The 71,524-nt window shown below is 42.1% G+C and overlaps 5 protein-coding genes and 1 pseudogene across 5 annotated transcripts; 2 read left to right on the forward strand and 4 right to left on the reverse strand.

Moving 5' to 3' along the window:
* Window positions 1–231: 231 nt before the first annotated feature.
* On the forward strand, window positions 232–3,802 carry LOC148100783 (uncharacterized; annotated as a pseudogene).
* Window positions 3,803–18,004: 14,202 nt separating this feature from the next.
* LOC148100784 (uncharacterized) lies at window positions 18,005–19,558 on the reverse strand. The gene has a single exon (XM_087846771.1). The coding sequence runs from the start codon at window positions 19,556–19,558 to the stop codon at window positions 18,005–18,007; it is 1,554 nt and encodes a 517-aa protein (XP_087702897.1).
* Window positions 19,559–31,259: 11,701 nt separating this feature from the next.
* Window positions 31,260–32,813, reverse strand: LOC148100785 (uncharacterized). The gene has a single exon (XM_087846772.1). It carries the CDS (start codon window positions 32,811–32,813, stop codon window positions 31,260–31,262), a length of 1,554 nt encoding a protein of 517 aa, XP_087702898.1.
* A 19,711-nt stretch (window positions 32,814–52,524) lies between these two features.
* LOC148100786 (uncharacterized) lies at window positions 52,525–54,078 on the reverse strand. Its single transcript, XM_087846773.1, has one exon. It carries the CDS (start codon window positions 54,076–54,078, stop codon window positions 52,525–52,527), a length of 1,554 nt encoding a protein of 517 aa, XP_087702899.1.
* A 7,803-nt stretch (window positions 54,079–61,881) lies between these two features.
* LOC148100787 (uncharacterized) lies at window positions 61,882–68,619 on the forward strand. Its single transcript, XM_087846949.1, has 4 exons — window positions 61,882–63,514; window positions 63,692–64,718; window positions 68,213–68,297; window positions 68,614–68,619. Exons 1-4 carry the CDS (start codon window positions 62,467–62,469, stop codon window positions 68,617–68,619), a joined length of 2,166 nt encoding a protein of 721 aa, XP_087703075.1. The 5' UTR covers window positions 61,882–62,466.
* Window positions 68,620–69,261: 642 nt separating this feature from the next.
* Window positions 69,262–70,815, reverse strand: LOC148100788 (uncharacterized). Its single transcript, XM_087846774.1, has one exon. It carries the CDS (start codon window positions 70,813–70,815, stop codon window positions 69,262–69,264), a length of 1,554 nt encoding a protein of 517 aa, XP_087702900.1.
* Between the last annotated feature and the right edge of the window lie 709 nt (window positions 70,816–71,524).

The raw sequence follows: 71,524 nt of genomic DNA on the forward strand, positions 1-71,524 counted from the left end.
TAACACTGTCTCCCAAGCACAAAACCCCTGCACACAAAATGCCTCAGGTAACTCCCTGTTCAGGTGTGTTAAATGTTCAGGTGACCACATCGAGTGTTCCCGCTGTTTTTCATTGTTGTGCCCCAGAAAAGGTGCCTCCAACAAAATGTATAAATGTACATGTTTCCATGTTACAATCAATAAAGAGTGTTGTTTATTCTCAAACAATCAAATACTCAGCCTGCAGGCAGAATGAGCCAGGTCAGGCAGGTGATGCAGTCCCCTGCAGACACACTGGGGGGCGACAACGTCCCGTCGACGGTGCTGCAGGTCAGCCGGCTGGCTGCTCACTTCCCTCAGTGGCGCGCTTGCGCCCCCTCTCCGTGGGTGCTGTCGCTACCCGATCCGTACCGGAAACCCGATCTGTACCCCGCATGCGCAAATCTTACGTCACTTCCTCTCTTTGCCAACATTGCGACATTCAATATATTTGAATGACACGGTTAGCGCCCAGTTAGCTCCTAGCATTTCTCAACAGCTCTGCCTCCTTTTCGACTACCGGGACATTTAAACAATGGATAATCCGTATCCGCAACAAATTCACGCTTTTCTCCTCAACAGAGAGCGTTCCCCGATTGAACAACAGCGCCGTAAAATAAGAAGAATGGTGCCTAATTACAGAGTTAATAATACAGACTTTGTAATATGTCACGTGAAGATTCAGCAGCCAGATGAAGTGTTTACTGGCAATTGACAGTGATAGTGGACATCATCATCACTATTTCAACAATCCTCTCCACACAGACAAGCATAAACACACTCGATTATCACTAAATCAAATTTAACACACGTTTGTAATGATGCTAATTCAGTTTACAATAGGGTTCATTCGCTCAGTCAGCAGGTGGCGGTATCCTCGTACACTGGGGAGTACACTGCCATTAAACGAACAGAAGAAGAAGAAAACCCCTGCACATGCGCGGTACGGATCGGGTAGACCCGATTTGTACGGTCCGACTTTGCACATGCTCAGCAAGGATCGGGAGTCCCGATCTGTCATTATCTTTTTATTTTTTTTGTTTTTGTCTACATTATATTAAATGTTTCATTATCGGAAACATTTTAAGAGATACTTATTATTCTTAACATCTTAACAGATACTCTGACCTGTAACTATCGTAAAACGCTTCGACCGCAAGTAGACACCTTTCGTGCATGCGGGGTACCGATCGGGTTTCCGGTACGGATCGGGTAGTGACAGGTGCTGCGAACCGTTGCCATGGGTTACCGGTTGCAGTTCCGGGTCAAGCCGCCTCGTTTCCAAAGAGTCGTAAACACGACTGTCAACACCGAGGCGGCCATGATACTCAGAGAGGAAATAAAGGCGCTATTGCAGAAAAGAGCAATACGAGTGGTCCCCGCTTCGGAGACAGACAAAGGTTGGTACAGCTGTTATTTTGTTGTTCCGAAAAAAGGGGGAACGCTTCGTCCCATCCTCGACCTGCGAGTCTTGAACACGTATCTACGAACGTACAGGTTCAAGATGCTAACACTCAGACAGCTCTTGAATGCGGTCGGCCCGGGAGATTGGTTTGCAACAATCGATCTAACAGATGCTTATTTTCATGTGGTTATACACCTGAAACACAGGCAGTTTCTGAGGTTTGCATTCGAGGGCGTAGCCTACGAATACCTAGTGCTGCCGTTCGGGCTCTTGCTCGCTCCTCGCACCTTTACGAAATGCGCCGAGGCAGCGCTAGCGTCCCTCAGAGAGAGAGGAATCCGCATCTTAGCCTACCTAGACAACTGGGCTCTCGTAGCTTGCTCCAGAGAGCAGGTGGAGACACAGCTGTCGCTGGTTCTGTCACACATTCAGACACTGGGGTTCTCTGTGAACTTTCAAAAGAGCTCGCTAATCCCGAGTCAGCAGATTACTTTTCTCGGTTTGAAAATATGCTCGCTTACCAGCCGCGCACGTTTGTTGGAGCACAGAGTGGCCGCGTTTCATCGCTGCCTTGCTCAGTTTCAGTTGGGACGCAGACTGCGTTTCCAGACAATATTAAGCTTGTTGGGCATGATGGCATCTATGATCGCCATAGTGCCACTTGGACTGTTAAAAATGAGAGCGTTTCAACGCTGGACTCTCTCTCACCGTTTGTGTGCATCGCGTCACCTCCGGAGGAGGCTGCCAGTAACTGCGTCTTGCATGCTAGCTCTCCGTCCTTGGAGGGAGCCCGGGCTGCTCCTGTCTCGCTCTCTGCTGTTGTGGTGCAGTGTTCATTTTCTGTCTCTAAGAGCCACCCATGTCCCGGGCCACCTGAACCTGGGGCCGGACCTTCTCTCCAGGGGGAGTCCTCTGGTGAGAGAATGGAGGTTACACCCTTTAATAGTGGCTCAGATTTGGGACCTATTTGGCAAGGCGCAAATAGATCTTTTTGCTTCCAGGGTAAATACTCACTGCCCCCTGTTCTTCTCCATAATCGACCACGATGCACCCTTGGGCTTGGACGCGCTAGCGCACCAATGGCCAGACGTGCTCCTGTATGCATTTCCCCCAGTGGAAATGATATCTCCAGTTCTAGAGAGAGTGCATCGGCATTCCCCCTCTCTCTGATTCTAGTGGCCCCTTGGTGGCCCACAAGGTCGTGGTATGCAGAGATAATCAGCCTGCTAGCAGCGAGTCCTTGGCAGCTTCCTCTCCGCAGGGATCTCCTCTCTCAGGCGGGAGGAGAAGTGTTTCATCCGCGCCCAGATCTGTGGCGCCTTCATGCTTACCTGCTGAGAGGTTAAACGTGATTGCTAAGGGTTTGCCACCTAGTGTGATAGCGACAATTCAGAGCGCTAGGGCCTCATCTACTAGAGGCTTGTACGCTTACAAATGGCGCGCCTTCGAGCAATGGTGCCAGGACCGCCACACTCTCCCATTTCAGTGCTCTATTGTGGATGTTTTGACATTCCTGCAGGAGCTGCTGGATAAGGGCCTTTCATTTTCGATAATTAAGGTTTATTTAGCAGCTATATCTGCTTGTCATATTGGCTTTGACGGGGTGACACTAGGTGCACCCTCGCCATACGTTTTCTGAAAGGAGTTCGCCGGCTGAGGCCCGTGCTTAAGTCCAGTGTCCCTGCTTGGGACTTGTCTTTGGTGCTGGAGGCCCTTTGCAGCCCCCCGTTTGAACCCATTGAGTCTGTGGATATGAAATTTCTTTCATATAAGACTGCATTACTTCTCGCTTTGGCTTCGGCAAAGCGAGTGGGTGACCTTCATGCGCTCTCTGTGCATCCCTCCTGCACACAGTTCTCTTCTGATGGCCACAAAGTCGTATTGCGTCCAAATGCTGCCTATTTTCCCAAGATCATGCCTGCATCTTCTAGCTCAATGGAGTTTGAGTTGCTGAGCTTTTGCTCCCCTCCTTTTGCATCTGAGGAGCAGAGGAGGACGCATTCTCTTTGTCCAGTGCGTGTGCTACGCACCTACATTGAGCGCACTCAGAATGTGCGTTTATGTGACCTGCTGTTTGTCTGCTTCGCTAATCCAAATAGAGGTAGAGCTCTGTCCAAACGGAGGCTGTCCCACTGGATTATAGAAGCTATCTCACTGGCATACGGCACCGGTGGTCTTGCTTTGCCCCACGGGGTGAGAGCTCATTCCACCAGGGGCATGGCAACCTCATGGGCTCTTTTTAAAGGGGTGCCTGTAGCTGATATTTGTGCGGCAGCTAGTTGGGCATCAACGCACACTTTTGTGCGGTTTTATCGGTTGGACGTTACAGCCCTTTCGGTCGCTCATGCTGTCCTTTCTGCTGGGTCTACCACTCACTAAGGATGTGGTGGTCCGATTCTGGTTCGGTGGTTGCTCTGTGGGGCGTGTATATATGTCCCATACTTATGTGTTGTACCGAGTGAATCGACTGAAAGGGAACGAATAGTTATGTCTATAACTTCTGTTCCCTGAAGGAGAGGAACAAGGTACAACACAAGGTGGCCCCACTGAGCAGTTTGGCTCTGTGAAGAGCAGCTATCGAACTGAGGGATGACTGTGATGACAGCGGCTATATGTGCAGGCGGGGCCGTGCGCGTGTCATCACACGTCATCTGCCTTAAAGGCGTGATTAAAGGTTTCTTCAGCCCGACACGCAGGGCGTGATATCCCATACTTATGTGTTGTACCTCGTTCCTCTCCTTCAGGGAACAGAAGTTATAGACATAACTATTCGTTTTAGTGCGCAGGAAGATGGTAGTGAATGACTGACTTTTCTTCTTGTTAAAGCCGTTTCACTGCACCTGAGCCTAAAAGGTAGGCCGAATCTATTTTTCTGGTGTGCTGTAGGCTATTGTTATGTACTATATTTGTTACTCGTAACACAGTAGGGTTAGGGTTAACCCTAACCCTAACCCTAACACAGTACATGTTTCGTACTTGTAATTACCGCTACTTGTACATATTAGAGATGGACCGATCCGATATTACGTATCGGTATCGGTCTGATACTGACCCAAATTACTGGATCGGATATCGGCGAGAAATAAAAAATGTAATCCGATCCATTAAATATCAAAAAAGCACCTCACAAAACTTGCTACACGGCGTAACTCGGCTCATAACCGTAGCACGTAGGAGCAGTATGCATCACGTGATAGAGCGGCTGTGTGTATTTGTAGCCTCGCTAGCAAACCAGCATTTCATCTCCGAGGAAGTTTTCCCAGAGAGAAGTAAAGCAAGTGTGTAAGTTCATCTCTGAATGTCTGTAAAGCATTCCCACATTAAGCTTAACAACAAATATATGGAGCGACTGCCTCTTCTCTCTCTCTCCTGCTGCTACTTCAATCGTGAAACTGCTTAATGATCAGCTGATCGGCTTTTCTGTCGGGAGTCCGTCTCTCTTCTTAGTTTTTGGCCCACTTCTCACCAGAAAGAGGAAACCAGCGGCTGAACAACAGCAGCACTATTAAGCTTGATAAGCTGTTATTAGAATTTATTTAATATTACTTTCTACACCAGGATCTTTTTCTACGTAGCTGACGGCTGGTAACTGTGCAGGGGCAGATCTAGCAAAGTTTAGCCAGGGGGGCCGATAGGGCATGAACAGGGAAAAGGGGGCACAAAGACATACTTCTCTTTCTTATTCTCATTTAAAATGTCGAGCTTTTAATAAATAATTATCTGAATCTTACACCCAAAGTTTTAATCTGATGTAAAATGTATAGAAGTCCATTACTGTATATAATAACTGTTAAGTCTAATATACCCTAGTAAGCTGTAGTACTTTTTCCTTTGGGAAGATACCATCTGTGCAGTCTGCAGTTCTGTTGAAGAAAGATGTTGAATCTATTTATTTATTCTTGAAAAATAATTTATTTCTGTGCATTTTTCCCCCTGCATCAAATTAAATTTGATTACATCGATTAAGCATCATGAGGTGGAGGGTGGTTCCCTATTTTTTTTTTTTGCTGGGAGTTTGCAACCCTATTAGTTAGGTTGCTTAATATTTCTGCTAAGTACTCTTTGATTATTCAAGACTCTGTATGTGAGGAGAAGGACTTTAAATTTAATTCTGAATTTGATGGGAAACCAATGAAGAGAAGCTAATGAGGGAGAAATACGGCCTCTCTTTCTACATGCTTGCTGGGGCATGTGGGGCGAAAACAGAGAGGAGAGCCTGAGCAGCCAGTCAAGGACTCTTCCCTTCACTAGTTAACAGGCTAAGTTAACACCTCCCCTTATATTCCATATAAGGGGAGGTGTAGAGTATGATAGGCCAGTCAACAGATCCCATTGAGCACTGATCAGCTTTGCATCACACCGTGCCTGGACTCACCATTTCCAGTGGCTTATGTAAGAGGTTCAGAGATTGTTACATGGGTGTGCAGGTAAAGACCAAATGGCCGCACTAATGAATGTGTTGGGCCATCAGTGAAAAGCCTGTGAAAGGTTTTAGCCGGGAGAAGAGAGTGAAAATCTTCTTGGCCACAAAAACATGACAGCAAGGCGGAAATATCACAACAGCCAGAGGATCTTTTTAGTTTGTGTAGCAGCTACCGGGATCTTGGACTGGTTCTTATATAGCGCTTTTCTACTCATCTGAGCACTCAAAGCGCTTTACACAACTTGTGCATTCACCCATTCACACCCATTCGCACAAGCACATCTCTCTAAGTGCTTTATAGCTAACATTCACACACATTCATACTCCGATGGATGCATCGGAGAGCAATTTGGGGTTAGTATCTTTCCCAAGGATATTTGGCATGCAGACTAGGCGAAGCCAGGAATCAAACCACCAACCTTCCGATCAGTAGATGACCTGCTCTACCACCTGAGCTACAGTCACCTTAAAGTGGTGAGCATATAATAAAGAACTATGTGACACTGAGCCAACGTCACATTTACCTCATGCTCCCGTGGAAACGCAGTCCAAGCTATGAGTCATTGTTATGGAGTCAAAATGATCTCTTTACAAAAATACAGCATCCAAAGCAATATCCAGTCCTCACCTCAATAAAAAACAACCATATATTTGCTGGACAAGGGTTCTAGTTCCTTAATCTACCACCCGCTGTTGGTAGGATTAAGGGGTCACCCATGGGGTCAGAAAAGGGTTGTGACCAGCAGCTGAAGTAATCTCTGGCTGAGAAAAGTCCTTGGTAATGAAAATGGTAATAGAGACAAGCGTGGCAAAATTGCCCGATGTGAGGGCCTAAGCCAAGTGTACCTGTATGTCTCTACTTGTACATATACCTAAAAAGTTATGCAAATATGTACGCATAACTTGTTTTTCAAAATATTAATAAAAGGGGTGTGTCTCCAAACAGCCATCTCTTTCCTGACAATTCCCTTTGTGCATATTCTCTTACATATGATAAGTCAACATTGAAACACCTGCGGCTTTTAGTCAGGTGCGGCTAATGTATGTACAAAACAGGATTTTCCCCTGATTTTAGCTTGTGCGGCTAATATTCAGGTGCGCTTTGTAGTCCGGGAAATACGGTATATAAACTTTTCTCAATCTAAATAGTGTACTTTGGTAGAATTAAAAAAATAAGTGTAGTGCAGGTCTATGATGAGTTTTAGTGTTACTATCATCTAGTTCTGGTTCTGTTTTGGTTAAGTCCTAAGTAGTCCTGATTTTGAACTCTTGTAGTCCTGTTTTAATTCCGGATCAGGTCTGGTTGAATTGGGGTTTAGTCCTCGTGTCTTGATACAGCCCTGATTTTGTTCTGCCTTGCTGCTTAATTAAAAACCTAGTTTAAGGTGTCCTGCATATGTGATATATTTTTTTCCTATATGAAATAATTCTTTTTTTGAACAAAACTCAAAACAGAGCCTATTGATCCCCCCCCCCCCCCCCCCCCAAAAAAATAAATAAATAAATAAAATAAAATAAAAATCCCACATGCATACTGCCCTTTAGGGCTAAGCCCCGGGTGTTTCAAATGTCTGGCTCCGCCTCTGGGTATGAGGACCACTGTGGGTTAATCTTTGTAGTGATACTCACTCCTTTTTTTTATTTAGACCTGGTTTAATTCTGGTATAGTTGAATATTTGTATATAATCCCCGCAGCTGTCAGACTCTATAACAGGGGTCACCAGCCTTTCTTAAAACTGAGAGTTAGATAAAATTGTGAACAGTTTGGTTCATCTTTAGTTATATGGTTCTATCCAGCATATTCTATCTTGATATGCTGTCTTATCACAGGTTAATTTTTCAAAAATATTAACAATGATTTATACAAGGAAAGGGCTACATACAACTCTTTATTTCTATTAATGTCTTACTTCATTCCTACCTGATTGACATGTTTAGGAATTATGAGTGATTGGCTCACTGTAGTGGTAAAAGTTGCTACCAATCAAATTATGATATGTTAAAGTTAAAACAAAACACAGCTGACTGTTTTATATTATATCTAATATATATTATGTAATTATCCTTATAATTACAAAATGTTTTATGTAAGATTTATGTTTTGTAATTTAAATCTGACATCACAAAAGTATTTTGGAGTTTGAATATTTGGTAATTTTTTGTAATTTTGTAACTGCAGTACACATAATATTAATTTCGAACAATTTTGTCCAGGTTCCTTGACACCAGGGACTCCTCCAGGACCATCGCGTTCAGTTACAGAGTCGGTGTGTCCACGGTGTGCCAGATCATCCCCCAGGTAGCGACGGCCATCTGGGACTGTCTAGTGGACGACTTCATGGCTGTGCCTTCACCTGGAGACTCATAGAGAAAGTATATACAGTGGTCCCTCATTTATTGCAGCAGGGTTTCTCAGAATAACTAGCCCCTCGCCACACACTTTATACACTTGATTTATTTTTTTTTTACACACACACTAGGGATGCAGCGATACCGATGCTGGTATCGGGTATCGGGGCCGATGCCATAAAATGTGCGTGTACTCATACTCGCAAAAGTTAACCGATACCATGAATCGATACTAATTTACTTCATGAATCAGAAGGTGGCCTGTACTTTCTGTTGTAATTTTTTAGATTGGCCGCTAGGGGGACATGTCACTAGGGGGTTAGGGAATTGAGACTGGCGGCTCCTGCAGCTACGCAAAACAAAATGTCAGCAGTGTGGACTTACTTCAAAATTTGTGTAGATGACAAAAGCAAGGCAGAGTGCAAACTGTAAGGTGTCCAGGGGTGGGAACGAGAGTACATCGTTCAATACAACCAATTTAATAAAACACCTGAGGACACATCATGCTCTGGAGTACACAGAGTTTGCTAAGGCTAACGCAAGACCAGAACAGCCCACTTTAACACAGGTTTTGGAAAAGCGACAAAAAATGTCTATAGAAAATCCACGAGCAGTTAAAATAATAGAGGCTCTATCTCATTTTATCGCTCTGGATGACCAGCCACTGTCGGTCGTGGAAAACGTAGGATTTCGCCGTCTTCTCAGCGTACTCGAGCCGCGTTATGAGATTCCCAGCCTCCCATACATCACGGACGTAATGCTGCCAAAACTTTTTGAAGATGTAAAAAAACACGTGCATAACCTCTTGCAGGAGGTTTCAGCCTTAAACTTCACTACAGACATTTGGACAAGCAGTGTGTCCCCGATGTCGCTCCTCAGTTTAACGGCGCAGTGGATTGATGAGGAGTTTGTTCGTCATCAAGTAACACTGCATGCAAAGTCGTTCAGGGGCTCGCAGACCAGCCAAACCATCGCAACTGCTTTCGATAGCATGCTTCAAACCTGGGATATACCAAAGACGTCCGTCCACGTAGTGCTCCGGGACAACGCAAGAAATATGATAAAGGCCATGAGTGGTGCTGAGCTGCCCAGCCTGCCTTGTACTGCTCACACTCTCCAGTTGGTTGTTCATGAGGGCCTTCTGTCACAGAAGAGTGTTGCTGATGTGGTGGCAGTTGGCCGCAAAATAGTTCGACATTTTAAACATTCTGCTCTGGCCAGTTCCCGTCTGGAGGACATTCAATTGCAGATCAACCAGCCGGTCACTGTGCTCCACAGATTTCTAACAAGGGAGACTGACGAGGACCATGGGATCAAAGCAATGAAGGGAACCTTGGCTGCAGCTGTCAGGACATGGTTCTCTGAGGTGGAGGACAACCCACTCTATAGCATCGCCACGTTACTCGATTCCAGGTGAGTGTTGTGCCTGTGTGTGTGTAACTGTTTGACTGTATGTGAATGTGACTGTGTATGTAACTGTGTTACTGCAAAAAAAAAGGTAAGCAAAACAATTGTCAGCTAACTTTTTTCTTTCTCTGTTTTAGATATAAAAATTGTTTTTTCTCCAGCACCACAACTGCTGCAAATGCTAAGGAGATGCAAAAACTTGAGCTGCTCAGGTTGCCTGGAGAGGAGGATCATGACCTGAATGAACCACCTTCAAGAAAAGCACGCAGTGACCAGCCCACAACTAGTTTGGACAGCATGTTTGATGAAATTGCAGATGAGCAGGCATCAGCATCGGTGGGCAGAGCTGCGGTAGGTTCTAGTGTAGAGTTAGAGACATATCTTGGAGAGGCCGCAATTTTACGAGAAGACAAACCTCTACAATATTGGATGGTTAATAAAGTGCGGTTCCCAAACCTGGCTAAAGTGGCGGGCAGATACCTTTCAGCACCATGCACAAGTGTAGATAGTGAAAGGCTGTTCAGCTCAGTGTCACACATTGTGAAACAGGCTCACAGCTGATCATGCAGAGATGATTCTTTTCATCAAAAAGAACCTGCCTCTCACTTTCCCAAAAACAGTTTAGTTCGGAGGTCACACCACTGCTTGCTGGCTGAAGTTTTTTTGTTTGATTTAAATGTGGACACTCTGCAATAGGTGGTTCATTAATGTTATGTAAATCTGAAAGCTGTAGACAGTGCCACATAGTTCACTGTTATTTTGTTTGGATATAATATGGACATTGTGCAATAATTTAACAAAAGTGTTTATTTTATTCTGAAACCTAAGTTTTATTTGTTTTATTCTGAACAGAAGTGTTTATTTTTTCAATCTGAAAGCGGGAAAGAGACCCAAAGAGTTCAGTTATTTATTTGTTTTTACAATGTGGATACTCTGCAATAGGTTCATTAATGTTATGTCTGAAAGCTGGAGACTCTAAAATACTTGAGTTATTTTGTTTGTTTGTTTGTTTGTTTACAATGTGGACACTGGACAATTTAGAAGAAGTGTTTTATTTTTTACTTGAAATTTAATTTTTGTGGTCTTTGTCAATGACTGGGATAACAGAAGACGCTGATGTCGAGCGTACACTTTCAACGACTGGATAGCGAGAATACTCGTCTGTGATAACGAGCAGGTATTCCCCCGTAGGGAGTGGTCCATAAAAGTCTGCACTGACACTGTGCCAGGGCGTTTCGGGTAATGGTGACATCTGCAGAGGGTGAGTGTGTCTGACAGGTGTGCTAGCTTGGCATGGCAGACAGTTTTGAACTGCAGATTCTGCTTTCCAATCGATCTCTGGGAACCATACTTTGGTACGTAGCAGCGCTTTGGTCTTGACGATACCCTGGTGCCCTTCGTGTGCCAGTTGTATTGCTCTTTCTTGTAGGACAGTTTGAATAACTATCCTCGTGCCTCTGAGTATGAAGTCAGATGAGTCAGCTACTGTTAGTTCACTTTGAACATGTTTGAATGATTTCAAAGTGTCAGCATGCTGGGATTTATCTGTTAGATGCCACGTGTTGTTCCTGATGTGACCGATGACTTCCTGCAGAACCTGGTCTTTCAGAGTCTCTGTTTTTATCTCGTGAAGTGTCATGGCTTTTGGAGTGATAAGAGAAGAAATTGACATACTCTTCTGCAACCTTACATGCACGAGCACTTTCATTCTCCTGTGTTGGCACTGGATGACGTGACATAAAGTCAGCTGGATTATCAGCACCTTTTCTGTATTCCACTCTGAAGTTATATGGCTGAAGTCTCAGTCCCCATCTTTCTATTCTGGCAGGTGGTTTTGATCTTGGATTATTCCAGATGATTTTGAGTGCCTTGTGATCGGTCACCAGTGTGAATGGATGTCCATAAACATACAAATGGAAATGTTCGCAACTGCACACAATGGCGAGTGCTTCTTTCTCAGTCTGCGAGTATCTCGTTTCCACATCACTCAGTGCTCTGCTTGCATATGCAATAATGTGCTTCATCCCCTTTTCATCTTTTTGACAGAGGATGGCGCCCAGTCCTACTGGACTAGCATCAACAATCAGTTCAGTCTGTCTGCTGGGATAGAAGTAGGACATCGTCGTGTCGCTTGTGAGACTGACCTTGAGTGCCTGCAACGCAGTTTCTTGGTCTTGACCCCATGTCCAAGGGGTGGCCTTGTGTGTGAGCCTGCGCAGTGGCTCAGAGATCGATGAGAAGTCTCTGATGAACCTTGAGCAGTAATTGGCCATGCCAAGGAGACTTTTGATGTCAGCAGGTGTTTTTGGGTTGGGAGCGTGTTGAACTGCTGCAACCTTTTTAGGATCTGCTGAAACGCCACCTGCAGAGAGGATGAAACCAAAAAACTCAAGTTTCGTTTTATTAAATTCACACTTCTCTCGATTCAGAGTAAGACCTGACTCTGATAGTCACTTAAAGAGAGCTGTAAGATTGCTGTCATGATCAGCCTGGTCCCTGCCAAAGACTATAATCACTGAGATCTTTGACTCCGTTCAGTCCTTGCAGCGTCTGATAAATAGCATTTTGGAACACTTCAGCTGCAGAAGAGACTCCAAAGCTCAGTCTTTTATAGCGCCGAAGTCCCAGATGAGTAGTGAACGTCGTAATGTAGCGGCTGTCAGGGTGTAATTCAAATTGGTGGTATCCTGCCCTGAGATCAAGTTTTGAGAACACCGTAGATCCATTCAGCTCATGGATTACATCATCAATCGTGGGCGTGACGTGTCGTTCTCGTTCGATTGCAGTGTTTGCTTGTCTCATGTCCACACATATCCGTACGTCGTCCGGATTCTTTGGTTTTGGCAGTGTTACAATGGGTGAAACCCACGGTGTTGGTCCCGTAACCTTTTCAATCATGTCATCAGCTTCTAGTTTCTGAAGTTCGTCCTCCACTTTTTGACGTAAATGAAAAGTAACACGTCTGTGTGGTTGACAGGTTGATTTTACATCTGTGTTTATGTGCAGTTTCACTTGAAAATCTTTGAGTTTTCCAATTCCCTGGAAAAGTTCTGGGTGTTGTTCTACTAGCTTGTCTGCAACAGAACGTTGAGACTGAGAAGAGACCGCAGTGACAATATGGAGGAGTCCCAAGGCTTTTGAGGTTTCAAAACTCAAAAATATTGAAACCTCCTCCTTTAATGACAAAGAAGGAACACCTAACTGTTTTGTCTTGTTTTTCCATACTGCACCTGAATGCACCACACACAGGGAGAGACGTAGATGAGTGGTATGGGTAAATCTTGATGTCTGTAGAAGTCAACGTAGGACGTGGTGTCAGTTTGTTGTAGGTAGCTTCAGTTAAGCAGTTAGCAGTGGCCCCAGAATCGATTAGCACCGGTATCTGGGTGCCCATTACTCTGACTTCAGTATGTGGGAGTTTAGGATGTTGAGCTGTGTTCACCACATATACATAAGCGTCATCACTGCTGGATGTGTGCCCTGTCTCCACGTGTGCAGCGCTATCTGTTACTTGATGAACAGTTTGCGGTGGCAGATTTTTCTTCTACTTCTTTCCACAATGTGTCTCTTTTCTCTTTGAGCGACATTGCTTTGCAAAATGATTGTATTTGCCACAAGAATTACAGATTTTGTCTTTGGCTGGGCAGCCTTGCTCATGAGGATATCTGCCTCCACAGTTTCGACAGCGGTTATTCGGCTGCCATGAGGGTGTCCATTTGTTTCTAGCCGTGGTGTCACGTCCTGTTTTGTGCTGTACTTTATTAACTGCAGCTGTCTTGTCAGCTTCCATCCCTGTAGCTTGCAATTCAGACAACTCACATGCACGCCCATGATTTAATAGATCATCCAATGTTAAATCAGGTTCTCTGAGTGCTTTTCTACGCAGCTGTGATGATGTACAGCTTTGGATAATTTGTGTTTTGATTTCTGCAGTCATGTCTGCAAACTCACAGTTTTTGGCTAGAATCCTAAGGTTGGTGTGATAGTTGTCCAACGTTTCACCTGATTCCTGCACCACTTTCCTGAATAGATAAATCTGATACTGCATGTTTTTCTTAGGCGCAAAGTATGCTGACAATTTCTGTTTTGTATCTGCGTACTTGTCGCAAACCGTTGCTAACGTGTCGTAAACGTCATGCACTTTTTCACCAGGCACATGCAGCAATAATGCTCTTAATCTCGCATCTCCAGTAATATTCATTGCCGTGGTGTGGTTTTCAAACCTCTGAAGCCATTTCGTCCAGCGAGGTCCGACGGAACCGAGGTCGGTCTCCTAAGCTCCGGGTAGGGCAACTTCCTTCGTCTTGCTTTGGTTGTAACCTTTACTCTCGTCGCCAATGTAATGTTTGCATGCCTCAAACATTAATGATGACACCTTCAGTATTTCTCAGTTCCATTCTTTAATTCTCAGGCTTGCAGCGGCAACACAGTCTGCAGCGCTAACTTGTTCATCTACCGTTTTCTGTTGTCTCCTTTTTCTATATCCTCCTTCCGCCTTACATTCATCCTTTCAAAATAAAAGTTCTGTAAACATCACAGGTACCACCGTCTTTCCCTCGCCCAGTTTGAGGGCGAGTAGGGGTGGGCGATATAAACAATATCTGATAGAAACGATATAAATTTGGCCAACAATAGAGATTTTGATTATACCGCTCTATCCGATAGCGCATGTTGATGATGTCATCAAGCTGCGCCTGTTTTGGTCGAAAGCATAGCGGCGGCTAAAACCATTATCATCTGCAAATTATGGCGGGCGACAGTCATAGCAAAGAGATGAAGCACTTTTGAAATATGGGGAAAGCCAAAAACTGCGCTTCCTCCACTTCCGTAACATTGATTCATTAATGTTGAATTCTCTCGCAGCTGTTCTATTCCCATGTTGTTGCAGTATATTAATAACCAACCTCGTATTGTGGATGAATAATCTCAGTTGTTCTCCTGACTGAAGTTTGGCCCGTGTATAGCATCCTGCTATGCAATTGCATTTGTCCCTGACCACCAGAATCCCTCACGTTAACTTTTAATGAGTGGAACAAAAGTTGGCGTTCATCCTCCAGCTTCACTGTGCTAATGTTATGCTAACATAGCTGTGTCGCTAGCAATCACGTAGCACATCATTATATAGCAGGTAATCCAACTTCAGTAACCCTACAAACGCCACTGCCGTTTAGTTTTCTGTCTTCATTTATGTTGGAAGTGTTAGCAGAGCTGTACGTTTTCATTAGTTTCAAAAGTCTCTGTCAGAACATGGTATGAAATGTTTAGGTGGAAACTAGCGAGCTAACTTCCTGTTAACTTCTAACTCCGTTAAATTTAATAAATTCTGTTTTCATGGATGTAAAACGTAATTGTTACACCCGATAAAGCAGCAACGCTGAGGATTTAATTAAAGATGAAAGAATTTAGACCGTTTTTAACTCTTAGTGTTCGTTTGACTTTGGGACCTGAAATGGACGGAGTTTTGGACCCAGATTACTCCGCGAAGCTCCTCACTACGGCAGCCGTAATGCTCTGACAATCCATCAAGCAGTGCGGCTTACCAAAGTTGTGCTAAAAAAATTTTCTTGACGTTTTTTAAACAGCACGCAGAAATCGGTTCGAGGTCACCAGAATTCATACATAAGGCACATTCTCGATTTTTGAGAAAATTAAAGGATTTTTTTTGTGGAAAATACGTTATACAGAAGAAAAGAATATATATCAGTGATTAGAGCTGGGCGATAGAACAATAACGATATGTATTGCGAAATACCTTTTTCTCGATAGAAAAATTAAATTATTGCGATAGACCTCATCTTTCTCTCTCTTCCTCTCTTATAAAAAATGAATAGCCAATACAAATTAAGTAGTGCAGAGCCGAACCAATCACAGCCGCAGCATCACGTCATGTATCTTGTTATGTACAGCTCAAGTGCCAAGCCGCGCATGTGTATTTGTTTGGGAAGCAGCCAGCCGCCGTGAGGCCGGGTAATGGAGAAAATGAGTGTTCCGACTAGAGAAAAGTCTAAGTGACCAAGTTACCGAAGAGAGCACAGATGACGGCTCCAATGCCGGAGAGATTGTCGAAAGGAAAGGCCAGAGAAGTTCCGTAGTGTGGAGGTTTTTCGGCTATTTGAAGTCTGACAAAAAACAGAGTAACGCGCACTGTAAATTGTGCCGAAAGCATGTTTGCACAAAGTCTGGAAATACAACAAACCTTTTTTATCACCTGAAGCAGTACCACCCACGCTCAATCTCTGACTGAAAGCGCTAATTCGTCATCGAAAACAACCAGGGGAATTCCTGTGAAGCAGCAACAGTCAATTGAGTCTGCTTTCTCCAGCGTCTTACCATATGACAAAAAAGCTAAGAGACATAGCAACATAACGAATGCCATAGCTTACTGTCTTGCTAAAGACATGCTACCAGTAAACACGGTCCACAATGAAGGATTCAAGCAGCTAATTAAGGTAATGGATCCTCGTTACCAACTCCTTGAACATAAACATGTCTCTCAGACAGCGCTTCCAAAGCAATATTATAAGTTAGTCAATTTTGTCTCTTCTTCTGTAAAATAAACTAAGATTTATTTTTAGAATTAATATTTTGTTTCTAAGTGGAACCGACAATTTAGTAATCTGTTTTGTTTGTTCTACTTTGAAACTTAAAGGCTTTAGCGGCTACTTTTTGTGTAGTTTGTAATATTTGCCTTTATTTTGCCTAAACTGAAGCCTCATTTTAAGTTCATCTGCCCTGTTGAACTTATTATGGGAAATAAATATTGAAATCAAAACAAGCTGCTGATTATTTCACATTTTACTTGTGAGCAACAGCACATTTAAATCTTACATATATAGTTATTTGGCTTATATCGTGATATATATCGTTACCGCACATGCTTCAAATTATATTGCGATATGGATTTTAGGCCATATCGCCCAGCCCTACTCAAAAGGTCTCATCAAGTCCCGATTTAATTCGTTTATGCCATGTTATCAGTGTTTGCATTGATAGCATGGCTGTGGTGTCATATCAGTGTATGCTCTCGGTGTTTGCTGATATCAAACTGTGGTATGAGGACCACTGTGGGTTAATCTTTGTAGTGATACTCACTCCTTTTTTTTTATTTAGACCTGGTTTATTTCTGGTATAGTTGAATATTTGTATATAATCCCCGCAGCTGTCAGACTCTATAACAGGGGTCACCAGCCTTTCTTAAAACTGAGATTTAGATAAAACTGTGAACAGTTTGGTTCATCTTTAGTCAAGATTTATGTTTTGTAATTTAAATCTGACATCGCAAAAGTATTTTAGAGTTTGAATAATGTATTTTACAACTGCAGTACACGTAATACTAATTTTGAACAATTTTGTCCAGGTTCCTTGACACCAGGGTCTCCTCCAGGACCATCACGTTCAGTTACAGAGTCGGTGTGTCCACGGTGTGCCAGATCATCCCCCAGGTAGCGACGGCCATCTGGGACTGTCTAGTGGACGACTTCATGGCTGTGCCTTCACCTGGAGACTCATAGAGAAAGTATATACAGTGGTCCCTCATTTATTGCAGCAGGGTTTCTCAGAATAACTAGCCCCTCGCCACACACTTTATACACTTTATTTTTTTATTTTTTTTACACACACACATGAAGATTAGTCACAGTTCTCACAAGTTGATTCTCACAGTGCAAACCTTTGTAGATTTCAAAACGTAAAAGTATCATTATGCTGTGTTTTTTCTTCGTCTTCCTGCCACTTTTGTGCGCCTTTTTCCCTCCAGGAGTGATGATGTCATCATCACTCCATAAGCCAATGAGATTATCACATGACATTTATGAACAGGGATATCTCTTTTTAACTGTTTTCAATTTAATGTAATATTGAAGTGTTTCTTAGTTTTAGACTAGTTGGTTAGTCTATTTCAATGTTTTAAACCATATCCCAGGTTTTTACTTCACCATTTATGGAGTTTTAACAAGCAAATAAAAGACAGAGCTTAATTCTGTAAAGATTAGATGAAAAATACTCAAAGGATAAATTCAATTGGTTTATTATTTTGTTACATAAGTTGAAAAAAGTAAAACAAGTAACTACAGAAACAACATAAAAGGAAACTTAAACAATCAAATAAATAAATGAAGGGGGGGGGGGGGGGGGAAGGGGAGAAAACCCCAACAATCCCCTCTGAGCAAGCACTAGGCGACAGTGGGGAGGAAAAACTGCCTTTTAACGGGCAGAAGCCTCCAGCAGAACCAGGCTCAGGAGGGGGCAGTCAACTGCTGGGACTGGTTGGGGGAGAGGGTGAGGGTGGAAAAAAAGAAAAAAGATTAAGAAGGTAGGGAATATGTGTTAGGAGAGAAAGGGAGAGGGGGGACATGAGAGGTGAAAATTAAGATGGATCACAGGTGGAGGAGGACGAGGCTAAATCATCTGAATAACCAGCAGACGCCTCTTTTCTTCATTTCCAGGTATTTTTCCATGAGCGCTTTTTTCTCCAGGATAAGGGTTCTCAACTGATCGTTTGTTTCTGCATTTTGCTCCTCGAGTTGCTTGCATCTTTGCTCCATTTCTTTTAATCCTGCTTGTTCTTTTCTAGGCTTTTCTTCCGGGTCTTTGTACGTTGCCTCCTCCATTTGATTTGCCTTGCACATGTCTGTATTTCTCTCTTGTTTTTTCTTGTACATCTCTTCTATCAGGTCAATTTTTCTCTTGAATACTTGATGCATAAGCAGCAGGTATTCATATTTTTTCTCTTGTTGTTGCTTTTGTGCCTGCATTTCAGTTATTTGGCTCTTCAAGTCACTGACCCTCAACAACATCTCATTCATGAGCTCTGAGTGTTTTTTCCTCATTCCATCGATCGTACACTGCATCTCTGAACATTGTCTTTCCAGTATTTCATTTTCTCTTTCCAGGTCAGGTGTTTTCTCCCTCATTTCATTACAAAATTCTCGCAGTTCTAGATTCCTTCTCTCAAAGTCCTGGAGAATACGTTTTTCTTCTTCCTGTTTCTCTTTTTCTTCAAGAAGCTCTTTATTTTTGCACTCTGTTTCATCAAACCTGACTTTCAGCTCTACGTACATTTCCCTCATGGCTTTGAGTTTGTCCTCCATTGGTATTTCTGTTTCTCTTTCCAGTTCAGGTGTTTTGTCCTTCATTTCATTACAAAATTCTCGCAGTTCTAGATTCCTTCTCTCAAAATCCTGGAGAATACGTTTTTCTTCTTCCTGTTTCTCTTTTTCTTCAAGAAGCTCTATATTTTTGAACTCTGTTTCACCAAACCTGACTGCCAGATCTACGCACATTTCCCTCATGTCTTTGAGTTTGCGCTGCAGTCGCATTGTCTTTTTTCTTTCCAGTTCAGATGTTTTTTCCATCATTTCATTACAAAATTCTCGCAGTTCTAGATTCCTTCTCTCAAAGTCCTGGATAATACGTTTTTCTTCTTCCTGTTGCTTTTTTTCTTCAAGAAGCTCTTTCAGTTTGTGCTCCATTTGTATTTCCTGTTCAGTCTTCTGTTGGCGGATTTTTTCAATTGTTTTCTCAGCTTCATCGAGCTTTCCTTGAAGTATCTGTATCTCCTCAATAGTAGCTTTCTTTCCTTGAAGCTGGGCAGATGTTTCTTTTAATTCAGCACTCTGTGTTCCCGATGAAAAAATACGGGAAAAAAAATTCTTTCGTCCTTGACCAAACTTCATTCCCTCATTGATAATTTTTATATCAGGCTGCCGTTGCTGTTTTCCTTCCAGGTCTTTATTTCGTGCTTCCAATTGTCTGCACTTCTCCTCTAGTTGAAGCTTCTCTTCTTCAATTTGTTTAACTTTGTCATGGAGGTCAGAGTTTTCCTTCTGACTTTCCTGTAATGCCCTTTGGATTGATAAGACAACATCCATGGTTATTTCTCCTGAAGAGATTGGCTGGCCAGACCACGAAGGAGAGGCAGCATTATTTATTTTTCTTTGTCGGCGTTTTCGTCCCATGTTGGAGCCTGTGCACAGTGACTCTGAAAAGGCTTAGAAATATTTGCAAATGTATCTCGTGTTGAACGTTTGAAGTCTGCGAACAAACTGTTTTAAAATTGCTGCTTCTGATCCCTATTTATAGACTTCAGAACTTCAAAGGATCAAAGGTATTAATGATGTCACATCTTGTGACATCATCATTCCGTAAGCCAATCAGATTGTCACATGACATTTTAAAATGGGGATGTGTTTTTTTTTGTTTTTTTGTTTTTTTTTAAAGTTTTTTTGGAGTTTTCACCATTTGCTCCAGGAGCTGCGCCTGGATGACGGCCGCTTTCAGCGGTACTGTTATGTTTGCATGCCTCAAACATTAATGATGACACCTTCAGTCTTTCTCAGTTCCATTCTTTAATTCTCAGGCTTGCAGCGGCAACACAGTCTGCAGCGCTAACTTGTTCATCTACCGTTTTCTGTTGTCTCCTTTTTCTATATCCTCCTTCTGCCTTACATTCGACCTTTCAAAATAAAAGTTCTGTAAACATCACAATCACCTCCTTTTTTTTTTCTTTAACAAACTTAGGTACTCAGTGAGGTGAATTATTAATCTGAACCTATGATAACAACACCTAATAAAATTACTGAACGTTCTTATTACTTGAGTTTCTCCACACCTAAACATCACTTAAACAGCACTGCATTTGCGCAGATCTCTGACTAATCACTATCAACATTCAACACTAGAATACTGGTTACAGTGTTAGATTCAGGAACAACAAACATGTTACACGCAGCGTAACCTTTAACGGGTCACTCAGATATTCAAGTCTTAGATCTGATGTAATCAGACAGATGCATAGGTACGCGTCTGTTTGATCTGACTGGGTATCTGGGCTTGTCTGTCAAGGCGGGGTCGACATGTCGTCCAGGTGGGGCATCTTCAAGTCCATGTCTGATTTTCTTGAAGCATGAGGCATTGCTGACAATTGAGTGTCCATCCCTTGTAGCTGTAATTTCAGAACCCTTAACTTTAGTCACTTTATAGGGTTTTGCATTGTATGGTGTGGATAATTTGTTGTGCTTGGGTTGGCGATGCAGCACTGTGTCACCCAGTCTGACGCGACGAGTTGCATCTGCGATCACCTTCATCTTGATCTTTGCACTATCATCCCTTGCTCTCACTTCAGCGTCTGAACACTTCCGTGGAGTGGTGTTAACGAAAGGGAGCTTGGTGTATAGCTGGCGTTGAAACAGTATTTCAGCTGGTGAGCTTGCTGTTGTGCAATGAGATGTAGATCTGTACTCACGAAGAAAGATGTTTAGTTGCTGTCTCCATGGTGTGCCCTGCATCTCGGCAACTCTCAGTGCTTTGCATAGGGTTCTCGTAAATCTCTCAGCAATGGCGTTCGCCTGAGGCCAACAAGGTTTGATTTTTGCGATGATGAAATCCTAGGTAGTCTGCAAACTGTGAGAAAGCCTCACTGTTAAAAGGAGGACCATTGTCAGTTTTTACTGTCCTTGGGATTCCAAACATGGAGAACACTTTGTCAATGACTGGGATAACAGAAGATGCTGATGTTGAGCGTACACTTTCAACGACTGGATAGCGAGAATACTCGTCTGTGATAACGAGCAGGTATTTCCCCCGTAGGGAGCGGTCCATAAACGTCTGCACTGACACTGTGCCAGGGCGTTTCGGGTAATGGTGACGTCTGCAGAGGGTCAGTGTGTGTGACAGGTGTGCTAGCTTGGCATGGCAGACAGTTTTGAACTGCAGATTCTGCTTTCCGATCAATCTCTGGGAACCATACTTTGGTACGTAGCAGCGCTTTGGTCTTGACGATACCCTGGTGCCCTTCGTGTGCCAGTTGTATTGCTCTTTCTTGTAGGACAGTTGGAATAACTATCCTCGTGCCTCTGAGTATGAAGTCAGATGAGTCAGCTACTGTTAGTTCACTTTGAACATGTTTGAATGATTTCAAAATGTCAGCATGCTGGGATTTATCTGTTAGATGCCACGTGTTGTTCCTGATGTGACCGATGACTTCCTGCAGAACCTGGTCTTTCAGAGTCTCTGTTTTTATCTCGTGAAGTGTCATGGCTTTTGGAGTGATAAGAGAAGAACTTGACATACTCTTCTGCAACCTTACATGCACGAGCACTTTCATTCTCCTGTGTTGGCACTGGATGACGTGACATAAAGTCAGCTGGATTATCAGCACCTTTTCTGTATTCCACTCTGAAATTATATGGCTGAAGTCTCAGTCCCCATCTTTCTATTCTGGCAGGTGGTTTTGATCTTGGGTTATTCCAGATGATTTTGAGTGCCTTGTGATCGGTCACCAGTGTGAATGGATGTCCATAAACATAGAAATGGAAATGTTCGCAACTGCACACAATGGCGAGTGCTTCTTTCTCAGTCTGCGAGTATCTCGTTTCCACATCACTCAGTGCTCTGCTTGCATATGCAATAATGTGCTTCATCCACTTTTCATCTTTTTGACAGAGGATGGCGCCCAGTCCTACTGGACTAGCATCAACAATCAGTTCAGTCTGTCTGCTGGGATAGAAGTAGGACATCGTCGTGTCGCTTGTGAGACTGACCTTGAGTGCCTGCAACGCAGTTTCTTGGTCTTGACCCCATGTCCAAGGGGTGGCCTTGTGTGTGAGCCTGCGCAGTGGCTCAGAGATCGATGAGAAGTCTCTGATGAACCTTGAGCAGTAATTGGCCATGCCAAGGAGACTTTTGATGTCAGCAGGTGTTTTTGGGTTGGGAGCGTGTTGAACTGCTGCAACCTTTTTAGGATCTGCTGAAACGCCACCTGCAGAGAAGATGAAACCAAAAAACTCAAGTTTTGTTTTATTAAATTCACACTTTTCTCGATTCAGAGTAAGACCTGACTCTGATAGTCACTTAAAGAGAAAGATTGCTGTCATGATCAGCCTGGTCCCTGCCAAAGACTATAATGTCATCACTGAGATTTTTGACTCCGTTCAGTCCTTGCAGCGTCTGATAAATAGCATTTTGGAAGACTTCAGCTGCAGAAGAGACTCCAAAGCTCAGTCTTTTATTGCGCCGAAATCACAGATGAGTAGTGAACGTCGTAATGTAGCGGCTGTCAGGGTGTAATTCAAATTGGTGGTATCCTGCCCCGAGATCAAATTTTGAGAACACCGTAGATCCATTCAGCTCATGGATTACATCATCAATCGTGGTCGTGACGTTCTCGTTCGATTGCAGTGTTTGCTTGTCTCATGTCCACACATATCCGTACGTCGTCCGGATCCTTTGGTTTTGAAGTGTTACAATGGGTGAAACCCACGGTGTTGGTCCCGTAAACCTTTTCAATAATGTCATCAGCTTCTAATTTCTGAAGTTCGTCCTCCACTTTTTGACGTAAATGAAAAGGAACACTTCTGTGTGGTTGACAGGTTGATTTTACATCTGTGTTTATATGCAGTTTGACTTGAAAATCTCTGAGTTTTCCAATTCCCTTGAAAAGTTCCGGGTGTTGTTCTACTAGCTTGTCTGCAACAGAACGTTGAGACTGAGAAGAGACCGCAGTGACAATATGGAGGAGTTCCAAGGCTTTTGAGGTTTCAAAACTCAAAAATATTGAAACCACCTCCTTTAATGACGAAGAAGGAACACCTAACTGTTTTGTCTTGTTTTTCCACACTGCACCTGAATGCACCACACACAGGGAGAGACGTAGATGAGTGGTATGGGTAAATCTTGATGTCTGTAGAGGTCAACGTAGGACGTGTTGTCAGTTTGTTGTAGGTAGCTTCAGTTAAGCAGTTAGCAGTGGCCCCAGAATCGATTAGCACCGGTATCTGGGTGCCTCTGCTGCCCTCAGGTGAATGTATGGCTATTCACCCTATGCAGCGAGCTTAACATAAGAGGAGATGGTTCCAGGAACGACAGGACACATCGTTTTGTCTTTGTGTCTTTAACTGAAGACCATTTTTTTCCTCTTTTAATTTGTAAATGGTAATGGACTGATTCTTATATAGCGCTTTTCTACTCTCACGGAGTACTCAAAGCGCTCTATACAACATGCCTCACTCACCCAATCATACCCATTCTCACAAGCACTTTATCTACACTTAGTGCTTTCTAACGACATTCATACACATTCATACTCCGATGGATGCATCGGAGAGCAAGTTGGGGTTAGTATCTTGCCCAAGGATACTTGACATGCAGACTGGAGGAGCCTGGGATTGAACCACCGACCTTCCGATCAGTAGGTGACCTGCTCTACCTCCTGAGCTACAGCCATTGTAAGACTGTGAACATACAGTAAAATAATACGTAAGCATCAGTATCAACATATTTTGTAAACAAAACAGAAGTTAGCAACATAGCTTTCCTTACGCTTTACATTCACCATAAACATCTTTCCTTATACGTTCAAATAACCTTTTAAGTAACATGAAAGTAACAAATCTTACAGAAAATGAAGTTAGACATTGCTTACTTACAGATTATGGCTCAACAAACTCCCCAACAATGTACACTGGGCTTAAAGTTTCGCAGCTTGTTCTCTGCTCCATGCATTCTCTCCCACTGCCTGCGTGAACTTTGCCTGCTGCTTACAACCCATCACGGGGGCAGTGTAGTGCACACCAAATAACCAAAGAAGAAGCCACAAACTGAAGGGGTAATACTGCCCACTATTGGGAAACCTGAGAAATGCGCCAGCCAAAGAAACCCAACAAAGTAACAACCGAGGGGCAGAATAGTGCCCATTACTCTGACTTCAGTATGTGGGAGTTTAGGATGTTGAGCTGTGTTCACCACATATACATAAGCGTCATCACTGCTGGATGTGTGCCCTGTCTCCACGTGTGCAGCGCTATCTGTTACTTGATGAACAGTTTGCGGTGGCAGATTTTTCTTCTTCTTCTTTCCACAATGTGTCTCTTTTCTCTTTGAGCGACATTGCTTTGCAAAATGATTGTATTTGCCACAAGAATTACAGATTTTGTCTTTGGCTGGGCAGCCTTGCTCATGAGGATATCTGCCTCCACAGTTTCGACAGCGGTTATTCGGCCGCCATGAGGGTGTCCATTTGTTTCTAGCCGTGGTGTCACGTCCTGTTTTGTGCTGTACTTTATAGACTGCAGCTGTCTTGTCAGCTTCCATCCCTGTAGCTTGCAATTCAGACAGCTCACATGCACGCCCATGATTTAATAGATCATCCAACGTTAAATCAGGTTCTCTGAGTGCTTTTCTACGCAGCTGTGATGATGTACAGCTTTAGATAATTTGTGTTTTGATTCCTGCAGTCATGTCTGCAAACTCACAGTTTTTGGCTAGAATCCTAAGCCTGGTGTGATAGTTGTCCAACGTTTCACCTGATTCCTGCACCGCTTTCCTGAATAGATAAATCTGATACTGCACGTTTTTCTTAGGCACAAAGTATGCTGACAATTTCTGTTTTGTATCTGCGTACTTGTCGCCAACCGTTGCTAACGTGTCGTAAACGTCATGGACTTTTTCACCAGGCACATGCAGCAATAATGCTCTTAATCTCGCATCTCCAGTAATATTCATTGCCGTGGTGTAGTTCTCAAACCTCTGAAGCCATTTCGTCCAGCGAGGTCCGACGGAATAGAGGTCGGTGTCCGCGTCGAAGGGTGGAAGTGGAGTAGCGTGTGCAGCCATGTTCTTGTCTCCTAAGCTCCGGGTAGGGCAACTTCCTTCATCTTGCTTTGGTTGTAACCTTTACTCTCGTCGCCAATGTAATGTTTGCATGCCTCAAACATTAATGATGACACCTTCAGTATTTCTCAGTTCCATTCTTTAATTCTCAGGCTTGCAGCAGCAACACAGTCTGCAGCGCTAACTTGTTCATCTACCGTTTTCTGTTGTCTGCTTTTTCTATATCCTCCTTCCGCCTTACATTCGACCTTTCAAAATAAAGGTTCTGTAAACATCACAGGTACCACCGTCTTTCCCTCGCCCAGTTTGAGGGCGAGTAGGGGTGGGCGATATAAACGATATCTGATAGAAACAATATAAATTTGGCCAACGATAGAGATTTTGACTATACCGCTCTATCCGATAGCGCATGTTGATGATGTCATCAAGCTGCGCCTGTTTTGGTCGAAAGCATAGCGGCGGCTAAAACCATTAAAATCTGCAAATTATGGCGGGCGACAGTCATAGCAAAGAGATGAAGCACTTTTGAAATATGGGGAAATATCAAACTTTCAACTTGCTCTCCTCTGATACTTGGTCCTCTTTTTCTCCTGTTACATTACAAGACATCAGAGGCCTGCTTTGTCATATAAAACAGACTTCAAGCCCCCTTGATGTCCTTCCATCTTTATTTTTCACTAGTGTGTTTGATTCAATTGGCCCCTGTATTGTGGAAATGATAAATACTTCTCTTCATACTGGCTCAGTCCCCAGCTTCTTTAAACAAGCTATTGTTGAGCCAATATTAAAGAAACCTCAGCTGGATCCATCTCTTCCTAACAGTTATAGGCCAATATCCAAATTGCCCTTTATATCGAAAAATTTTAGAAAAAGTAGTACTAGAACAACTTAACTATTTCCTGGATAAAAATGCTGTTATGGACACTTTCCAGTCTGGTTTTCGTAAATTGCATTCCACTGAAACGGCCTTACTTAGAGTATCTAGTGATATCTTGATGGCAGCAGACTCTGGAGAGTACACAGTGCTAGTCCTGTTGGATCTCAGCTCTACTTATGACACTGTAGATCACAGTATCATGATAAACAGACTCGAGAACTTGTTTGGGATTACTGGTGTTGTTTTAAAATGGTTTATATCATATCTGTCTGAGAGATCTTTTACTGTTTGCATGAATCATGTCACATCAGAATCAACAGTTTTGCCGTGTGGGGTACCTCAGGGATCTGTCCTTGGTCCAATTCTCTTTTTACTTTATGTATTTCCCCTAGGCCAAATTATTAAGCGCTATAAATATATCTCCTATCATCTCTATGCTGACGACATCCAACTATACTGTTCCTTCAAAATGTCTGAGTTTTATAAATTGTCTAATTTAAGTAATTGCCTGACAGAAATCAACAAATGGTTATATGACAATTTTCTCCAACTAAACTCTGATAAAACAGAAACTCTAATTATTGCTCCAGACCACATGGTCCCAGAAATTAGACAGCATATCAGCTTCTTAGACCCTTCTGTAAAATCAAGCCTTAGAAATCTCGGTGTCATATTTGACAGCTCGATGTTGCTCGAGCAGCATTCTAAGCAGCTGGTCCGAAACTGTTTTTTTATCATTTACGGAATATCTCTAAACTCAGACTAATGGTATCAAAGCTTGAACCTGAGATGATTATTCATGCTTTTATTTCTTCTCGTTTAGACTATTATAATGGCCTTTTTACTTGTTTTAACAAATCAGCCTTAAATCATCTTCAGACTGTGCAGATTGCTGCAGCACGTCTCTTAACAGGCACAAAGAGAAGATCACATATCACTCCAGTCTTGGCCTCCCTTCACTGGTTGCCTGTAAATTTTAGGTTTCATTTTAAAATTTTACTTCTAACCTTTAGGGCCCTACATGGTCAGGCTCCTCAATATTTATCTGACCGGCTGAAACCACATACATCTTCTCGGGCTTTAAGGTCATTAGATCAGAGACTGCTGGTGGTACCGCGCACTCGTTTTAAAACTCGTGGTGATCGGGCCTTTCAGACTGCGGCACCACGGTTGTGGAATTCTCTCCCGCTGTCTCTTCGCTGCACGGACTCCATTGATTCTTTTAAGAAAAAGCTGAAGACATTTTTATTTAGAAAAGCATTTGATTAATTTCTTCTTATGCTGTTTTTATAGTTTTATTGTTTTACATTGTTTTATTTACTGTTATATTGTTTTTATATTCCCATTTCCTGTGTTGTAAAGCACTTTGTGATTTTTATCTGTGAAAAGCGCTATATAAATAAATTTTACTTACTTTACTTACTTACTCTCAGTATATTAATAACTAACCTCGTATTGTGGATTAATAATCTCAGTTGTTCTCCTGACTGAAGTTTGGCCAGTGTATAGCATCCTGCTATGCAATTGCATTTGTCCCTGACCACCAGAATCAGTCACGTTAACTTTTAATGAGTGGAAAAAAGTTGGCGTTCATCCTCCAGCTTCACTGTGCTAATGTTATGCTAACATAGCTGTGTCGCTAGCAATCACGTAGCACATCATTATATACCAGGTAATCCAACTTCAGTAACCCTACACTGCTGTTTAGTTTTCTGTCTTCATTTATGTTGGAAGTGGTAGCAGAGCTATACGTTTTAATTAGTTTCAAAAGTCTCTGTCAGAACATGGTATGAAAGGTGGAAACTAGCGAGCTAACTTCTTGTTAACTTCTAACTCCGTTAAATTTAATAAATTCTGTTTTCATGGATGTAAAATGTAATTGTTACACCAGATAAAGCAGCAACGCTGATGATTTAATTAAAGATGAAAGAATTTAGACCGTTTTTAACTCTTAGTGTTCGTTTGACTTTGGGACCTGAAATGGACGGAGTTTTGGACCCAGATTACTCCACGAAGCTCCTCACTACAGCAGCCGTAATGCTCTGACAATCCATCAAGCAGTGCGGCTTACCAAAGTTGTGCTAAAACATTTTTTTAACGTTTTTTAAACAATTTTTGCACGCAGAAATCGGTTCGAGGTCACCAGAATTCATACATAAGGCACACTCTCGATTTTTGAGAAAATTAAAGGATTTTTTTATGTGGAAAATACGTTATACAGAAGAAAAGAATATATATCAGTGATTAGAGCTGGGCGATAGAACAATAACGATATGTATTGCGAAATACCTTTTTCTCGATAGAAAAATTAAACTATCGCGATAGACCTCATCTCTCTCTCTCTTCCTCTCTTATAAAAACGAATAGCCAATACAAATTAAGTAGTGCAGAGCTTAACCAATCACAGCCGCAGCGTCACGTCACGTAACTTGTTACGTACAGCTCAAGTGCCAAGCCGCGCATGTGTATTTGTTTGGGAAGCAGCCCGCCGCCGTGCGGCCGGGTAATGGAGAAAATGAGTGTTCCGACTAGAGAAAAGTCTAGGTGACCAAGTTACCGAAGAGAGCACAGATGACGGCTCCAATGCCAGAGAGATTGTCGAAAGGAAAGACCAGAGAAGTTCCGTAGTGTGGAGGTTTTTCGGCTATTTGAAGTCGAAAAAACAGAGTAACGCGCACTGTAAATTGTCGTCGAAAACAACCAGGGGAATCCCTGTGAAGCAGCAACAGTCAATTGAGTCTGCTTTCTCCAGCGTCTTACCATATGACAAAAAAGCTAAGAGACATAGCAACATAACGAATGCCATAGCTTACTGTCTTGCTAAAGACATGCTACCAATAAACACGGTCCACAATGAAGGATTCAAGCAGCTAATTAAGGTAATGGATCCTCGTTACCAACTCCTTGAACATAAACATGTCTGTCAGACAGCGCTTCCAAAGCAACATTATAAGTTAGTCAATTTTGTCTCTTCTTCTGTAAAATAAACTAAGATTTATTTTTAGAATTAATATTTTGTTTCTAAGTGGAACTGACAATTTAGTAGTCTGTTTTGTTTGTTCTATTTTGAAACTTAAAGGCTTTAGCGGCTACTTTTTGTGTAGTTTGTAATATTTGCCTTTATTTTGCCTAAACTGAAGCCTCATTTTAAGTACATCTGCCCTGTTGAACTTATTATGGGAAATAAATATTTAAATCAAAACAAGCTGCTGATTATTTCACATTTTACTTGTGAGCAACAGCACATTTAAATCTTACATATATAGTTATTTGGCTTATATCGTGATGTATATCGTTACCGCACATACTTCAAATTATATTGCGATATGGATTTTAGGCCATATCGCCCAGCCCTACTCAAAAGGTCTCATCAAGTCCCGATTTAATTCGATTTATGCCATGTTATCAGTGTTTGCATTGATAGCATGGCTGTGGTGTCATATCAGTGTATGCTTTCGGTGTTTGCTGATATCAAACTGTGGTATGAGGACCACTGTGGGTTAATCTTTGTAGTGATACTCACTCCTTTTTTTTATTTAGACCTGGTTTATTTCTGGTATAGTTGAATATTTGTATATAATCCCAGCAGCTGTCAGACTCTATAACAGGGGTCACCAGCCTTTCTTAAAACTGAGAGTTAGATAAAACTGTGAACAGTTTGGTTCATCTTTAGTTATATGGTTCTATCCAGCATATTCTATCTTGATATGCTGTCTTATCACAGGCTAATTTTTCAAAAATATTAACAATGATTTATACAAGGAAAGGGCTACATACAACTCTTTATTTCTATTAATGTCTTACTTCATTCCTACCTGATTGACATGTTTAGGAATTATTAGTGATTGGCTCACTGTAGTGGTAAAAGTTGCTACCAATCAAATTATGATATGTTAAAGTTAAAACAAAACACAACTGACTGTTTTATATTATATCTAATTTATATTATGTAATTATCCTTATAATTACAAAATGTTTTATGTAAGATTTATGTTTTGTAATTTAAATCTGACATCACAAAAGTATTTTGGAGTTTGAATATTTTGTAATTTTTTGTAATTTTGTAACTGCAGTACACATAATACTAATTTTGAACAATTTTGTCCAGGTTCCTTGACACCAGGGACTCCTTTAGGACCATCGCGTTCAGTTACAGAGTCGGTGTGTCCACGGTGTGCCAGATCATCCCCCAGGTAGCGACGGCCATCTGGGACTGTCTAGTGGACGACTTCATGGCTGTGCCTTCACCTGGAGACTCATAGAGAAAGTATATACAGTGGTCCCTCATTTATTGCAGCAGGGTTTCTCAGAATAACTAGCCCCTCGCCACACACTTTATACACTTTATTTATTTATTTATTTTTTACACACACACATGAAGATTAGTCACAGTTCTCACAAGTTGATTCTCACAGTGCAAACCTTTGTAGATTTCAAAACGTAAAAGTATCATTATGCCGTGTTTTTTCTTCGTCTGCCTGCCACTTTTGTGCACCTTTTTCCCTCCAGGAGTGATGATGTCATCATCACTCCATAATCCATTGAGATTATCACATGACATTTATGAACGAGGATATTTTTTTTAACTGTTTTCAATTTAATGTAATATTTAAGTGTTTCTTAGTTTTAGACTAGTTGGTTAGTCTTTTTCAATGTTTTAAACCATATCCCAGGTTTTTACTTCACCATTTATGGAGTTTTAACAAGCAAATAAAAGACAGAGCTTAATTCTGAAAAGATTAGATGAAAAATACTCAAAGGATAAATTCAATTGGTTTATTATTTTGTTACATAAGTTGAAAAAAGTAAAACAAGTAACTACAGAAACAACATAAAAGGAAACTTAAACAATCAAATAAATAAATGAAGGGGGGGGGGGGAAGGGGGAAGGGGGTAGGGGGGAAGGGAGGAGGAGAGAAAACCCCAACAATCCCCTCTGAGCAAGCACTAGGCGACAGTGGGGAGGAAAAACTGCCTTTTAACGGGCAGAAGCCTCCAGCAGAACCAGGCTCAGGAGGGGGCAGTCAACTGCTGGGACTGGTTGGGGGGGGTGAGGGTGAAAAAAAGAAAAAAGATTAAGAAGGTAGGGAATATGTGTTAGGAGAGAAAGGGAGAGGGGGGACAGGAGAGGTGAAAATTAAGATGCATCACAGGTGGAGGAGGACGAGGCTAAATCATCTGAATAACCAGCAGACGCCTCTTTTCTTCATTTCCAGGTATTTTTCCATGAGCGCTTTTTTCTCCAGGATAAGGGTTCTCAACTGATCGTTTGTTTCTGCATTTTGCTCCTCGAGTTGCTTGCATCTTTGCTCCATTTCTTTTAATCCTGCTTGTTCTTTTCTAGGCTTTTCTTTCGGGTCTTCGTATGTTGTCTCCTCCATTGGATTTGCCTTGCACATGTCTGTATTTCTCTCTTGTTTTTTCTTGTACATCTCTTCTATCAGGTCAATTTTTCTCTTGAATACTTGATGCATAAGCAGCAGGTATTCATATTTTTTCTCTTGTTGTTGCTTTTGTGCCTGCATTTCACTTATTTGGCTCTTCAAGTCACTGACCCTCAACAACATCTCATTCATGAGCTCTGAGTGTTTTTTCCTCATTCCATCGATCGTACACTGCATCTCTGAACATTGTCTTTCCAGTATTTCCTTTTCTCTTTCCAGGTCAGGTGTTTTTTCCCTCATTTCATTACAAAATTCTCGCAGTTCTAGATTCCTTCTCTCAAAGTCCTGGAGAATACGTTTTTCTTCTTCCTGTTTCTCTTTTTCTTCAAGAAGCTCTTTATTTTTGCACTCTGTTTCATCAAACCTGACTTTCAGCTCTACGTACATTTCCCTCATGGCTTTGAGTTTGTCCTCCATTGGTATTTCTTTTTCTCTTTCCAGTTCAGGTGTTTTGTCCCTCATTTCATTACAAAATTCTCGCAGTTCTAGATTCCTTCTCTCAAAATCCTGGAGAATACGTTTTTCTTCTTCCTGTTTCTCTTTTTCTTCAAGAAGCTCTATATTTTTGAACTCTGTTTCACCAAACCTGACTGCCAGATCAACGCACATTTCCCTCATGTCTTTGAGTTTGCGCTGCAATCGTATTGTCTTTTTTCTTTCCAGTTCAGATGTTTTTTCCATCATTTCATTACAAAATTCTCGCAGTTCTAGATTCCTTCTCTCAAAGTCCTGGATAATACGTTTTTCTTCCTCCTGTTGCTTTTTTTCTTCAAGAAGCTCTTTCAGTTTGTGCTCCATTTGTATTTCCTGTTCAGTCTTCTGTTGGCGGATTTTTTCAATTGTTTTCTCAGCTTCATCGAGCTTTCCTTGAAGTATCTGTATCTCCTCAATAGTAGCTTTCTTTCCTTGAAGCTGGGCAGATGTTTCTTTTAATTCGGCACTCTGTGTTCCCGATGAAAAAATACGGGAAAAAAAATTCTTTCGTCCTTGACCAAACTTCATTCCCTCATTGATAATTTTTATATCAGGCTGCCGTTGCTGTTTTCCTTCCAGGTCTTTATTTCGTGCTTCCAATTGTCTGCACTTCTCCTCTAGTTGAAGCTTCTCTTCTTCAATTTGTTTAACTTTGTCATGGAGGTCAGAGTTTTCCTTCTGACTTTCCTGTAATGCCCTTTGGATTGATAAGACAACATCCATGGTTATTTCTCCTGAAGAGATTGGCTGGCCAGACCACGAAGGAGAGGCAGCATTATTTATTTTTCTTTGTCGGCGTTTTCGTCCCATGTTGGAGCCTGTGCACAGTGACTCTGAAAAGGCTTAGAAATATTTGCAAATGTATCTCGTGTTGAACGTTTGAAGTCTGCGAACAAACTGCTTTAAAATTGCTGCTTCTGATCCCTATTTATAGACTTCAGAACTTCAAAGGATCAAAGGTATTAATGATGTCACATCTTGTGACATCATCATTCCGTAAGCCAATCAGATTGTCACATGACATTTTAAAATGGGGATGTGTTTTTTTTTTTGTTTTTGTTTTTTTTTTAAGTTTTTTTGGAGTTTTCACCATTTGCTCCAGGAGCTGCGCCTGGATGACGGCCGCTTTCAGCGGTACTGTTATGTTTGCATGCCTCAAACATTAATGATGACACCTTCAGTCTTTCTCAGTTCCATTCTTTAATTCTCAGGCTTGCAGCGGCAACACAGTCTGCAGCGCTAACTTGTTCATCTACCGTTTTCTGTTGTCTCCTTTTTCTATATCCTCCTTCTGCCTTACATTCGACCTTTCAAAATAAAAGTTCTGTAAACATCACAATCACCTCCTTTTTTTTTTCTTTAACAAACTTAGGTACTCAGTGAGGTGAATTATTAATCTGAACCTATGATAACAACGCCTAATAAAATTACTGAACGTTCTTATTACTTGAGTTTCTCCACACCTAAACATCACTTAAACAGCACTGCATTTGCGCAGATCTCTGACTAATCACTATCAACATTAAACACTAGAATACTGGTTACAGTGTTAGATTCAGGAACAACAAACATGTTACACGCAGCGTAACCTTTAACGGGTCACTGAGATATTCAAGTCTTAGATCTGATGTAATCAGACAGATGCATAGGTACGCGTCTGTTTGATCTGACTTGGTATCTGGGCTTGTCTGTTAAGGCGGGGTCGACATGCCGTCCAGGTGGGGCATCTTCAAGTCCATGTCTGATTTTCTTGAAGAATGAGGCATTGCTGACAATTGAGTGTCCATCCCTTGTAGCTGTAATTTCAGAACCCTTAACTTTAGTCACTTTATAGGGTTTTGCATTGTATGGTGTGGATAATTTGTTGTGCTTGGGTTGGCGATGCAGCACTGTGTCACCCAGTCTGACGCGACGAGTTGCATCTGCGATCACCTTCATCTTGATCTTTGCACTATCATCCCTTGCTCTCACTTCAGCATCTGAACACTTCCGTGGAGTGGTGTTAACGAAAGGGAGCTTGGTGTATAGCTGGCATTGAAACAGTATTTCAGCTGGTGAGCTCGCTGTTGTGCAATGAGGTGTAGATCTGTACTCACGAAGAAAGATGTTTAGTTGCTGTCTCCATGGTGTGCCCTGCATCTCGGCAACTCTCAGTGCTTTGCATAGGGTTCTCGTAAATCTCTCAGCAATGGCGTTCGCCTGAGGCCAACAAGGTGTGATTTTTGCGATGATGAAATCCTAGGTAGTCTGCAAACTGTGAGAAAGCCTCACTGTTAAAAGGAGGACCATTGTCAGTTTTTACTGTCCTTGGGATTCCAAACATGGAGAACACTTTGTCAATGAGTGGGATAACAGAAGATGCTGATGTTGAGCGTACACTTTCAACGACTGGATAGCGAGAATACTCGTCTGTGATAACGAGCAGGTATTCCCCCGTAGGGAGCGGTCCATAAAAGTCTGCACGGACACTGTGCCAGGGCGTTTCGGGTAATGGTGACATCTGCAGAGGGTCAGTGTGTGGGACAGTTGTGCTAGCTTGGCATGGCAGACAGTTTTGAACTGCAGATTCTGCTTTCCGATCGATCTCTGGGAACCATACTTTGGTACGTAGCAGCGCTTTGGTCTTGACGATACCCTGGTGCCCTTCGTGTGCCAGTTGTATTGCTCTTTCTTGTAGGACAGTTGGAATAACTATCCTCGTGCCTCTGAGTATGAAGTCAGATGAGTCAGCTACTGTTAGTTCACTTTGAACATGTTTGAATGATTTCAAAATGTCAGCATGCTGGGATTTATCTGTTAGATGCCACGTGTTGTTCCTGATGTGACCGATGACTTCCTGCAGAACCTGGTCTTTCAGAGTCTCTGTTTTTATCTCGTGAAGTGTCATGGCTTTTGGAGTGATAAGAGAAGAAATTGACATACTCTTCTGCAACCTTACATGCACGAGCACTTTCATTCTCCTGTGTTGGCACTGGATGACGTGACATAAAGTCAGCTGGATTATCAGCTCCTTTTCTGTATTCCACTCTGAAGTTATATGGCTGAAGTCTCAGTCCCCATCTTTCTATTCTGGCAGGTGGTTTTGATCTTGGGTTATTCCAGATGATTTTGAGTGCCTTGTGATCGGTCACCAGTGTGAATGGATGTCCATAAACATACAAATGGAAATGTTCGCAACTCCACACAATGGCGAGTGCTTCTTTCTCAGTCTGCGAGTATCTCAACAGAGCTATCGAGGAGCTTGAAACATGGCGCCTGTGTTTGGCTTGGCCGCTGTTGCTGCTCCGTGTTTTTGTCGACTGCTTCAGTATATTGTTTTTTATCTTGTCATCTCATCTGTGATATATCATGAAGGTCTAATTGCTACTCTGATCTACAGTTCACATACATTGTTGAGTATCAAAATATGTATGGAAAAAAATTTTGACAGCTGGCAGAGCTACCACCAGGCTTTCCCTCCGCCGTTTGTCTGCCCTCCTCCCTCTCCCGACTACCGGTACCTGTTCTTAGCTCCAAACAATAACCCAGGAGCAAAAACAAGGTTAAGGAGGTCGTCTAGAAGGGGCTGTAGGTCTGGTGTACAGGCTAAAAGGAAACGCGCCCAACAGAGGGGATTTCTTCCGCTCCATGGTAGAGAACGTCTCCGGTATTTGGTACCAGTTCCCCTCCAGCACGCGGATAAGGCCGATCGGTTACCACCTACCCAGCCTTTCATCACGGGCGAACAGAACGATTACCTGGATCGGCGTCTTGTCTGGAGATGCGGGATGTTTTCACTTTGGCCTATCATTCTACAAGACCACAATTCCACAGCTAGAGGTACCGGGAGACTACGTCCTCATTCCAGGTGTCTGCTGTCAATTCCCCGTCAATCAGCTGTTGATGACGTCAGCCTGTCACCTCCGCTTCAGATCGCTCTCCTGAACGCTCGCTCCATAGCCAACAAATCATTTGTACTGAATGACTTTTTTAGCAGTAATAGTCTGGACTTCATGTTTCTCACGGAATCTTGGCAGCGGGAGAATGAATTTATCCACCTTAATGAGCTCTGCCCGGGCGGCTGTCGCTTCATCGGGACTCCGCGTTTGGACTGTCGTGGTGGTGGTCTGGTTACTATTCACCGAGACAATTTCGCTTGCAGGACTGTGGACTCTGAGTTTTCCCTTCCTTTGAGTCACAATTTCTTAAGGTTGGTTCTTCAGATATATTTTATTGTGTTTTAATTTACCGCCCTCCCGGCCCCGCTGGTGTTTTTATTAAAGATTTTACGGACTTTTTATCTTCCATTATTAAACTGGAGAAAGTCTTAATGATTGGGGATTTCAACCTCCACGTGGATGATCTTAGCTGTAGCATGGCCTCTGACTTTTTATCTATTAAAGACTCTTTTAGTTTTATTCAGCATGTCTCTGGGCCCACCCATGTTAAAGGCCACACCTTGGAACTTGTGTTTTCTCTTGGCTTAGACATAACTAATGTCTGTGTTAAAGACGTATAAGGGAGTGACCATTCCTGTGTTTCGCACCACCTTCTAATCTCATGTTCCATAAGCGGTTCATAAATCAGGATGTTGCTTTGAAGTTTTCTAATATGTTGGACCCTCATGTGATTAGTGGCTGCACTGATGCTGATGTTGCTACACAGTGCTTTAATAATCACTGCTTGGAGATTTTAAATTCAGTGGCACCTATGAAATCTGTCATTGCTGCCCCAAAAAGAGCTCATCCATGGATAAATAATGATGTAAGGAAGGTCAAAAGAATCTGTAGAAAAGTAGAACGTCTTTGGAAATCAACCAAACTCGAAGTTCACAGGCTCCACCTTAGGGAACTTTGGGTTTCCTTACATGAAACCATAAAAACAGCCAGATCAGCATATTTTTCTCAGTTAATATCATCAAGCAAGAGAAATTCCAAGGTACTGTTTGACTCCATAAACTCTATTGTTTCCCCCGTGGTCCACCGAGTACCTGTGACATCTATATCTGAGAGTGATGAGTTTCTGAATTTCTTTGTGGATAAAGTTGATCATGTCCGTATGAGCATTGGTTCTTCAATACCATCTGTTTGTGTCTCTAGATCACCTCCCCCTCATTTACTGTCAGTGTTTAACCCAATGACCATACATGACCTTTCACTCCTGCTGGATAAAATGAAAATTACCACTTGTGCAAATGACATTCTACCTGCTGGGCTGCTTAAAAATGCTCTCTCTGTCATTGGCCCCTCTATTGTAGAGATATGCAATGCCTCTCTTTTAACAGGTGTGGTCCCTACATTCTGTAAACATGCTGTTGTTGAGCCAATATTAAAAAAGAGCAGTTTGGATCCAACTCAGCTTAAGAATTATAGGCCTATCTCTAAGCTTCCATTATTATCGAAAATTCTGGAAAAAGTAGTTGCAGATCAACTTACCACTTTTTTTAGAAAAACATGAAATTTATGACAAATTTCAGTCAGGTTTCCGTAAAAGTCACTCAACAGAAACCGCATTACTTAAAGTCTCTAGTGACATTATGATGTCAGCTGACTCCGGAGCATCCTCAGTCATGGTTTTGTTGGACTTGACATCTGCCTTTGACACCATTGATCATACCATCCTGATTAACAGGCTCCGGGACGTAGTTGATGTGTCTGGTCTGGCTTTGAAGTGGTTTCAGTCGTACCTCTCCAACAGATCTTTTAGTGTTTTTGCAAATCGGTTTATGTCACATTCTAAAGATCTGAGATGTGGGGGTACCGCAGGGTTCAGTTCTGGGTCCTATTCTTTTTCTTTTGTACATGTTACCTCTAGGACTTATAATTAGGCAGTTCTCTGAGGTGTCTTATCACTTCTATGCTGATGATATTCAGCTCTATTGTTCTTTTAAGCCGATGGAAGTCCATAAACTGTCCTCTTTAATTAAATGTTTAGCTTCCATTGAACAGTGGCTTGGTGACAACTACTTACAGTTGAACTCTGAGAAGTCAGAAACATTAATTATTGCCCCTGACAACCAGATATCTCTAATCAAACAGCATCTTGGTTCTCTTGGCTCATCGGTTCACCTGAGCCTCGGGTACCTTGGTGTGATATTTGATTCTGCCATGTCCCTAGAACAACACTCTCGCCAGTTAATTAGGAACTGCCTTTTTCAGCTAAGAAACATCTCCAAACTGCAAACTTTGCTGTCTAAGACTGAGTTAGAAATGGTTATTCATGCTTTTATTTCTTCTCGCTTAGATTATTGTAACAGCCTTTTTCTTTGTTTGAGCAAAAGGAATCTTGACCGTCTCCAGTCAGTCCAGAATGCTGCTGCAAGGCTTTTAACTAAGACACGAAAAAGAGAGCACATTACACCAGTGTTACGTTCATTACACTGGCTTCCAGTACATTTCAGAATTCATTTTAAAATCTTGGTACTGACTGAAGCTTTGAATTGTGATGCCCCTTCTTACATTTCTGATCTTTTAGAACCAAACGCTCCCTCTCACAGCCTGAGATCTTCTAATCAAAGGCTGTTGGTAGTCCCACGAACTCGTTTTAAGACCAGAGGAGAGAGATCTTTTAGAGCGGTGGCCCCCAGGTTGTGGAATGCTCTCCCTACATCATTACGTTGCCTTGATTGTATTTATTCTTTTAAAAAGCAACTTAAGACTCATTTATTTAGATTGGCTTTTAATTAGATTTGTGCTGTGTTTTATTATTAATGTATTTTATATATTTCTGTTTTATATTACTGTGAAGCACTTTGTGGTTTTTATCCTGTGAAAAGTGCTATATAAATAAATTGATTTGATTTGATCTTGTTTCCACATCACTCAGTGCTCTGCTTGCATATGCAATAATGTGCTTCATCCCCTTTTCATCTTTTTGACAGAAAACAATCAGTTCAGTCTGTCTGCTGGGATAGAAGTAGGACATCGTCGTGTCGCTTTTGAGACTGACCTTGAGTGCCTGCAACGCAGTTTCTTGGTCTTGACCCCATGTCCAAAGGGTGGCCTTGTGTGTGAGCCTGCGCAGTGGCTCAGAGATCGATGAGAAGTCTCTGATGAACCTTGAGCAGTAATTGGCCATGCCAAGGAGACTTTTGATGTCAGCAGGTGTTTTTGGGTTGGGAGCGTGTTGAACTGCTGCAACCTTTTTAGGATCTGCTGAAACGCCACCTGCAGAGAAGATGAAACCAAAAAACTCAAGTTTCGTTTTATTAAATTCACACTTCTCTCGATTCAGAGTAAGACCTGACTCTGATAGTCGCTTAAAGAGAGCTGTAAGATTGCTGTCATGATCAGCCTGGTCCCTGCCAAAGACTATAATGTCATCACTGAGATTTTTGACTCCGTTCAGTCCTTGCAGCGTCTGATAAATAGCATTTTGGAACACTTCAGCTGCAGAAGAGACTCCAAAGCTCAGTCTTTTATAGCGCCGAAATCCCAGATGAGTAGTGAACGTCGTAATGTAGTGGCTGTCAGGGTGTAATTCAAATTGGTGGTATCCTGCCCTGAGATCAAGTTTTGAGAACACCGTAGATCCATTCAGCTCATGGATTACATCATCAATCGTGGGCGTGACGTGTCGTTCTCGTTCGATTGCAGTATTTGCTTGTCTCATGTCCACACATATCCGTACGTCGTCCGGATTCTTTGGTTTTGGCAGTGTTACAATGGGTGAAACCCACGGTGTTGGTCCCGTAACCTTTTCAATCATGTCATCAGCTTCTAATTTCTGAAGTTCGTCCTCCACTTTTTGACGTAAATGAAAAGGAACACTTCTGTGTGGTTGAGAGGTTGATTTTACATCTGCGTTTATGTGCAGTTTCACTTGAAAATCTCTGAGTTTTCCAATTCCCTGGAAAAGTTCTGGGTGTTGTTCTACTAGCTTGTATGCAACAGAACGTTGAGACTGAGAAGAGACCGCAATGACAATATGGAGGAGTCCCAAGGCTTTTGAGGTTTCAAAACTCAAAAATATTGAAACCTCCTCCTTTAATGACAAAGAAGGAACACCTAACTGTTTTGTCTTGTTTTTCCACACTGCACCTGAATGCACCACACACAGGGAGAGACGTAGATGAGTGGTATGGGTAAATCTTGATGTCTGTAGAAGTCAACGTAGGACGTGGTGTCAGTTTGTTGTAGGTAGCTTCAGTTAAGCAGTTAGCAGTGGCCCCAGAATCGATTAGCACCGGTATCTGGGTGCCCATTACTCTGACTTCAGTATGTGGGAGTTTAGGATGTTGAGCTGTGTTCACCACATATACATAAGCGTCATCACTGCTGGATGTGTGCCCTGTCTCCACGTGTGCAGCGCTATCTGTTACTTGATGAACGGTTTGCGGTGGCAGATTTTTCTTCTACTTCTTTCCACAATGTGTCTCTTTTCTCTTTGAGCGACATTGCTTTGCAAAATGATTGTATTTGCCACAAGAATTACAGATTTTGTCTTTGGCTGGGCAGCCTTGCTCATGAGGATATCTGCCTCCACAGTTTCCACAGCGGTTATTCGGCTGCCATGAGGGTGTCCATTTGTTTCTAGCCGTGGTGTCACGTCCTGTTTTGTGCTGTACTTTATTAACTGCAGCTGTCTTGTCAGCTTCCATCCCTGTAGCTTGCAATTCAGACAACTCACATGCACGCCCATGATTTAATAGATCATCCAACGTTAAATCAGGTTCTCTGAGTGCTTTTCTACGCAGCTGTGATGATGTACAGCTTTGGATAATTTGTGTTTTGATTTCTGCAGTCATGTCTGCAAACTCAGTTTTTGGCTAGAATCCTAAGCCTGGCGTGATAGTTTCACCTGATTCCTGCACCGCTTTCCTGAATAGATAAATCTGATACTGCACGTTTTTCTTAGGCGCAAAGTATGCTGACAATTTCTGTTTTGTATCTGCGTACTTGTCGCCAACCGTTGCTAACGTGTCGTAAACGTCATGGACTTTTTCACCAGCCACATGCAGCAATAATGCTCTTAATCTCGCATCTCCAGTAATATTCATTGCCGTGGTGTAGTTTTCAAACCTCTGAAGCCATTTCGTCCAGCGAGGTCCGACGGAACCGAGGTCGGTGTCCGTGTCGAAGGGTGGAAGTGGAGTAGCGTGTGCAGCCATGTTCTTGTCTCCTAAGCTCCGGGTAGGGCAACTTCCTTCGTCTTGCTTTGGTTGTAACCTTTACTCTCGTCGCCAATGTAATGTTTGCATGCCTCAAACATTAATGATGACACCTTCAGTATTTCTCAGTTCCATTCTTTAATTCTCAGGCTTGCAGTGGCAACACAGTCTGCAGCGCTAACTTGTTCATCTACCGTTTTCTGTTGTCTCCTTTTTCTATATCCTCCTTCCGCTTTACATGCGACCTTTCAAAATAAAAGTTCTGTAAACATCACAGGTACCACCGTCTTTCCCTCGCCCAGTTTGAGGGCGAGTAGGGGTGGGCGATAGAAACGATATACGATAGAAACTATATAAATTTGGCCAACGATAGAGATTTTGACTATACCGCTCTATCCGATAGCGCATGTTGATGATGTCATCAAGCTGCACCTGTTTTGGTCAAAAGCATCGCAACGGCTACAACCATTATCATCTGCAAATTATGGCGGGCGACAGTCATAGCAAAGAGATGAAGCACTTTTGAAATATGGGGAAAGCCAAAAACTGCGCTTCCTCCACTTCCGTAACATTGATTCATTAATGTTGATTAATTAATTCTCTCGCAGCTGTTCTATTCCCATGTTGTTGCAGTATATTAATAACTAACCTCATATTGTGGATGAATAATCTCAGTTGTTCTCCTGACTGAAGTTTGCTCCGTGTATAGCATCCTGCTATGCAATTGCATTTGGCCCTGACCACCAGAATCCGTCACGTTAACTTTTAATGAGTGGAACAAAAGTTGGCGTTCATCCTCCAGCTTCACTGTGCTAATGTTATGCTAACATAGCTGTGTCGCTAGCAATCACCTAGCACATCATTATATACCAGGTAATCCAACTTCAGTAACCCTACAAACGCCACTGCTGTTTATTTTTCTGTCTTCATTTATGTTGGAAGTGATAGCAGAGCTGTACGTTTGAATTAGTTTTAAAAGTCTCTGTCAGAACATGGTATGAAATGTTTAGGTGGAAAGTAGCGAGCTAACTTCCTGTTAACTTCTAACTCCGTTAAATTTAATAAATTCTGTTTTCTTGGATGTAAAACGTAATTGTTACACCCGATAAAGCAGCAACGCTGATGATTTAATTAAAGATGAAAGAATTTTGACAGTTTTTAACTCTTAGTGTTCGTTTGACTTTGGGACCTGAAATGGACGGAGTTTTGGACCCAGATTACTCCGCGAAGCTCCTTACTACGGCAGCCGTAATGCCAGTGTTGCCAACTTGGCGACTTTGTCGCTATATTTAGCGAGTTTTCAGACCCCCTAGCGACTTTTTTTCTTAAAAAAGTCGCTAAAAAAACACGTGAAAGCGCATATCGCTTTTACTCTCAACAAGCAGGGAGTGCTGTAACGCAGTCAGTTCTTCTTTTACTCTTTTACTGTTATGCTGTTTTGTGGATCACAAGGTTTAAAACTACTTATAAACACACACACACACACACAAAGTAACTCCACCAGAGTGCCTATTTCGGGTCACTTTTGCCGGTCCAAGCCCGGGTAAATGAGCAGGGTTGGAATTGTGACATTAAAAAAAACAATAATTGCTAAAATAAATTTAATTTGTAGTTCTAAATAAATTCTAAATGCATTTAGGACGTTTTTTACTCACTTTATGTCTTTTCCACGATGTTATTTCTCTCTCCAACAACATAGATTACAATTACATTAGCATGACCAATTATGCAAATTAGGTGATGACGTCATTTAGCGACTTCTAGCGACTTTTAGGACAGCCAATAGCGATTTTCCTTACTGAGGAGTTGGCAACACTGCGTAATGCTCTGACAATCCATCAAGCAGTGCAGCTTACCAAAGTTGTACCAAAATATTTTTTAACAGATTTCTGCAGCCAAAATCGGTTCGAGGTCAGTAAGCACAACCAGAATTCATACATAAGGCACACTCTTGATTTTTGAGAAAATTAAATGATTTTTTGTGTGGAAAATACGTTATACAGAAGAAAAGAATATATAATGTGATATATATCGTTACCGCACATGCTTCAAATTATATCGCGATATGGATTGTAGGCCATATCGCCCAGCCCTAGCGTATAGTATAGCTTTTATTTTGGAAAGAGACATTTCTCTGTAATAAACTCTCTTTTCCAAAGATGAGTGATTCCTCAATCAGATAGATTTATTTTTTTATTACTTTGTTGTTTCAGCAACATTAAATTTAAAAATTGTACTTTTGAGTTAAAATATATATTTAAAATTTTAATAAATGACAAATTAAAAAGGCATGAACATTTTTTTTGTATCGAAAAAATATCGAACCGTGAATTTTGTGTATCGTTGCACCCCTAGTTTTTACATGATGTGAATCCCTGACTTTACTGCTCCATCACACAACATCTCAATAACTTAAACAGAGCTTTTTTTCTTTGTGTTCAAGTTCAAGGACCCAGTAAAACACAAGATTCAGGGACAAATTTTGAAGAAAAACTAATTGCGAGATTTGAAAGAGTCTAGTGTTTTATTATGATGTTTCACTGTATCAACCAAAATGACCTTAAAACTACCTATGCAAGTACTCACCAAAATGTTCAGTGTAGTTTCAGTTATTTTGTTGTTAAATCTTGTTCAAAATTGAAGTTTGTAGGTTTCCTTTTTGAGGCTCTGATGAATATGTTGTCACACGATGACGTTCAAAGGTGAAGTGCTGTCAGATTCTCTAGGTTGTTACAGTTTAAACTGTGTTTCCATGTAACTGCATCATCCCATTCCACATTCGTAAGGTGGCTGTAGCTCAGGTGGTAGAGCAGGTCATCTACTGATCGGAAGGTTGGTGGTTCGATCCCTGGCTTCCCCTAGTCTGCATGCCAAATATCCTTGGGCAAGATACTAACCCCAAATTGCTCTCCGATGCATCCATCGGAGTATGAATGTGTGTGTGAATGTTACCGTAGAAAGCACTTAGAAAAATGTGCTTGTGCGAATGGGTGTGAATGGGTGAATGTAAAAGTTGTGTACAGCGCTTTGAGTGCTCAGAAAGAGTAGAAAAGCGCTATATAAGAACCAGTCCATTTACCATTTACATTCCACACCTGCTTGTTTTCAGCATCGTCGGGGCAGAAAGTTGTTCTTGGACTCTCACTGAGCCCACAGTACATATCAGTGTGCTTATTCCTTTAGTAGCCAAATAATAAGCACAGACACAAAACAATCCTCAGAAATATTAATGTTTGTTTTCTGTTTTTTGAGTGGTGGGTTGAGTGTAATAAACATTTCTTTCTAAACTAGATTATAACTCAAATCATGGAGTATAAAGTCTGCTTTGTTCACCTGTGGAGCCGGGCCTCCATTCTTTGCCAACTGGATTACAAAAGTGGCTCGCCCTGTACACCAAAATTCAAATATTATTTATAGTTAACTTCATTTGCATTTGTCAAATTTAGACATTCAAGTGTTTTAGAAAATCTTGAAAGTCTTTAAACTCTTGCCATTAAAGTACAATTAACCCCTTAAATTAATTGGCTTTCATTTAGAACTGAAGAAGCCTCTCGGATGAGAGGTGAAACGTCTTCAAATAACTTAAAGAAGTCCAGACGCTTTTCTTTGCAAGCTCCTTTGACTACGATGACCTGGATGACTGAGAACCTTCACAGACCCTTAAATTAAGGTTTCAGATCTAATACAACCTTCATTTGGCTCCAGCAACTTCCTTAGGTACTCGTGCTCAACTAATTAAGGCCAATCAAATGACAGCAACTCCATGTATTTAGGCTGCCTAAGTTCAAACTGAGCATGGTAGTTGGTGCTAAAAGGGCTGGTGTGAGAATTTCACTAAGTGTGGGCACCAGAGATGGGCAGTAACGCGTTACTTGTACTTGATATTGTCAAATCCGACTTTTGTATGTGGTTCTGAATCCGATACTTATCTGACGTTTTAGAAAGCCACTGCTGTTTGAACGGTCATGTCGCATTAAATCCGTCTTTTACGTCACTGACACAAGACAGACGCCAATTATCAGCGCTGGAGAAGCCACTGTGAATGCTTCCTGGCCATCCAGTGTAGATGTTAGTGAAACTGTTGGGAAGACAACGGAGAAACGTGAACATTTTATTTGTACGGTATAATCTGCAGATTATGCTAGAAGTTTCCAACTAACCTTTGAAGCACCGCTCTAGGGGTGGGTGATAGAAACGATATACGATAGAAACGATATAAATTTGGCCAACGATAGAGATTTTGACTATATCGCTCTATCGCGATAGCGCATGTTGATGATGTCTTCAAGCTGCGCCTGTTTTGGTCTAAAGCATCGCAGTGGCTACAACCATTATAATCTGCAAATTATGGTGGGCGACAGTCATAGCAAAGAGATGAAGCACTTTTGAAATATGGGGAAAGCCAAAAACTGCGCTTCCTCCACTTCCGTAACATTGATTCATTAATGTTGAATTCTCTCGCAGCTGTTCTATTCCCATGTTGTTGCAGTATATTAATAACTAACCTCGTATTGTGGATGAATAATCTCAGTTGTTCTCCTGACTGAAGTTTGGCCCGTGTATAGCATCCTGCTATGCAATTGCATTTGTCCCTGACCACCAGAATCCCTCACGTTAACGTTTAATGAGTGGAAAAAAAGTTGGCGTTCATCCTCCAGTTTCACTGTGCTAATGTTATGCTAACATAGCTGTGTCGCTAGCAATCACGTAGCACAACATTATATACCAGGTAATCCAACTTCAGTAACCCTGCAAAGGCCACTGCTGTTTAGTTTTCTGTCTTCATTTATGTTGGAAGTGGTAGCAGAGCTGTACGTTTGAATTAGTTTCAAAAATCTCTCTGTCAGAACATGGTATGTCATGTTTAGGTGGAAACTAGCGAGCTAACTTCCTGCTAACTTCTAACTCCGTTAAATTTAATAACTTTTGTTTTCATGGATGCCTGGATGTTAAACTTAATTGTTACACCTGGTAAAGCGGCAACGTTGATCATTTTATTATAGATGAAAGAATTTAGACCGTTTTTAACTCTCAGTGTTTGTTTGACTTTGGGACCTGAAACGGACGGAGTTTTGGACCTAGATTACTCCGCGAAGCTCCTCACTATGGCAGCCATAATGCTCTGACAATCCATCAAGCAGTGCAGCTTACCAAAGTTGTGCTAAAACATTTTTTAACAGATTTTTGCTCGCCAAAATCGGTTCGAGGTCAGTAAGCACAACCAAAATTCATACATAAGGCACACTCTCGATTTTTGAGAAAATTAAAGGATTTTAAGTGTGCCTTTATAGTGTGGAAAATACATTATACAGAAGAAAAGAATATATCGCGATATATATTGTTACCGCACGTGCTTCAAATTATATCGCGATATGGATTTTAGGCCATATCGCCCAGCCCTACACCGCTCCTCTCTAAAACATCAATAAGGATCATTATTAGGCCATATGTAAATAACTTTATAACTTAAAGCAAAATTGGGAAACGTAAAGTCTTAAACAAGTCTTTATATTAAGGGCCATCAGTCAAATGATACTGTTTGCTCTGGGTCTAAACGGAGCACGCGCATGTGGCCGCTTTGAGAGTTTACACTAGAGCGCGTTTGTTGTCACATTTTATTTGTAGCGTGAACGAGCAGACAAAAAAATCGGATTTGATCAAAAAATCTGAACTGAGCATTAAGACCTGCAGTGTGAACGTAGCCTAAGATGGCACAATAAATGCTGAATGTTGGGTGCTCGTGAGTAATTGTCTTGTCATGTTCTTAAAACAAACTTTCTGCATGAAATGATCAGATACACTTTAATGGAATCTGTGGGTTTGAATTTTTTTCTGTAAACAACAAAAAATTAATTTAAATTAGGGATGCACCGATACCGATACTGGTATCGGGTATCGGGGTAGATACTGTAAAATGTGTGTGTACTCATACTCGTAAAAGTGAACCGATACCATGAACCGATACTAACTTATTTCATTAATCAGAGGGTGGATTGTCATTTTTGTTGTAGTTTTTTAGATTGGCCACTAGGGGGACATCCCGCGCTAAACAGGCACAGGGTTAGACGAGTGAGACTGGCGGCTCCAGATAAAAAAGAGAAACTGGAGGCTGCTGTAGCTAGGCTAAACAAAATGTCAGCAGTGTGGACCGGAATAGCCAACTTTAACTCAGGTTTTGGAAAAGCGATGAAAAATGTCAAGAGAAAATCCACGGGCAGTTAAAATAACAGAGACTCTGACTCATTTTATCGCTCTGGATGACCAGCCAATGCCGGCCGTGGAAAACATAGGATTGCACCGTCTTCTCAGCATACTCGAGCTGCGATATGAAATTCCCAGCCGCCCACACATCAGGGAGATAATGGTGCCAAAACTTTCTAAAGAGGTAAAGACAAGCAGTGTGTGAGCGATGTCAGTCCTTGGTTTAACGGCGCAGTGGACTGATGATCCACGGGCAGATGGGGAGCTCGTTCGTTAATGCCAAATACTTTCGTTAATTTGTTTGTTTGTCTACAATATGGACACTCTGCAACAATTTAAAAGTTTATTTTTTTCTCAAACCTAATTTGTATTTATTTTATTCCAAACAGAAGTGTTTATTTATTATTCCGAAAGCTCGAGACAGTGCCAATAGTTCAGTGATATTTTGTTAAATTACAATGTGGAGACTCTGCAATAATTTAACAGAAGTGCTTATTTTTCACTTGAAATTTTTTTGTGGTCATTTTTATTAAGATTTTATTTATTATCGGCAGAGAATAAAATAAAACCTGTCTTCCAATTCATTGCATTTGTGTGTGTGTGTGTGTGCGTGGTAGAAGTATCGGATTTGTACTCTGTATCGGCAAGTACTCAGATCCAAGTATCGGTATTGTATCGGTTTGAAAAAATTGGTATCGTTGCATCCCTAATTTAAAGAATGTAGATATTTAAACCTGAGATCTAAGGTAAACCTAACAGGTAACAGAATGGTGTTCAATACACATTTTTCTTTACATCCAGTCAATCAACTCTGATAATTAAAATGAAACTGATTCAGGAGTTCACACAGCTACCTTAAGGAGCTCAGTTAATTAATAAACTTCTATCAACTTAGCTAACAGATTATAGTTAAGCTAAAATAGATTCCTAAATTAAAAGAACTACTACAGTATTAACTAATAAACCTAAGTCAACTGAACTAGGACAAGAGTTTAAACAATACTCTTTCATGTGATTCTTGTGTAAATGGTTAAAGAGGTTTGTCATGTTTGAGTGGTGGTGGGGACCGTTTTGTGCTATAATTTGCATAGTACAGTTTTCTGGGGCGTGTCAGACTTTTCATAACCAAACCATGTCCATGCTACAGAGGTAGCCCCTCGTTTAGCAATAACTCGACTTGTTTTGACTGGTCCTTCTGTTTGGAGCTACCTGGTTCTGCCTCATCCTCGCTGGCCATGCTGGTATTCTCTGTGCCTTCATCCGCATGGTGACTATAAGCGCCAATTTATAGTTACTTCATGTTTTAATTTGAGGTCATTTGTTTGATGCATATTCTGAAATTTGATGTTTGAGAATAATGTATATCATTTCAGTTTACTTTGAAAAGTCTCAGCAGGATCTTGAGCTTTCTTGTGAAAGGTTTATGTGGAAAATAAACAAGCGGACGACGGAGCCACACGATGCTTTTACCGTCATTGTTGGTAACAAAAGTACGAAACAGTCGCTTGTCCGTCCATAGTGTGTTTTTTTTAAAGTATAAGAGAGAGAGAGAAGTTTAAGAAATTAATATAGCCGCTACAGTGACCATCAAAACCATGAAAAAATATTGCCGTAAACAGTTTATTTTGCAACATCACGAAACAAACGATAGGGTATATAATATGAAACAATACACATTTTTATATCGTCATCCAATATATATATCGTCATATCGCACAGCCATAATCCTTTGTTTTTTGTTGCTGTTGTTTATGTTCAAGGTAAAAAAAAAAGAATATAAATATAAACTTTTTAAAATATCTTTTTGTGTGTCTTGTTTTCCTCAGAATAAATTGTGACCAGTCTCAATGGCTGAGATGGAGGAGCATCACAGCGACACGTTAACCCCGACTGCTGCAGTTCCTGTATGAACTGAGCAACTCTGAAAATCCAAGGAAAAGCTGAGTGTATTTTATTTAAAGCTCAGATGGAACTTGATGGACTAGCATGCAGGCTGCATTCAGGACTTTGTCACACTGGTATGTGAAGAGTGGTACCAAGAGAACTTGTGCGCACACAACGTGTCACTTTATGCTTGCTCTTCTCCAGCCTCTGGTGTCACTTTGTAGTCATTTGTCTTATTATTGTCTTATTTGATGCAATTTAGGTTCTGTGCGCACAAGCAGAGGTTTTTGCTCCGGAAGTAACCATGACCTCGTTTTCAGAGCCGTGTTTAACGTTTAATGGCCGTGAAATATGTCAGACTTTTTCCTCTACTTAAACAGTTAAGAGCATTTGAACACAGTGGAGAAAAAGGTGTGCATTAAGGATTTTGAAACTATGTTTAAGTAGGGCCGGGCGATATGACCCAAAATTCATATCTCGATATTTTTTAGCTGGATGACGATATAAGATATGTATCTCGATATTTTTTTAAAGCCATAAGGTAAGAACAAAAAGAGAGTTCTTAGTCAAAGCTGTGTCCCAGATGTCACACGGGCACTTTTATTAACATACAGCGTAGATGTACATGAAAAAAAATTACTCAAAAATAAATTATGAGCATTTATTAAATAATAATGCTCCATAAATAAAAGAAAACTATGTTGTTTTTGTGCATAACAAAGAGCTCACAATTGTGCAGTCAAAATGTAAACTAAAAGACGCTGAGCATAGTAACAAGGGCAGATTTCACAGCTGCTCTGTTCCCAAGTTTGTGACTGACAGCCTGGAGTTTGAAATCCGCTTCATAACCGTGTCTCTTAACAGGTGCCATTTATGGTCCTTATGCACACGTAAGGTAATCCAACTTCAGTAACCCTGCAAACGCCACTGCTGTTTAGTTTTCTGTCTTCATTTATGTTGGAAGTGGTAGCAGAGCTGTACGTTTGAATTAGTTTCAAAAGTCTCAATCAGAACATAGTATGAAATGTTTAGGTGGAAACTAGCGAGCTAACTTCCTGTTAACTTCTAACTCCGTTAAATTGAATAAATTCTGTTTTCATGGATGTAAAACTTAATTGTTACACCCGATAAAGCAGCAACGCTGATGATTTAATTAAAGATGAAAGAATTTAGACTGTTTTTAACTCTTAGTGTTCGTTTGACTTTGAGACCTGAAATGGACGGAGTTTTGGACCCAGATTACTCCGCGAAGCTCCTCACCACGGCAGCTGTAATGCTCTGACAATCCATCAAGCAGTGCAGCTTACCAAAGTTGTACTAAAACATTTTTAACAGATTTCTGCACGCAGAAATCGGTTCGAGGTGAGTAAGCACAACCAGAGTTCATACGTAAGGCACACTCTCGATTTTTGAGAAAATTAAAGGATTTTTTGTGTGGAAAATACGTTATACAGAAGAAAAGAATATATATCGTGATATATATTGTTACCGCACATGCTTCAAATTATATTGCGATATGGATTTTAGGCCATATCGCCCAGCCTTACTCAAAAGGTCTCATCAAGTCCCGATTTAATTCGATTTATGCCATGTTATCAGTGTTTGCATTGATAGCATGGCTGTGGTGTCATATCAGTGTATGCTCTCGGTGTTTGCTGATATCAAACTGTGGTATGAGGACCACTGTGGGTTAATCTTTGTAGTGATACTCACTCCTTTTTTTTATTTAGACCTGGTTTAATTCTGGTATAGTTGAATATTTGTATATAATCCCAGCAGCTGTCAGACTCTATAACAGGGGTCACCAGCCTTTCTTAAAACTGAGAGTTAGATAAAACTGTGAACAGTTTGGTTCATCTTTAGTTATATGGTTCTATCCAGCATATTCTATCTTGATATGCTGTCTTATCACAGGTTAATTTTTCAAAAATATTAACAATGATTTATACAAGGAAAGGGCTACATACAACTCTTTATTTCTATTAATGTCTTACTTCATTCCTACCTGATTGACATGTTTATGAATTATGAGTGATTGGCTCACTATAGTGGTAAAAGTTGCCACCAATCAAATTATGATATGTTAAAGTTAAAACAAAACACAACTGACTGTTTTATATTATATCTAATATATATTATGTAATTATCCTTATAATTACAAAATGCTTTATGTAAGATTTATGTTTTGTAATTTAAATCTGACATCACAAAAGTATTTTGGTTTTAGTTTGAATATTTTGTAATTTTTTGTAATTTTGTAACTGCAGTACACATAATATTAATTTTGAACAATTTTGTCCAGGTTCCTTGCCACCAGGGACTCCTCCAGGACCATCGCGTTCAGTTACAGAGTCGGTGTGTCCACGGTGTGCCAGATCATCCCCCAGGTAGCGACGGCCATCTGGGACTGTCTAGTGGACGACTTCATGGCTGTGCCTTCACCTGGAGACTCATAGAGAAAGTATATACAGTGGTCCCTCATTTATTGCAGCAGGGTTTCTCAGAATAACTAGCCCCTCGCCACACACTTTATACACTTTATTTTTTTATTTTTTTTACACACACACATGAAGATTAGTCACAGTTTATAATATTTAAGTGTTTCTTAGTTTTAGACTAGTTGGTTAGTCTTTTTCAATGTTTTAAACCATATCCCAGGTTTTTACTTCACCATTTATGGAGTTTTAACAAGCAAATAAAAGACAGAGCTTAATTCTGTAAAGATTAGATGAAAAATACTCAAAGGATAAATTCAATTGGTTTATTATTTTGTTACATAAGTTGAAAAAAGTAAAACAAGTAACTACAGAAACAACATAAAAGGAAACTTAAACAATCAAATAAATAAATGAAGGGGGGGGGGGGGGAGAAGGGGTAAGGGGGGGAGGGGGGAAGGGAGGAGGAGAGAAAACCCCAACAATCCCCTCTGAGCAAGCACTAGGCGACAGTGGGGAGGAAAAACTGCCTTTTAACGGGCAGAAGCCTCCAGCAGAACCAAGCTCAGGAGGGGGCAGTCAACTGCTGGGACTGGTTGGGGGGGGTAGGGGGTAGGGGGGGGGGGAGGGAGGGGGAGACAAAACCCCAACAATCCCCTCTGAGCAAGCACTAGGCGACAGTGGGGAGGAAAAACTGCCTTTTAACGGGCAGAAGCCTCCAGCAGAACCAGGCTCAGGAGGGGGCAGTCAACTGCTGGGACTGGTTGGGGGGGGGGGGGGGGGGGGGGGGTGAGGGTGAAAAAAAGAAAAAAGATTAAGAAGGTAGGGAATATGTGTTAGGAGAGAAAGGGAGAGGGGGGACAGGAGAGGTGAAAATTAAGATGGATCACAGGTGGAGGAGGACGAGGCTAAATCATCTGAATAACCAGCAGACGCCTCTTTTCTTCATTTCCAGGTATTTTTCCATGAGCGCTTTTTTCTCCAGGATAAGGGTTCTCAACTGATCGTTTGTTTCTGCATTTTGCTCCTCGAGTTGCTTGCATCTTTGCTCCATTTCTTTTAATCCTGCTTGTTCTTTTCTAGGCTTTTCTTTCGGGTCTTTGTATGTTGCCTCCTCCATTGGATTTGCCTTGCACATGTCTGTATTTCTCTCTTCTTTTTTCTTGTACATCTCTTCTATCAGGTCGATTTTTCTCTTGAATACTTGATGCATAAGCAGCAGGTATTCATATTTTTTCTCTTGTTGTTGCTTTTGTGCCTGCATTTCAGTTATTTGGCTCTTCAAGTCACTGACCCTCAACAACATCTCATTCATGAGCTCTGAGTGTTCTTTCCTCATTCCATCGATCGTACACTGCATCTCTGAACATTGTCTTTCCAGTATTTCTTTTTCTCTTTCCAGGTCAGGTGTTTTTTCCCTCATTTCATTACAAAATTCTCGCAGTTCTAGATTCCTTCTCTCAAAGTCCTGGAGAATACGTTTTTCTTCTTCCTGTTTCTCTTTTTCTTCAAGAAGCTCTTTATTTTTGCACTCTGTTTCATCAAACCTGACTTTCAGCTCTACGTACATTTCCCTCATGGCTTTGAGTTTGTCCTCCATTGGTATTTCTGTTTCTCTTTCCAGTTCAGGTGTTTTGTCCTTCATTTCATTACAAAATTCTCGCAGTTCTAGATTCCTTCTCTCAAAATCCTGGAGAATACGTTTTTCTTCTTCCTGTTTCTCTTTTTCTTCAAGAAGCTCTATATTTTTGCACTCTGTTTCACCAAACCTGACTGCCAGATCAACGCACATTTCCCTCATGTCTTTGAGTTTGCGCTGCAATCGTATTGTCTTTTTTCTTTCCAGTTCAGATGTTTTTTCCTTCATTTCATTACAAAATTCTCGCAGTTCTAGATTCCTTCTCTCAAAGTCCTGGATAATACGTTTTTCTTCTTCCTGTTGCTTTTTTTCTTCAAGAAGCTCTTTCAGTTTGTGCTCCATTTGTATTTCCTGTTCAGTCTTCTGTTGGCGGATTTTTTCAATTGTTTTCTCAGCTTCATCGAGCTTTCCTTGAAGTATCTGTATCTCCTCAATAGTAGCTTTCTTTCCTTGAAGCTGGGCAGATGTTTCTTTTAATTCGGCACTCTGTGTTCCCGATGAAAAAATACGGGAAAAAAAATTCTTTCGTCCTTGACCAAACTTCATTCCCTCATTGATAATTTTTATATCAGGCTGCCGTTGCTGTTTTCCTTCCAGGTCTTTATTTCGTGCTTCCAATTGTCTGCACTTCTCCTCTAGTTGAAGCTTCTCTTCTTCAATTTGTTTAACTTTGTCATGGAGGTCAGAGTTTTCCTTCTGACTTTCCTGTAATGCCCTTTGGATTGATAAGACAACATCCATGGTTATTTCTCCTGAAGAGATTGGCTGGCCAGACCACGAAGGAGAGGCAGCATTATTTATTTTTCTTTGTCGGCGTTTTCGTCCCATGTTGGAGCCTGTGCACAGTGACTCTGAAAAGGCTTAGAAATATTTGCAAATGTATCTCGTGTCGAACGTTTGAAGTCTGCGAACAAACTGTTTTAAAATTGCTGCTTCTGATCCCTATTTATAGACTTCAGAACTTCAAAGGATCAAAGGTATTAATGATGTCACATCTTGTGACATCATCATTCCGTAAGCCAATCAGATTGTCACATGACATTTTAAAATGGGGATGTGTTTTTTTTTTGTTTTTTTGTTTTTTTTTAAAGTTTTTTTGGAGTTTTCACCATTTGCTCCAGGAGCTGCGCCTGGATGACGGCTGCTTTCAGCGGTACTGTAATGTTTGCATGCCTCAAACATTAATGATGACACCTTCAGTATTTCTCAGTTCCATTCTTTAATTCTCAGGCTTGCAGCGGCAACACAGTCTGCAGCGCTAACTTGTTCATCTACCGTTTTCTGTTGTCTCCTTTTTCTATATCCTCCTTCTGCCTTACATTCGACCTTTCAAAATAAAAGTTCTGTAAACATCACAATCACCTCCTTTTTTTTTTCTTTAACAAACTTAGGTACTCAGTGAGGTGAATTATTAATCTGAACCTATGATAACAACACCTAATAAAATTACTGAACGTTCTTATTACTTGAGTTTCTCCACACCTAAACATCACTTAAACAGCACTGCATTTGCGCAGATCTCTGACTAATCACTATCAACATTCAACACTAGAATACTGGTTACAGTGTTAGATTCAGGAACAACAAACATGTTACACGCAGCGTAACCTTTAACGGGTCACTGAGATATTCAAGTCTTAGATCTGATGTAATCAGACAGATGCATAGGTACGCGTCTGTTTGATCTGACTGGCTATCTGGGCTTGTCGTGTTGTGTGTTGTTAAGGCAGGGTCGACATGCCGTCCAGGTGGGGCATCTTCAAGTCCATGTCTGATTTTCTTGAAGAATGAGGCATTGCTGACAATTGAGTGTCCATCCCTTGTAGCTGTAATTTCAGAACCCTTAACTTTAGTCACTTTATAGGGTTTTGCATTGTATGGTGTGGATAATTTGTTGTGCTTGGGTTGGCGATGCAGCACTGTGTCACCCAGACTTGGTGAGTGTGGTCTGGCGCGACGAGTTGCATCTGCGATCACCTTCATCTTGATCTTTGCACTATCATCCCTTGTTCTCACTTCAGCATCTGAACACTTCCGTGGAGTGGTGTTAACGAAAGGGAGCTTGGTGTATAGCTGGCGTATTTCAGCTGGTGAGCTCGCTGTTGTGCAATGAGGTGTAGATCTGTACTCACGAAGAAAGATGTTTAGTTGCTGTCTCCATGGTGTGCCCTGCATCTCGGCAACTCTCAGTGCTTTGCATAGGGTTCTCGTAAATCTCTCAGCAATGGCATTCGCCTGAGGCCAACAAGGTGTGATTTTTGCGATGATGAAATCCTAGGTAGTCTGCAAACTGTGAGAAAGCCTCACTGTTCAAAGGAGGACCATTGTCAGTTTTTACTGTCCTTGGGATTCCAAACATGGAGAACACTTTGTCAATGAGTGGGATAACAGAAGATGCTGATGTTGAGCGTACACTTTCAACGACTGGATAGCGAGAATACTCGTCTGTGATAACGAGCAGGTATTCCCCCGTAGGGAGTGGTCCATAAAAGTCTGCACTGACACTGTGCCAGGGCGTTTCGGGTAATGGTGACATCTGCACAGGGTCAGTGTGTGTGACAGGTGTGCTAGCTTGGCATGGCAGACAGTTTTGAACTGCAGATTCTGCTTTCCGATCGATCTCTGGGAACCATACTTTGGTACGTAGCAGCGCTTTGGTCTTGACGATACCCTGGTGCCCTTCGTGTGCCAGTTGTATTGCTCTTTCTTGTAGGACAGTTGGAATAACTATCCTCGTGCCTCTGAGTATGAAGTCAGATGAGTCAGCTACTGTTAGTTCACTTTGAACATGTTTGAATGATTTCAAAATGTCAGCATGCTGGGATTTATCTGTTAGATGCCACGTGTTGTTCCTGATGTGACCGATGACTTCCTGCAGAACCTGGTCTTTCAGAGTCTCTGTTTTTATCTCGTGAAGTGTCATGGCTTTTGGGGTGGAGTGATAAGAGAAGAAATTGACATACTCTTCTGCAACCTTACATGCACGAGCACTTTCATTCTCCTGTGTTGGCACTGGATGACGTGACATAAAGTCAGCTGGATTATCAGCACCTTTTCTGTATTCCACTCTGAAGTTATATGGCTGAAGTCTCAGTCCCCATCTTTCTATTCTGGCAGGTGGTTTTGATCTTGGGTTATTCCAGATGATTTTGAGTGCCTTGTGATCGGTCACCAGTGTGAATGGATGTCCATAAACATACAAATGGAAATGTTCGCACCTCCACACAGTGGCGAGTGCTTCTTTCTCAGTCTGCGAGTATCTCGTTTCCACATCACTCAGTGCTCTGCTTGCATATGCAATAATGTGCTTCATCCTCTTTTCATCTTTTTGACAGAGGATGGTGCCCAGTCCTACTGGACTAGCATCAACAATCAGTTCAGTGTGTCTGCTGGGATAGAAGTAGGACATCGTCGTGTCGCTTGTGAGACTGACCTTGAGTGCCTGCAACGCAGTTTCTTGGTCTTGACCCCATGTCCAAGGGGTGGAGCGCAGCGGCTCAGAGATCGATGAGAAGTCTCTGATGAACCTTGAGCAGTAATTGGCCATGCCAAGGAGACTTTTGATGTCAGCAGGTGTTTTTGGGTTGGGAGCGTGTTGAACTGCTGCAACCTTTTTAGGATCTGCTGAAACGCCACCTGCAGAGAAGATGAAACCAAAAAACTCAAGTTTTGTTTTATTGAATTCACACTTCTCTCGATTCAGAGTAAGACCTGACTCTGATAGTCGCTTAAAGAGAGCTGTAAGATTGCTGTCATGATCAGCCTGGTCCCTGCCAAAGACTATAATGTCATCACTGAGATTTTTGACTCCGTTCAGTCCTTGCAGCGTCTGATAAATAGCATTTTGGAACACTTCAGCTGCAGAAGAGACTCCAAAGCTCAGTCTTTTATAGCGCCGAAATCCCAGATGAGTAGTGAACGTCGTAATGTAGCGGCTGTCAGGGTGTAATTCAAATTGGTGGTATCCTGCCCTGAGATCAAGTTTTGAGAACACCGTAGATCCATTCAGCTCATGGATTACATCATCAATCGTGGGCGTGACGTGTCGTTCTCGTTCGATTGCAGTATTTGCTTGTCTCATGTCCACACATATCCGTACTAGGGCTGGGCAAAACGATTATTTTCCTAATCGATGAATCTAGCGATTAATTTTTCGATGCATCGATTAATCTAACGATTCATTTTTTAATCCGATTCGATTTCGATTCGATTCGATTAACGATTTTTTTCCCCATTATTTGACTTGTATAGCAATTTCACATTTACTAATTTATGTATATAAATGAAAAACACAAATTTATTCATTTGAAGACCTTTTAATAAAAAACAAATTGCAAAATAAAGTTGTAGAGGTCGTACAATCAATACAATAGAGATAGCATTTAACAAGAAATGAAATGTGCAAACATATATAAAAGGAAAAGTTAGCAAAACATTTCAAATAAATAGCAACAATGGTGTCTTTAAACAAACAAATAAAAAACGCGCACAAGATAAGAAGTTGCAACTCGTGTTTGCATACATAAGATTTTCAGGAGGAGGACAGACATTTGTTTAGAACTCTTAAAGATGTCGAAGAAGCTCCTTTAAGCAATTACTTTGGTGTTCCTCCACCTCCAAAGAAATGTCAGGAGTCCGAACCACAAAAGAAGCGCGTATTCTCGGAAAAGTGGTTGCAGGAGGTGAGCTGGCTTCAAACAAATGATGAACGCACAGAGAGGTGGTGCAGAATGTGTCGTGAAAATTTAATAAATGACAAATTAATAAAAAGGCATGAACATTTTTTTGTGTATCGAAAAAATATCGAACCGTGACACCAAAGTATCGAACCGAACCGAACCGTGAATTTTGTGTATCGTTGCACCCCTAATATATATATATATATATATATATATATATATATATATATACACTCACGCACACACACACTGTTATGCCATGTGCTTTCATAGCATAACAGTAAAAGGTTAATGATAATCCCCAATGTTGAACATATGATATGCAGTAATCGTGATGGCTGCAAAAAATAACGTTTAAACAGCCATAGCTGATGGCACCTTTACTGGTGCACTGCTTTCTAGTCATTAGATGGCATAACTTTGTCCTATAAGATCAAGCTGGAGAAGCATTATGTATAAAAACAGCGTTTAAATAGGATGAAACACATTAAATTTGACAAATCAAGAGTTTGTTGTCATTTTGATTTTGCAAGCACTTTAACAATGTTGTAATAGTGTCCACGACGGCTACGTTTAGCAGGTGGTGCGTTATCCTTAACATTTTTCCTGCGGCCAATTCGCTGTCTCACATTTTCGTCTTCCGCCGATTCTGATAATCAGCCTGCGCGCATTCCGACTCATTTTGCATGAATTAACGGGTAAAAACTAGCGTTAGTAAAAAAGTTGAAAACTTACGGTGGTTTGTCCTTTGCAGAAGCTGCTCCTGGATGCCGTCGTGCTTTCATGATAGGCCATTTCCACCTCACAAAGCCGGCAAACGACTGAATCACTTCCTTTTCGGTTAAAATATCCCCATACTGTAAAACTGCGTGTTCGGGTGGAGTGGTTTAAGTCGACTGCAACTGCCTCACTCATGTTGCCGCTACTCGCTGCCGCCATGTCTTTTTTTGAAAGTGACGACGCATCGACGCAGATTTTTTTACGTCGACGTATTTTACGTGTCGACGTAATCGATTACGTCGACGCGTTGTCCCAGCCCTAATCCGTACGTCGTCCGGATTCTTTGGTTTTGGCAGTGTTACAATGGGTGAAACCCAAGGTGATGGTCCCGTAACCTTTTCAATCATGTCATCAGCTTCTAGTTTCTGAAGTTCGTCCTCCACTTTTTGACGTAAATGAAAAGGAACACGTCTGTGTGGTTGACAGGTTGATTTTACATCTGTGTTTATGTGCAGTTTCACTTGAAAAACTTTGAGTTTTCCAATTCCCTGGAAAAGTTCTGGGTGTTGTTCTACTAGCTTGTCTGCAACAGAACGTTGAGACTGAGAAGAGACCGCAGTGACAATATGGAGGAGTCCCAAGGCTTTTGAGGTTTCAAAACTCAAAAATATTGAAACCTCCTCCTTTAATGACAAAGAAGGAACACCTAACTGTTTTGTCTTGTTTTTCCACACTGCACCTGAATGCACCACACACAGGGAGAGACGTAGATGAGTGGTATGGGTAAATCTTGATGTCTGTAGAAGTCAACGTAGGACGTGGTGTCAGTTTGTTGTAGGTAGCTTCAGTTAAGCAGTTAGCAGTGGCCCCAGAATCGATTAGCACCGGTATCTGGGTGCCCATTACTCTGATTTCAGTATGTGGGAGTTTAGGATGTTGAGCTGTGTTCACCACATATACATAAGCGTCATCACTGCTGGATGTGTGCCCTGTCTCCACGTGTGCAGCGCTATCTGTTAGTTGATGAACAGTTTGCGGTGGCAGGTTTTTCTTCTACTTCTTTCCACAATGTGTCTCTTTTCTCTGTGAGCGACATTGCTTTGCAAAATGATTGTATTTGCCACAAGAATGACAGATTTTGTCTTTGGCTGGGCAGCCTTGCTCATGAGGATATCTGCCTCCACAGTTTCCACAGCGGTTATTCGGCTGACATGAGGGTGTCCATTTGTTTCTAGCCGTGGTGTCACGTCCTGTTTTGTGCTGTACTTTATTAACTGCAGCTGTCTTGTCAGCTTCCATCCCTGTAGCTTGCAATTCAGACAGCTCACATGCACGCCCATGATTTAATAGATCATCCAATGTTAAATCAGGTTCTCTGAGTGCTTTTCTACGCAGCTGTGATGATGTACAGCTTTGGATAATTTGTGTTTTGATTTCTGCAGTCATGTCTGCAAACTCACAGTTTTTGGCTAGAATCCTAAGCCTGGTGTGATAGTTGTCCAACGTTTCACCTGATTCCTGCACCACTTTCCTGAATAGATAAATCTGATACTGCGCGTTTTTCTTAGGCGCAAAGTATGCTGACAATTTCTGTTTTGTATCTGCGTACTTGTCGCCAACCGTTGCTAACGTGTCGTAAACGTCATGCACTTTTTCACCAGCCACATGCAGCAATAATGCTCTTAATCTCGCATCTCCAGTAATATTCATTGCCGTGGTGTAGTTTTCAAACCTCTGAAACCATTTCGTCCAGCGAGGTCCGACGGAACCAAGGTCGATGTCCGTGTCGAAGGGTGGAAGTGGAGTAGCGTGTGCAGCCATGTTCTTGTCTCCTAAGCTCCGGGTAGGGCAACTTCCTTCGTCTTGCTTTGGTTGTAACCTTTACTCTCGTCGCCAATGTAATGTTTGCATGCCTCAAACATTAATGATGACACCTTCAGTATTTCTCAGTTCCATTCTTTAATTCTCAGGCTTGCAGTGGCAACACAGTCTGCAGCGCTAACTTGTTCATCTACCGTTTTCTGTTGTCTCCTTTTTCTATATCCTCCTTCCGCCTTACATTCAACCTCTCAAAATAAAAGTTCTGTAAACATCACAGGTACCACCGTCTTTCCCTCGCCCAGTTTGAGGGCAAGTAGGGGTGGGCGATATAAACGATATCTGATAGAAACAATATAAATTTGGCCAACAATAGAGATTTTGACTATACCGCTCTATCCGATAGCGCATGTTGATGATGTCATCAAGCTGCGCCTGTTTTGGTCGAAAGCATAGCGGCGGCTAAAACCATTAAAATCTGCAAATTATGGCGGGTGACAGTCATAGCAAAGAGATGAAGCACTTTTGAAATATGGGGTAATATCAAACTTTGCTCTCCTCTGATACTTGGTCCTCTTTTACTCCCGTTACATTACAAGACATCAGAGGCCTGCTTTGTCATATAAAACAGACTTCAAGCCCCCTTGATGTCCTTCCATCTTCATTTTTCACTAGTGTGTTTGATTCAATTGGCCCCTGTATTGTGGAAATGATAAATACTTCTCTTCATACTGGCTCAGTCCTCAGCTTCTTTAAACAAGCTATTGTTGAGCCAATATTAAAGAAACCTCAGCTGGATCCATCTCTTCCTAACAGTTATAGGCCAATATCCAAATTGCCCTTTATATCGAAAAATTTTAGAAAAAGTAGTACTAGAACAACTTAACTATTTCCTGGATAAAAATGCTGTTATGGACACTTTCCAGTCTGGTTTTCGTAAATTGCATTCCACTGAAACGGCCTTACTTAGAGTATCTAGTGATATCTTGATGGCAGCAGACTCTGGAGAGTACACAGTGCTAGTCCTGTTGGATCTCAGCTCTGCTTTTGACACTGTAGATCACAGTATCATGATAAACAGACTCGAGAACTTGTTTGGGATTACTGGTGTTGTTTTAAAATGGTTTATATCATATCTGTCTGAGAGATCTTTTACTGTTTGCATGAATCATGTCACATCAGAATCAACAGTTTTGTTGTGTGGGGTACCTCAGGGATCTGTCCTGGGTCCAATTCTCTTTTTACTTTATGTATTTCCCCTAGGCCAAATTATTAAGCACTATAAATATATCTCCTATCATCTCTATGCTGACGACATCCAACTATACTGTTCCTTCAAAATGTCTGAGTTTTATAAATTGTCTAGTTTAAGTAATTGCCTGACAGAAATCAACAAATGGTTATATGACAATTTTCTCCACCTAAACTCTGATAAAACAGAAACTGTCATGGTCCTGGGTCGGTGACCCAGCGCTTTGAGTTTGTTATTAGTATTTTCTAGTTTATTCTGTTTTGTATTGGTGGTTGGGGTTTGGTTGTGTTTATTTTCCCTACCTGCGTCTCCCTCGGTGCTCTGTTCATGTCCCCGTGTTGTTATGTAAAACAGTCTGTGTGTTTCCTGTTTTACTTTGTAGGGTTGTGTCTCGTTATGTCCATTAGTTCCAGCTGTGTCCCCGCCTGTCTGCCATTACCCGATTACCCTGTGTGTGTGTATATATAGTGGGTGTCGGTCTGTGTTCGTTGTCGGCTCGTCTGTGTTTCATGGTGTCTGTTCCTCGTCTGTGTCTCTCTGCCTCCCACCCCATTTGTATGATCCGGTTGTTATTTAGCTCACCCAGTTTAGGTTTATGTTCTGTCCTGCCCTCAGTTCTGTTATTTGTACACTGTAAATTAAACCCTCACTCTTATCATCATATCGGCTGTCTGCATTTTGGGTCCTCCGTTTCCTCCACACCACACGGCTCACCCCGCCAGCCGTGACAGTACGAGCCGACCAAACATGGACCCAGCAGCATCCGCACCTTCCCAGGAGTTTCGGGAGGAATTGATTGACTCCGTTTCGAGGTTAGTTAACCTATGGCTTGAGCATGAGGGGGAGGAATTTCACCGCGCTGTAGAAGCCAGGCTACAGCAGCTTATTTCTGCTCACCCCTGGCTACTGGATTCTCTTCACCCGCTCGCACAGGACTTCATTCTGCACGAACTTCACCTTCACCCTCCAGCTGCTACCGCTTCCCGACCCAGCCCGGCGGTGAATGTGTTGCACTGCCCGCCGGGGAATCTGCGGCCCGGCCCGCCGGATGTGGAATTACCCGGCCGGTCGGAGCTATCCTCAAGAAAGAAGCGACGTTCACGCCGCCGACGCCCATCGCCACAGCCGGGCCCCGAGAGTTCTGAGTTGCCGGCTGTGGTGAGTGGAAAAGGCACTCTTTCTGTTTCGCCTGAACCTGTGACTGTTTGTACCGGGGCTGTGTTTTTTGAGCCAGCTGCCCAGCCGGTAGCTCGGTTAGCTGCCCAGCAACCACTAGCTCAGTTAGCCGCTCAGTCGTCACCTCCGTCACATTCAGCCTCACGACCCATAGCCCAGTCATTACCACAGCCAGACCGACTACAAACTACGTTGCAGTCCATAGCCCGGTCAATAGCTCAGTTGGTAGAAGACTCATCAGCTCAGCCACCAATTCAGCCATCATCTTCACCAACTCCTCCTGTACAACCAGCTAGGCCAATTCAATCTGAAAGAAACTATTGTTCACCCATCTGTTCCAGGCAGAGAGACAAACCACACAATCCTGCAAACGTTCCTCAAGAGCTGGCCAGTTCTGAGACTGAGACGCACTCCAGGGCCTCCCCAGAGGCTGGGTTTCAGCCCCCAGCAGACTCTGGACCCCTGGAGGTAAAGAAGCCAGCTGAGGACTGCACCCGGCTGTCGCTGCCTGAGCTGAGTCAATGCTCGGTGCAGCTGCAGTCAGCTTTGTGTTTGCCAGAGGCCACCGTGCCTGCTGGTTCTGATCTGTTCCTGCCAGAGGCCCGTGTGCCTGCTGGTTCTGATTTGTTCCTGCCAGAGGCCCGTGCGCCTGCTGGTTCTGTTCTGTGCCTGCCAGGGGCCCCTGTGCCCGATGGTCCTGAGACTGTTCTCGCTGGAGGGCCCGAGGAGCCCGTCCAGACGCCTGTCTCATCCGCTGGAGGGCCCGAGGAGCCCGTCCAGCCGCCTGTCTCGTCCGCTGGAGGGCCCGAGGAGCCCGTCCAGCCCCAAGACTCGTCAGCTGGAGGGCCCGAGGAGCCCGTCCAGCCCCAAGACTCGTCAGCTGGAGGTTCAGGAGAGCCCGTCCAGCTTCCTGCCTCGTCAGCTGGAGGGCCCGAGGAGCCCGTCCAGCCGCCAGCTGCAGCCTCATCATCCTCGCCGGCCGCAGCTTCATCCACACCGCCGGCAGCCTCCGTGTCTTCATCCTCGCCAGCTGCAGCCTCCGTGTCTTCATCCTCGCCAGCTGCAGCCTCCGTGTCTTCATCCTCGCCAGCTGCAGCCTCCGTGTCTTCATCCTCGCCAGCTGCAGCCTCCGCTTCACCCATGCCGTCGCCTGGTCCAGCTGCAGCCTCCGCTTCACCCACGCCGTCGCCTGGTCCAGCTTCCGCGTCTCCACCCACGCCGTCGCCTGGTCCAGCTTCCGCGTCTCCACCCACGCCGTCGCCTGGTCCAGCTTCCGCGTCTCCACCCACGCCGTCGCCTGGTCCAGCTTCAGCGCCTCCACCCACGCCGTCGCCCAGTCCGGCTCCGGCTTCATCCTCGCCCGGTCCGGCCTCTGCATCAGCTTCGCCCACGCCGTCGCCTGGTCCGGCCTCTGCCTCATCAGCGTCGCCTGGTCCAGCCTCTGCTCCCGCCTCGCCTGGTCCAGCCTCAGCACCCGCCTCGCCTGGTCCAGCCTCAGCACCCGCCTCGCCTGGTCCAGCCTCAGCACCCGCCTCGCCTGGTCCAGCCTCAGCACCCTCCTCGCCTGGTCCAGCCTCAGCACCCTCCTCGCCTGGTCAAGCCTCAGCACCCTCCTCGCCTGGTCCAGCCTCAGCACCCTCCTCGCCTGGTCCAGCCTCAGCATCCTCCTCGCCTGGTGCTGCGGGGGCCACGCCACCTTCAGGTCCCAAACTGCCGCCTCGACATCGGCGGTCATCTGCCAGGCCGCTTGTTGGGCGTCATCGTCGATATGGACGTCCTCCCAAACGCCGCCGCTACCTTCCGCGCGGCCGGCCTCCGGACCTGTGTCGCCGCCGCCGTTGCCGTCCGCGTGGCCGGCCTCCGGACCTGTGTCGCCGTCGCTGCCGTGTGCACGGTCGGCCCCCTGAACTGTTTCCACTTCGCCACCGCTGCCTTCCGCGCGGTCGGCTTTTGGATCTGTGTCGCCAACGGACAGAAACTCTAATTATTGCTCCAGACCACATGGTCCCAGAAATTAGACAGCATATCAGCTTCTTAGACCCTTCTGTAAAATCAAGCCTTAGAAATCTCGGTGTCATATTTGACAGCTCGATGTTGCTCGAGCAGCACTCTGAGCAGCTGGTCCGAAACTGTTTTTATCATTTACGGAATATCTCTAAACTCAGACTAATGGTATCAAAGCTTGAACCTGAGATGATAATTCATGCTTTTATTTCTTCTCGTTTAGACTATTGTAATGGCCTTTTTACTTGTTTTAACAAATCAGCCTTAAATCATCTTCAGACTGTGCAGATCGCTGCAGCACGTCTCTTAACAGGCACAAAGAGAAGATCACATATCACTCCAGTCTTGGCCTCCCTTCACTGGTTGCCTGTAAATTTTAGGTTTCATTTTAAAATTTTACTTCTAACCTTTAGGGCCCTACATGGTCAGGCTCCTCAATATTTATCTGACCTGCTGAAACCACATACATCTTCTCGGGCTTTAAGGTCATTAGATCAGAGACTGCTGGTGGTACCGCGCACTCGTTTTAAAACTCGTGGTGATCGGGCCTTTCAGACTGTGGCACCACGGTTGTGGAATTCTCTCCCGCTGTCTCTTCGCTGCACGGACTCCATTGATTCTTTTAAGAAACAGCTGAAGACATTTTTATTTAGAAAAGCATTTGATTAATTTCTTCTTATGCTGTTTTTATAGTTTTATTGTTTTTTATTGTTTTATTTACTGTTATATTGTTTTTATATTCCCATTTCCTGTGTTGTAAAGCACTTTGTGATTTTTATCTGTGAAAAGCGCTATATAAATAAATTTTACTTACTTTACTTACTTACTTGCAGTATATTAATAACTAACCTCGTATTGTGGCTGAATAATCTCAGTTGTTCTCCTGACTGAAGTTTGGCCAGTGTATAGCATCCTGCTATGCGATTGCATTTGTCCCTGACCACCAGAATCTGTCACATTAACTTTTAATGAGTGGAAAAAAGTTGGCGTTCATCCTCCAGCTTCACTGTGCTAATGTTATGCTAACATAGCTGTGTCGCTAGCAATCACGTAGCACATCATTATATACCAGGTAATCCAACTTCAGTAACCCTGCAAACACCACTGCTGTTTAGTTTTCTGTCTTCATTTATGTTGGAAGTGGTAGCAGAGCTGTACGTTTTAATTAGTTTCAAAAGTCTCTGTCAGAACATGGTATGAAATGTTTAGGTGTAAACTAGCGAGCTAACTTCCTGTTAACTCCTAACTCCGTTAAATTTAATAAATTCTGTTTTCATGGATGTAAAATGTAATTGTTACACCAGATAAAGCAGCAACGCTGATGATTTAATTAAAGATGAAAGAATTTAGACCGTTTTTAACTCTTAGTGTTCGTTTGACTTTGGGACCTGAAATGGACGGAGTTTTGGACCCAGATTACTCCGCGAAGCTCCTTACTACGGCAGCCGTAATGCTCTGACAATCCATCAAGCAGTGCGGCTTACCAAAGTTGTGCTAAAACATTTTTTTCACGTTTTTTAAACAATTTTTGCACGCAGAAATCGGTTCGAGGTCACCAGAATTCATACATAAGGCACACTCTCGATTTTTGAGAAAATTAAATGATTTTTTTTGTGGAAAATACGTTATACAGAAGAAAAGAATATATATCATTGATTAGAGCTGGGCGATAGAACAATAACGATATGTATTGCGAAATACCTTTTTCTCGATAGAAAAATTAAACTATCGCGATAGACCTCATCTCTCTCTCTCTCTCTTCCTCTCTTATAAAAAATGAATAGCCAATACAAATTAAGTAGTGCAGAGCCGAACCAATCACAGCCGCAGCATCACGTCATGTATCTTGTTATGTACAGCTCAAGTGCCAAGCCGCGCATGTGTATTTGTTTGGGAAGCAGCCAGCCGCCGTGAGGCCGGGTAATGGAGAAAATGAGTGTTCCGACTAGAGAAAAGTCTAGGTGACCAAGTTACCGAAGAGAGCACAGATGACGGCTCCAATGCCGGAGAGATTGTCGAAAGGAAAGGCCAGAGAAGTTCCGTAGTGTGGAGGTTTTTCGGCTATTTGAAGTCTGACAAAAAACAGAGTAACGCGCACTGTAAATTGTGCCGAAAGCATGTTTGCACAAAGTCTGGAAATACAACAAACCTTTTTTATCACCTGAAGCAGTACCACCCACGCTCAATCTCTGACTGAAAGCGCTAATTCGTCATCGAAAACAACCAGGGGAATCCCTGTGAAGCAGCAACAGTCAATTGAGTCTGCTTTCTCCAGCGTCTTACCATATGACAAAAAAGCTAAGAGACATAGCAACATAAAGAATGCCATAGCTTACTGTCTTGCTAAAGACATGCTACCAATAAACACGGTCCACAATGAAGGATTCAAGCAGCTAATTAAGGTAATGGATCCTCGTTACCAACTCCTTGAACATAAACATGTCTCTCAGACAGCGCTTCCAAAGCAATATTATATAAGTTAGTCAATTTTGTCTCTTCTTCTGTAAAATAAACTAAGATTTATTTTTAGAATTAATATTTTGTTTCTAAGTGGAACTGACAATTTAGTAGTCTGTTTTGTTTGTTCTATTTTGAAACTTAAAGGCTTTAGCGGCTACTTTTTGTGGCGTTTGTAATATTTGCCTTTATTTTGCCTAAACTGAAGCCTCATTTTAAGTACATCTGCCCTGTTGAACTTATTATGGGAAATAAATATTGAAATCAAAACAAGCTGCTGATTATTTCACATTTTACTTGTGAGCAACAGCACATTTAAATCTTACATATATAGTTATTTGGCTTATATCGTGATATATATCGTTACCGCACATGCTTCAAATTATATTGCGATATGGATTTTAGGCCATATCCCCCAGCCCTACTCAAAAGGTCTCATCAAGTCCCGATTTAATTCGATTTATGCCGTGTTATCAGTGTTTGCATTGATAGCATGGCTGTGGTGTCATATCAGTGTATGCTCTCGGTGTTTGCTGATATCAAACTGTGGTATGAGGACCACTGTGGGTTAATCTTTGTAGTGATACTCACTCCTTCTTTTTTATTTAGACCTGGTTTATTTCTGGTATAGTTGAATATTTGTATATAATCCCCGCAGCTGTCAGACTCTATAACAGGGGTCACCAGCCTTTCTTAAAACTGAGAGTTAGATAAAATTGTGAACAGTTTGGTTCATCTTTAGTCAAGATTTATGTTTTGTAATTTAAATCTGACATCACAAAAGTATTTTAGAGTTTGAATAATGTATTTTACAACTGCAGTACACATAATACTAATTTTGAACAATTTTGTCCAGGTTCCTTGACACCAGGGTCTCCTCCAGGACCATCGCGTTCAGTTACAGAGTCGGTGTGTCCACGGTGTGCCAGATCATCCCCCAGGTAGCGACGGCCATCTGGGACTGTCTAGTGGACGACTTCATGGCTGTGCCTTCACCTGGAGACTCCTAGAGAAAGTATATACAGTGGTCCCTCATTTATTGCAGCAGGGTTTCTCAGAATAACTAGCCCCTCGCCACACACTTTATACACTTTATTTATTTATTTATTTTTTACACACACACATGAAGATTAGTCACAGTTCTCACAAGTTGATTCTCACAGTGCAAACCTTTGTAGATTTCAAAACGTAAAAGTATCATTATGCCGTGTTTTTTCTTCGTCTGCCTGCCACTTTGGTGCATCTTTTTCCCTCCAGGAGTGATGATGTCATCATCACTCCATAAGCCACTGAGATTATCACATGACATTTATGAACAGGGATATCTCTTTTTAACTGTTTTCAATTTAACGTAATATTTAAGTGTTTCTTAGTTTTAGACTAGTTGGTTAGTCTTTTTCAATGTTTTAAACCATATCCCAGGTTTTTACTTCACCATTTATGGAGTTTTAACAAGCAAATAAAAGACAGAGCTTAATTCTGTAAAGATTAGATGAAAAATACTCAAAGGATAAATTCAATTGGTTTATTATTTTGTTACATAAGTTGAAAAAAGTAAAACAAGTAACTACAGAAACAACATAAAAGGAAACTTAAACAATCAAATAAATAAATGAAGGGGGGGGGGGGGAGGGGGAAGGGGAGAAAACCCCAACAATCCCCTCTGAGCAAGCACTAGGCGACAGTGGGGAGGAAAAACTGCCTTTTAACGGGCAGAAGCCTCCAGCAGAACCAGGCTCAGGAGGGGGCAGTCAACTGCTGGGACTGGTTGGGGGAGAGGGTGAGGGTGGAAAAAAAGAAAAAAGATTAAGAAGGTAGGGAATATGTGTTAGGAGAGAAAGGGAGAGGGGGGACATGAGAGGTGAAAATTAAGATGGATCACAGGTGGAGGAGGACGAGGCTAAATCATCTGAATAACCAGCAGACGCCTCTTTTCTTCATTTCCAGGTATTTTTCCATGAGCGCTTTTTTCTCCAGGATAAGGGTTCTCAACTGATCGTTTGTTTCTGCATTTTGCTCCTCGAGTTGCTTGCATCTTTGCTCCATTTCTTTTAATCCTGCTTGTTCTTTTCTAGGCTTTTCTTCCGGGTCTTTGTACGTTGCCTCCTCCATTTGATTTGCCTTGCACATGTCTGTATTTCTCTCTTGTTTTTTCTTGTACATCTCTTCTATCAGGTCAATTTTTCTCTTGAATACTTGATGCATAAGCAGCAGGTATTCATATTTTTTCTCTTGTTGTTGCTTTTGTGCCTGCATTTCACTTATTTGGCTCTTCAAGTCACTGACCCTCAACAACATCTCATTCATGAGCTCTGAGTGTTTTTTCCTCATTCCATCGATTGTACACTGCATCTCTGAACATTGTCTTTCCAGTATTTCATTTTCTCTTTCCAGGTCAGGTGTTTTCTCCCTCATTTCATTACAAAATTCTCGCAGTTCTAGATTCCTTCTCTCAAAGTCCTGGAGAATACGTTTTTCTTCTTCCTGTTTCTCTTTTTCTTCAAGAAGCTCTTTATTTTTGCACTCTGTTTCATCAAACCTGACTTTCAGCTCTACGTACATTTCCCTCATGGCTTTGAGTTTGTCCTCCATTGGTATTTCTGTTTCTCTTTCCAGTTCAGGTGTTTTGTCCTTCATTTCATTACAAAATTCTCGCAGTTCTAGATTCCTTCTCTCAAAATCCTGGAGAATACGTTTTTCTTCTTCCTGTTTCTCTTTTTCTTCAAGAAGCTCTATATTTTTGAACTCTGTTTCACCAAACCTGACTGCCAGATCTACGCACATTTCCCTCATGTCTTTGAGTTTGCGCTGCAGTCGCATTGTCTTTTTTCTTTCCAGTTCAGATGTTTTTTCCATCATTTCATTACAAAATTCTCGCAGTTCTAGATTCCTTCTCTCAAAGTCCTGGATAATACGTTTTTCTTCTTCCTGTTGCTTTTTTTCTTCAAGAAGCTCTTTCAGTTTGTGCTCCATTTGTATTTCCTGTTCAGTCTTCTGTTGGCGGATTTTTTCAATTGTTTTCTCAGCTTCATCGAGCTTTCCTTGAAGTATCTGTATCTCCTCAATAGTAGCTTTCTTTCCTTGAAGCTGGGCAGATGTTTCTTTTAATTCAGCACTCTGTGTTCCCGATGAAAAAATACGGGAAAAAAAATTCTTTCGTCCTTGACCAAACTTCATTCCCTCATTAATAATTTTTATATCAGGCTGCCGTTGCTGTTTTCCTTCCAGGTCTTTATTTCGTGCTTCCAATTGTCTGCACTTCTCCTCTAGTTGAAGCTTCTCTTCTTCAATTTGTTTAACTTTGTCATGGAGGTCAGAGTTTTCCTTCTGACTTTCCTGTAATGCCCTTTGGATTGATAAGACAACATCCATGGTTATTTCTCCTGAAGAGATTGGCTGGCCAGACCACGAAGGAGAGGCAGCATTATTTATTTTTCTTTGTCGGCGTTTTCGTCCCATGTTGGAGCCTGTGCACAGTGACTCTGAAAAGGCTTAGAAATATTTGCAAATGTATCTCGTGTTGAACGTTTGAAGTCTGCGAACAAACTGTTTTAAAATTGCTGCTTCTGATCCCTATTTATAGACTTCAGAACTTCAAAGGATCAAAGGTATTAATGATGTCACATCTTGTGACATCATCATTCCGTAAGCCAATCAGATTGTCACATGACATTTTAAAATGGGGATGTGTTTTTTTTTGTTTTTTTGTTTTTTTTTAAAGTTTTTTTGGAGTTTTCACCATTTGCTCCAGGAGCTGCGCCTGGATGACGGCCGCTTTCAGCGGTACTGTTATGTTTGCATGCCTCAAACATTAATGATGACACCTTCAGTCTTTCTCAGTTCCATTCTTTAATTCTCAGGCTTGCAGCGGCAACACAGTCTGCAGCGCTAACTTGTTCATCTACCGTTTTCTGTTGTCTCCTTTTTCTATATCCTCCTTCTGCCTTACATTCGACCTTTCAAAATAAAAGTTCTGTAAACATCACAATCACCTCCTTTTTTTTTTCTTTAACAAACTTAGGTACTCAGTGAGGTGAATTATTAATCTGAACCTATGATAACAACACCTAATAAAATTACTGAACGTTCTTATTACTTGAGTTTCTCCACACCTAAACATCACTTAAACAGCACTGCATTTGCGCAGATCTCTGACTAATCACTATCA

The sequence above is a fragment of the Neolamprologus brichardi genome, chromosome 10 (genome assembly GCF_056152115.1).
Source record: "Neolamprologus brichardi isolate AB-2024 chromosome 10, ASM5615211v1, whole genome shotgun sequence".
In the NCBI taxonomy this organism is placed as follows: Eukaryota; Metazoa; Chordata; class Actinopteri; order Cichliformes; family Cichlidae; genus Neolamprologus; species Neolamprologus brichardi.

Bases quoted from the DNA above. Each gene is read 5' to 3' on its own strand.
- LOC148100784 (XM_087846771.1), bottom strand. From the start codon at position 19,558: ATGGGACGAAAACGCCGACAAAGAAAAATAAATAATGCTGCCTCTCCT.
- LOC148100785 (XM_087846772.1), bottom strand. From the start codon at position 32,813: ATGGGACGAAAACGCCGACAAAGAAAAATAAATAATGCTGCCTCTCCT.
- LOC148100786 (XM_087846773.1), bottom strand. From the start codon at position 54,078: ATGGGACGAAAACGCCGACAAAGAAAAATAAATAATGCTGCCTCTCCT.
- LOC148100787 (XM_087846949.1), top strand. From the start codon at position 62,467: ATGGACCCAGCAGCATCCGCACCTTCCCAGGAGTTTCGGGAGGAATTG. The intron at 63,515-63,691 runs CTGATTTGTTCC...CTGTCTCGTCCG, and splicing joins GGCCCGTGTGCCTGCTGGTT to CTGGAGGGCCCGAGGAGCCC. The intron at 64,719-68,212 runs GTGTCGCCGCCG...AATTTTGTCCAG, and splicing joins CGCGGCCGGCCTCCGGACCT to GTTCCTTGACACCAGGGTCT.
- LOC148100788 (XM_087846774.1), bottom strand. From the start codon at position 70,815: ATGGGACGAAAACGCCGACAAAGAAAAATAAATAATGCTGCCTCTCCT.